The sequence below is a fragment of the Arvicanthis niloticus genome, unplaced genomic scaffold (assembly GCF_011762505.2).
Source record: "Arvicanthis niloticus isolate mArvNil1 unplaced genomic scaffold, mArvNil1.pat.X pat_scaffold_378_arrow_ctg1, whole genome shotgun sequence".
Classification (NCBI taxonomy): Eukaryota; Metazoa; Chordata; class Mammalia; order Rodentia; family Muridae; genus Arvicanthis; species Arvicanthis niloticus.
In genome coordinates, this window is record NW_023046026.1 from 1 (window position 1) to 68,724 (window position 68,724).

At 50.9% G+C, this 68,724-nt stretch overlaps 3 protein-coding genes across 13 annotated transcripts in view; 1 reads left to right on the forward strand and 2 right to left on the reverse strand.

Annotated features, from left to right (window-relative positions):
- Positions 1–202: 202 nt before the first annotated feature.
- LOC117701987 (carnitine O-acetyltransferase) lies at positions 203–13,817 on the reverse strand. Of its 9 annotated transcripts, none has more exons than XM_076706355.1 (15): positions 13,615–13,817; positions 12,047–12,183; positions 11,138–11,401; positions 8,178–8,296; positions 6,963–7,016; positions 6,303–6,468; positions 5,953–6,127; positions 5,219–5,397; positions 4,634–4,734; positions 3,457–3,576; positions 3,241–3,363; positions 3,009–3,144; positions 2,585–2,647; positions 1,708–1,845; positions 203–892 (listed from the first exon to the last, which is right to left on the reverse strand). In XM_076706355.1, exons 2-15 carry the CDS (start codon positions 12,071–12,073, stop codon positions 677–679), a joined length of 1,881 nt encoding a protein of 626 aa, XP_076562470.1. In that variant the 5' UTR covers positions 12,074–12,183; positions 13,615–13,817; the 3' UTR covers positions 203–676. The 9 variants fall into 9 exon arrangements, with proteins under 9 accessions (XP_076562470.1, XP_076562469.1, XP_076562472.1 ...); XM_076706354.1 differs by having other exon boundaries at positions 13,505–13,624; XM_076706357.1 differs by having other exon boundaries at positions 11,138–11,341; positions 13,487–13,623.
- A 504-nt stretch (positions 13,818–14,321) lies between these two features.
- LOC117701986 (serine/threonine-protein phosphatase 2A activator) lies at positions 14,322–45,509 on the forward strand. Of its 3 annotated transcripts, none has more exons than XM_034493381.2 (10): positions 14,325–14,615; positions 21,728–21,825; positions 23,662–23,748; positions 29,323–29,448; positions 33,093–33,210; positions 34,880–34,979; positions 35,544–35,668; positions 36,980–37,080; positions 41,038–41,145; positions 44,129–45,509. In XM_034493381.2, exons 1-10 carry the CDS (start codon positions 14,585–14,587, stop codon positions 44,204–44,206), a joined length of 972 nt encoding a protein of 323 aa, XP_034349272.1. In that variant the 5' UTR covers positions 14,325–14,584; the 3' UTR covers positions 44,207–45,509. The 3 variants fall into 3 exon arrangements, with proteins under 3 accessions (XP_034349273.1, XP_034349272.1, XP_076562476.1); XM_076706361.1 differs by lacking the exon at positions 14,325–14,615 and adding an exon at positions 14,843–14,861; XM_034493382.2 differs by lacking the exons at positions 36,980–37,080; positions 44,129–45,509 and having other exon boundaries at positions 14,322–14,615.
- A 22,062-nt stretch (positions 45,510–67,571) lies between these two features.
- Positions 67,572–68,724, reverse strand: part of LOC117701985 (immediate early response gene 5-like protein) — a 2,687-nt gene continuing 1,534 nt past the window's right edge. The window contains exon 1 of the mRNA XM_034493380.2: positions 67,572–68,724. This exon is cut by the window's right edge and continues 1,534 nt beyond it. The gene's annotated coding sequence lies outside the window, so the exon portion shown is untranslated.

Sequence of the window (68,724 nt, forward strand, 5' to 3'; positions counted from 1 at the left end):
CCCAGAGACAGGTGGAAGATGGCAGAGCCTGCGTCTGCCCTGCTTGCCCCTCAGCTGAATCAACTTCCCCAGCAAACTTCTTCCTTTATTGTCACTTGGCATATCACATTATGCAACCAGGACTGCAGCAAGAATCACGCTGATGGAAGCAAGAAGTCTGGGGCTCGAGAGTCACCAGAGCATGGCAGCCAGGAGATGGCACCTTGAGGTGGTGTGGAGGCTAGGCCTTAGGTGTCCCTCAGCTATGGGGAGGCTGAGAGTCCCTCATCGATAGATAATCCTCTGACTCCTGGTCCTTGGGCATTTACCGATGAAGACAGATTTTGGCCTGGCTGTGGATGAAAGAGATTGGCCAGGGCTAAGGAAAGGGACTCTTCCCAGCCCCTGCTGTGAGAAGGGATGGGCTGGATCGCTTCCCCATGGTTTACATGGTGGATGATACGTTGGTGACCTGGGCCTTGGTCTTGTTCAGCCTCTGGACTCAGCCTTGCACACAGACTATGGCAGGTGCTGAGGACAGGGCCTGGCAGGCACTTGGCTTGGACCTTGGGCCTTGCTAGAGAATGCTTTTCTGGCTCAGTCAAACTGGAGGGCCTGGGAGCCAAGGCAGTGAGCCACGGTAGGTGTCCATTCCAAAGTGGGTTTGGCTGTGGAACTGGCAGGCCTGGGCCTGGGCTCAGAGCTTGGCCCTGGGGTGGTTCTGGAGTAGGGTACGCATGTCCAGCAGAGCTTTTTCCAAGTAGTGAGCCATGCGGGCGGCGTTGGTCTCGGCACAGCTGTTGTAGGCTGACACGGAAAAGTTGATATGGGCCTCCATGGGATTGTAGCAGATGCCATAACCATCTGGTACCACAGGTCCAAAGAACATGACACAGTCTGTCTTGGCAGGGACCTGGGGACAGCAGGATCTAAGCTTTCATACCTAGGCCTGCGGTGGCCCTCCTGCCCCTTGGGTGTACCAGTTTGCCCCTCTGTATCTACTCCTCTTCTGTGCACGTTACTTTTCTCCATAGGGTGAGCCTTCCTTCACATTCCTAGAGGGAGCACTAGTGCTCCCTCTGCCCTCCTCAGGGCTCCTGTGGTGTTCCCTCTGCCCTCCTCAGGGTTCCTGTGGTGTTCCCTCTGACCTCAGGGCTCCTGTGGTGCTCCCTCCGCCCTCCTCAGGGTTCCCAGCCTGCCCCGGGCCCCGAGGCCACGTCTGCCTCCTTGCTTGTGCTCCACAAATACTGTGAGCTTCCTGGGACTGTGCTTATGTCCAGCTGTGTCCCAGCACCCAGCCGGTACTCACCAGGTAGTCAGTTACAGTGGCCAGTGAGTGAATGGCACATTCTCTCTCTTAAGAGGCCTAAGCCTTCCCACCCTTGTTACAGCAGTGTCCCTACCCCAAGCTGCTGCTTGGGAACCCAGTTGTTCTGGCAGTGAGCCTCTGGTGATGTGTTGTGTGGGCCACATCACCAGTAAAGTCCAGCTGCCAGTGAATTGTAAAGATTATTTATATTTTATGTGTGTGTGTGTGCCCACAGAGGCTAGCAGAGGACATCGGATCCCAGGAATTAAGGTTACAGGTGCTTGTAAACGACCTGATGTGGGTGCTGGGAACTGAACCTGGGTCCTTTGGAAGAACAGCAAGTGCTCTTAGCCATCTCTCCAGCCCTGCCAATGGGTTCTATTCTCCTGTGTCCTAGGGCTCCTGGGCCAGCGGCCTACCTGGCTGGTAGACAGGTTGAAGTGCATGGCAATGGCGTAGGAGGTGTCCATGAAGATGTCAGGCATGCTCACCAGGTCCTCGATGGCCTGCAGCTTCAGACCCAGCAGGTGCCGGTCAAAGGCCTCCCCTCGGATGGCCTGTGGGTGGAAGAACTGTGTCAGAGGCAGGGGCTACAGGGTCGATCACAAGGCATCCCTGCCCTCCTCAGGAACCTGTGACCGTGTTGACCCTTCCAGACACTGGTCTCTTAGAACCATGAGACCAAGGTGCCCAGGCAGAATTGTCCTCACCTCCCAGATGGGGAAACCCAGGGTTACAGAGGGTAGACTTCTGCCCAGGGAGGCAGGGCATACAGGATTAAAACATAGGGGAGAGCTAGAGAGTGCATGGAACATGATCAGCGCCTGGGTATGCCATGTAACAAGGGCAGGGCTTATACATGCTGTATAATAGGTGGCGTCTGTACATGTGTTCAACAGGGCAATGTCTGCACATGTTGTGTGACATGGGGCAGTGTGCGTTCCATATGACAGGCAGTGTCTGTGTATGTCTTGTAGCATGGGCACGCACTGATGGCCACACCACCACCTTCCTCAACTGCTGGAGAACAGGAGAGATGCCACGTATTGGGCCTCTAGAGAGAGAGTGAGAAACACAAGATCAGAGGGCCTGTGCTCACTGGGATCATAGAACTGGGACCAGGGCGGTTACTACGATGATCCTAGTTATACCAGCTATCAAATGGTGTTATTAATTTAAAATAGACTTCCATGTGCTCCAAAACTCTGGGAAGAGGCAGTTCTTAGCAGGAATGGATGGAAGGTGGACAAAGAGGCAGGGTAAGGACAGTGAGGAAGGGGAGCAGCGCTTACTTACTCGGTCAGTGTAGGCTCGGTGGGCCTGCACAGCCTTCCGAAGCAGCTCCACCTTCTGATGCTCCTGGGGGTGGGTGGGAACAGAGGTAGCTGAAGCCCTGTCCTTCCTCTCCCTCTCCCACCTTAGCAGCTTGATCTGTACCGAGCACCACACAAGTGCTGAATTGCCATCTCCTCATTCTCTAGAGCCCAGCACTCATGCACATGTGAGTGGACAGAGGATGGCATCTCTTACAGATACCTGGTTTTGTTTCAGCGGCCAGAAAGCTTAGAACGAAATTCATGGCTCCATCTTCTGTTAACACCCCTTTGCCCATTGTGGGCTGAAATACCATAGAGGAGTAATCCATGTGCAGAAGAGTGTGAACAGAAAGGAAGGAGATGGCAGAAGCTCAGCCTACACACCCTTGCTCCAGACCTCTCACCGGTACTTTGGAGTCATCCATGCCTTTGACAAAGGCCAGCGAGTCTGTGGAGGCCGAGCGGATGGTGTCAGTGCGGCCCAGGTGAAACATGCGCAGAGAGGCACTTTCATATGTGGCACACGCCTGCCCATAGATCCTGGATGGAAGGTGGGTCTCAGCACACCCGTTTCCCCAGGGCTGCCTCTACCTTCCCTCCCCTACTCTGTGGGGCAGGTGATCAGGCAGGGCACACCTGTAGTATGCCAGCTGCAGAGCTATCTGGATGAAGGCATCAGGGCTTAGCTTCTGTGACTTGGGGAAGTCCTTTCCAAAGTGATGGAATACCAGCATCATGATGTCCAGGTCCTGGATCATGCTGGGGTGGAGACGCAGGAGGCATGTGTGAGAAGCAGGCACCTGGAAGCCTCATGGCTGGTCCTCCCCTAAAAGGGCCCAGCCCTGCACTCACATGCTGATGTTCTGTTTGGCCTTCTCTATGTCGTTCTTGATCTCCGGTGTGATGTTGAACCGCAGCTTCTTGGGCATGGGCAGGGGCACCATAGGAGACCGTACAAGCTCAGGCTTTTTTCTACATAGGACAGGGAGGCTTACGGCTCATGCTGGTGTCACTGAAGCCCACGAGTGTCCCTGAGACAGAGGTGGGGGGGAGAGTCCCTGAAGCTAGGGGTAGGAGGTTCAGAGATTATGGGCTAGCTCCTGTGGAAACTGACTTCACTCTAGCGTTTAAGAGCTCAGATGGGGGTTGGGGATTTAGCTCAGTGGTAGAGCGCTTGCCTAGCAAGCACAAGGCCCTGGGCAAGGCCCTGGGTTCAGTCCTCAGCTCTTAAAAAAAAAAAAAAAAAAAAAAGACAAAATAACAAAAAGACCAAAAAATTAAGAGCTCAGATGGAAGCCAGACATAATGGGTACATCCTTAGTCCTACACCGCTTAGAGGAGGCAGAGGCAGGTGGATTTCTGAGTTTGAGGCTAGCCTGGATGAGTTAGAGAATTCTAGGCCAACCAGGCTATAGTGAGACTGTTTAAAAACAAACAAACAAACACAAAGGGGCCAGTGGGAGAGTGTCTGGGGACAACAGCCCTGCCCACGGCCACGAGCTGGGAAGTTCAGGGCTAGAGGCAGACTTTAAAACACTACAGCCTCTGCGGCTTCCTTCAGCTCAGCAGTCAAGAGTGCTGGCTGCTCTGCTCTCCCAGAAGTCCTGAGTTCAAACCACATGGTGGCTCAGAAACATCTATAACGGGATCTAATGCCCTCTTCTGGTGTGCAGGCATATATGCAGACAAAGCCACCATATACATAAAACATGTAAACAAACCTTTAAAAATTTTTTTTCTAAGCCAGACAGTAGTGGCACACGCCTTTAATCCCAGAACTCAGGAGGCAGAGGCAGGATCTCTGCCTAGATCTCTGAGTCTAAGGCCAGCCTGGTCTACAGAGTGAGTTCCAGGACAGCCAGGGCTATATAGAGAAGCCCTATCTTAAAAAAAAAAAAAAAAAAAAGAAAAAAAATCTAAAAGGGAGTCTGTTCTTCAAATGAGAGTAACATTTCTCTACAAGCTAAGTCTGTCCTCTGCATGCCACCTGCCACCAGGAACTGGGGAATGAGGCTGGAATCATACTCACGTATACTCCATGACGTGGTCCACAAGAGCGACGATGGGGGGCCCTTCTGCAGCTGCGTGCTCATAAACCATCCCACAGGAGCCATCTTCTGCCACGATGAACTGTGGTGAGAAAGGAGACATGCTGTCAGCCCCAGATTGCTGGAGGGGGGCTCCTTGGCCCACTTGCTCTCTGGGTGGGTCTCATAGGAAGGGTCCCTGAAGCCATCTCCAGTCCATTTGCAGATCTACCCAAGTGCTCTCTGCTCACATATCTGAGAGCAGATCCTCAGAGGCACACCCCCAGCAGTTCTGCTCCTGTGTGTGAGCACAGAGGAAAAGTCACCCCCAGACTGCACACTGACTGACCCCAGACGGTGTCTGACATGCTGAAGGGCTCTGCTGGGGGTGTCAGTGGCATGCAGGCCTGGTAATGACAGGCCGGTTGCCTGGTAATTACAGCAGCATCCACAGCATCCAACCTCCTCGCTTCCTGCCTGCTTTACAAGCAGGAGGCTGGGGACGCTGGGCCTAAGGAGGGGGCAGGAAGTTCAAAGCCTCGGTGAGCCAAACTTTGGGGCCCTGGCCCTGCCAGGTCCTCACTTGCCTGCAGAGTTTTGTCGAACCAGCGGTTGCCACTGTTGAGCTTGCTGCCGCCGCCGTGTAGCATCTGGCCTGCCACATGGTTGCGGTAGACGTCATCTGAGACTCTGGGTACTGGCTTGTCCAGGCACACAGTGAAGATGCTCTTCTGTATGGAGATCACCGACTCCCGGTTGACTTTGTCTGTAGGAGTTGGGGTAGGTGTAGGGAGCCTCAGAGCCCACTGTCTACTGCCCTGGGCTCTTCTTGCTTCATGCCCTCTGGAGATGGGGACTTCCCCACCTTGGGTGCCTTCAGGGCATGTGGGGAACTGTGAATGCACAGTGAGCTTTGCCTACAACGAATTCCTACAGGTATGCCCCATGTGACAAAGGCCGGGCCTAACACTTGGCACATTATAGACATAGAGAAGCAGAAGTCCAACAGTCACATGGAAAGCTGGCGTGGCAGTCCAGGATCCAAAACCAGCAATCAGCCCATGGCCAGTATGGGGTTTGAAGGGAGTGGTTCTGGGAGCAAAGAGTATATAGAGAAGGATACCTCAGCCAGAACACTTGTCTAAATCCAACTTGCTACTTCATAGGGAGAAACTGGCTTTGTCAACCTGAACCTTGGTTTTCTCATCTATAAAATGGGCCAGTACCTGCTCCAAATTGAGAGGGTCCGATGAAATGGTGGTTGCCCCAGCTCAGGACTGGACCTATCTAGCATGTAAGGAAGCCCCTGCCCTGGAAGTACCTTTGGTGAGGTTGCTATAGGCCTTGGCCCAGGTGTTTCGGTGGTTGGAAGTCAGGATGCCAACAGGCTCTTTGTTGGATTGCAGTGAGGAGTTCCAGATCTTTTCTAGCTGCACAAAGATCTGATCAGAGGTGAGTGGCGTCCCATCGCTGTGGTACACGTCTAGCTCGAAAAACTGTTAGGCCCGACGGAGAGAAGGGGCTGAGTGATCATTAGGTAGAGAACGACCACCAGCCTCCCCTGGCCTTGGCAATGGAGGCCACAACCAGCAGCCTGGGCCAGGAGAGCTGGGCTGGGAGGGGCAGGCAGAGGGCTGGGGCTGGGCACCTCGGACAGGGCAGTGTACCCACCTGGTAGTTATGCACCACGGTTATATGCGTGGGTGGTTTCTTTGACTTTAAGAAGTTCACCACTGAGTCCTGCTTGGGGCCGGGCACGCGGCAAGAAGATAGGATTTGATAATACTGGTTCATGCACAGTGGCTGTCCTCCCAGGAATTCAACCGGCAGCGTCTCGCTGTAGGAGAGTCACTGGGCAGGTGAATGGGGAAGAGGCCAGGGTAGACAGACACCTGCTCTACTACTTGGATCTGGGTGAGGGACCTATTCCTTGTATCTAGTTGCCACCAGCGTGAACAGGGTGAGTAGGGTGTAAAGGTGAAAGTACAGGCCTTGAGGGATTGGAGTCTGCTATGAGTCACCCACAAACTGCCTCCTTCTCCCTTATCTGGGCTTCAGTTTGTCACAGGCAACTGTAATCCATTTTGGCTAGGATGACAAGGTCACTAGGAGAAGTCCTGGGAGCTGAAGCAGAAGACTTACATGTCCCCACTCTACCCAATCACTGTCCTAAACCCCTTCCAAAGCTAGGTCAACAGGAAGTGAAAATGATGTGGGCCTGCTCGGTGCCCGTGCTGACACACTGGTTATTCAGGGCTGGAGCCAGGGGTGGCTATGGTATTAGGCAGGGGTGGGCAAGGGTGGTATTCAGGTCGGGGCGGGGCTGCTCACTTGTCAATCATGGACTTGAAATCCAATACTCCCTCGATGAGTTTGGCAGCAAACCTGGAGAATGAAGCAGAGCTCTGAAGCCATGTGGACATCTACTGGGGACCCTGGATAAGGATGTTGGCCAAGTGTGGGAAGGACCTGTTAAATCACCACTCCCCCTCAGGTGACACAGGCCTAAGGAATTCAAAGTAGACCCGCAGTAGTGAGACCCTTCTGAACTTCTCTTCATCTTTAGTGGGGAAATGCTGGCGTCGAGAGGACCTGAAAGGCCCTGAGTGTTGCCCAGCAGTGGTGCACTATGGCAGGCTAAGAGGCTAGTGGTGACTGACTCCCACCGAGGGCCAGGCCGGCCTGAAGTATTCCTTATGTGGAGACTCATTACCTTGGTGAAATAGTTAAGGGGTCCAAGTATCCCTGCTGCTATGTCCCTTTCTCTTTATGAGTCTTTGTGTCCCCATGACACTGGTGTCAACCTCTTCCTCTTTGGGCTATTCAGGATTTCCTGGCTCACACCAATTACCTCCCAATGTCTGAGGCTATCCCCTACCCCATTATAGATGGATAAAGTAAGAAATGTAAAATAAAGATACTTTATCCAGTATGTGAGAGAACCCAGGCTGAGTCCCATCTGTAACCAGGAGGCCCTGGTCCCTTTATTATCTGTGTGTGTGAAGCCCAGAATCTAGCGCATGCTGGACAGTCACGGACCACTGAGCCACACTTCTTTCTTCCTTTCCCCTTTTGGCTTCTCTGTTCTTGCCCTGGTCTCTTTAAGAGAAGCTGGTGCCAGGAGTGAGTGGCAGGCTCCTGGGCAGGAGATCCTGCTGTTAGTATTTTTATCTCTGGTAGGACTGGAACAGGGGCCAGGGCAGGTGACATGGCTGAATATGGAAAAGGGGACTGTGTATAAAGGTCACTGTGTGGCCAGCTGACGAGAGTGGGAGGGACTCGGGGCACGGTTGGAGGGTGAATGATTATAAAGCCCTGGCACTAGAAGCCTGTTCTCTTAACTTGAGTTGTGACCATGGGAGATGGTCCCCTCATTGTTCTGAACCTCAGTTTCCCCATCTGTGAGATGAGGCTGTTGGTGGGGTAAAAGCATAAGGCCAAGCAAGGCCTTTCTAGTTTCCTAGGGTGCAGACTTGAGGGTTCTGGAAACACACAGAACCCTGTCCATGGGCACTGCCCAGCCTTGTGCCAGTCTCAGACACTCACCGGAGCTGACCCTGTAGATCCATGAAGTCCTGCTTGGGCAGCATCACTCCTGGGCTGGAGTAGATGACCACAGGCTGGCGGAACTGGAGATAGGCTGTCTTGAGCCACCACTCGGACAGCTGGGCAAGGACCAGATAGAACTGATCAGGGGGTGCCCCTGGGGTCCTCTGGCCTCTCTGCAGGACAGTCTCCCAGGAAACGCTGAGGTTCACAGTACCCCTCCATAACTCCTTCAACATCATCTTCCCCTGAGCTTATGCAATTGGCACTGCCAAGAGAATAGCCTGAGAGAAACAACTAAAAGCAAACTTGGCAAAGGGATATAGCAGTGAGCAGCTTTCCTCTTGTTTCTGTGTGTATGTGTGAGGCTTGAACCCAGAACTACACACACACACACCACACACACACACAACACACACACACACGTGCGCGCACACACACACTAATCAGCACAGTCTGTGGCTAAGCCCTTACTTTTTCTTACAAATTCCCTGTCAATGATTATAATATAGTCCCCTTGTAATAAATGAAATACATCCCTAGATGTGTAGAATAAAGTACAAGGATAGCACGTAAGAAGGAAGCCCAGTGAGTGGGTTTCCAACCATCTCCAGCTGGGAATTGTCCAAGGAGCCAGCAACCTGCATCAGGACTCTCCACAGGGACTGGTGCTCCTCAGTGGCCTTAGACTAGGAGATGGACACTGGCTTTCATCTCAAAATCAGGGCAATTCTAAGGGGGAGCCTTACTGAGAGGGCAAGTTATTGTAATAGTGAGAACATGAGGGTGGGTCCTTTTTCTGCCCCATGGATGGGGTTTCTTAGGATCAGCCATAGGCATGGGGTGAACGGCCTTTGTGCTCATTACAACTCATAGTAAGTAGGTATTTGTCCCTAACTTCCACCTATCCCCCTTTGCTTTTTATTTTATTTTTATTTATTGATCTCACTATGTGCCATTGGCTAGCCTAGAGCTTTGCAGAGTAGACTCGCTCGAAGAGATCTGCCTATGTGTCTCCCTGTGCTAGGCATGGACCACCACGCCTATACCCTGTCTCCCTGTGCTAGGCATGGACCACCACGCCTATACCCTGTCTCTTAGAAGTTCCTAGACCTCAAGACCTGGGCCTCCCAGTGTGCTCCATGCCCATCCCAACCAGCAGCAGGATAGGTCTACGTAACATACAGTGGCTAGCCTGTGGCATCAGGCCACTCATCCAGGGCCCTTGGTAAGAGAGAAGGGAAGGTGACTTGCCACAGGCTGGATAAACATGTGACTGCCATCTGCTGACTCATAGCCAAGGACTGGACCCCCTGAGGCATGCAGGCCTTCCTGTACATCTCAGGGTCTTCCTGAGAGCTACTGTGAGGATGTGGACTTTGGTCCACCTCTCTAGGTCTCAGCTTCCTCAGTGGTAGGAAGTGGACAGACAAGGGCTCCGTCTCATGCAGGGCCCTTCACACCTGCAAGGACTGCAGGCTACAGTTTAGACACAGGGGAGAAGGTGCTTCCTGGCAGAGTCAGCAATGCTTCAAGGGCCCTGAGATGGTCCCAACTCTAGTCAGAGCCTTTGGCTTCAAAGATTCCTTGGCCAATGAAGTCAGAAAGCCACTAGACCCCAGAATCTCTAAGGTCTTTTTAAGGCCAGCATTCTGACTTCAGTAGTCAAAGGCTCTGACCTGCTAAGGCTTGGCAAATGCTTGTCCCTAACGACTCCCACCTGTGGCTACAGACGCCACTGAGGCCGATCGACCTGTCTCCTATTGCGGTCGGCCCAGATCCACAGGTCTACCCCAGAGTCTGTATCTACAGATCCACCAGTTCAGATGGAGAATATTTGAAAAATAAAAACTTGCATTCATATTGAACGCATAGGCCTTTATTTTCACTTCTTGATAATGATCTCTTCTAAATATAAACTATGTAAATAAACTGTATAAATAAATAAACTATATAAATTAAATATATAAATACGCATACTTATTTACCCAGCGATTATACTGTGTTAGGTCTCCCACCATCTGGAGATGACTTAGGGTCCATGGGAACAGGTATTTAGGTGAGACCGAAATGCTGAACTCCCTAAGGGACTTGAACCTCTGTAGTTCTTGGTATCTGTGGGGCCATGTACACAGAGGGTGACTGTTTTTCACCCAGCTGTCCCCCACGGCCAGCTTCCTCCTCAAGCTTCATATTGGTAACCTCCTACTTCCCAGCTGCTTTAAAAAGGGGGCATCTCACTCCTCAGTCCCCTGCATTAGCAAGTACCATTGGCTGTCTTCCAAACAGCCTTGGACCTCATGACTTCCTGTCTCCTTGTGTCAGGCTCAGGCGCAAACACTTCCCTTTAGGTGAAGGTCTCGGCCTCTTCATTGCCCCTGGCTCCTGCCCTTGCTTCCTTCCCAGCAGCTTGGGCTCTTTTTTTCCCCCTTAATCTTTATGTATAATGTGAATACAGAAATGTGTACCATGCACCAGTGTGGATGTATTTTATAAATTGAACTAACTTAACTGATCAGACACAGAGGAACATGTAAAACAACCTCAGACTGACACAAATTCCCTGCCTCAGCTGTCCCACCAAGCTCAAGTGTACATGCCTTTCCTGACTGCCCATCCTGCTCTGAACACACTGCAGCCCAGGCTCTATCCCAAAGCAGGCCATATTGCTGCTCCCTTTTCCTCCTGCCCTCCCTCTGACAGACACTGCCATCCATGTCTCTGCCTCCTTCCCCTCAGTCTCATACACGCTAGGGAAATGTGCCCCCACAGAGCCACAGTCCCAGCCAATAGGACCTTTCTAAAACTCTCCATGTAATCTGCTGAACATGGCTTCACCTGCTGCTGTACAATCCCGGTTATCAGCCTTCTCTCCCATGCCCCTGAGTGTCAGCTCTAGGGGTGCTCTGGAGGACCTACGGCCCCCTGGGCGACTGTCAGGATGCTGCCACCTCACTTACCCAGTTCTCCATTTTCTTGGCCCTGCGCTCCAGTCCCTTCTGCAGGCGTTCCCCTACACCCCCTGAGGTCTGAAACGCGTCCACCAGTTGCTTGGTGTGAGCCCATTCTTCCTCACTCACAATGGGCTGTAGGGCCTTGAGGTAATGGTCCAGGGACTGCTGAAGTGGGGGCACTGGCAGCCGTGGCAGTGCATCCTGGTGGGCCTTGAAGCGACCGGAAACCTTCATCAAGGAGGAGGGCTTGAGGAGGCCCAGGGGTTTTCCCTGCGGGATGCAGAACAGTCTACTCATTCTCTCAGACTCAAGCACAGCTTGTGGCAAACTACAGTCCTAGGGCTTATATGCCATCCCCAGAGGCAAAGACGGCTTCATGGGTGGTGCCTGCCCTGGATGCCCAGCCCTCAAGGTATAGGAGTCCCACCTCTCAGGGGCCTAGAGGTGCAGCACAGAAGGCTAGGAAAGGGTGGAGGTGAGGATGAATGACATTATTGGGGTGGCAGGGGTAAGGGGGCCTCCCACCTGTCAGAATGCACAAGACCCATCATCTTTGCCCTGGGCAGATAAATCAGCCAGCAGAGAGGTGGCAGCTAGCTTTCTAAGCCGAAGCCCCCACCTTCTCAACTCCCGCTTCCAGCCTGAGGAATAGGAGGGAACTGGAAATGGGTGAGCCAGTGATAGCACCTCTGGGGGAGGCTTCAGCCTCTGTGCTCTCTCTTCACTGTGGGGCGATGGTAAGGGGCGTGGGCAGTGCTGCAGCAAGAGAGCCGAGTGGCCTGGCATGGAGGATGAGAGGTAGCAGAGAGACAGGGGAGGGAGTCCCGGAGACTCTGAAGGTGGCAGAAAGCAAGACAGGAAGGGCCCAGGCTGCTGGCACAGTGGCAGGCAAGCGGCAGAAGCGCCATTCCATACCTTCTGTCTCTGCTGCTCGTCCTCCATGGCAGGACTGAGGATGTGAGCCCTGTCTGTCTGCCTGGGCTGGATCTCTAAGCCTAACTGTGCTACCAATTGGACGAGCAGAAACTAGCAAGAGCAGCCACCTGCCTGGACTGGAAAGAGAAGACAAGATTCACAATTCAGGAGTGAAGGAGTCGTGAGGCAGTAGCCACTGGCGTGGTAGCATCTGAAGCTGAAGCAGTGGTAGCCATTGGGCTGCAGATGCTGTTCTAGGTAGCTCCCTAGCCTCCAGTAGAGGAGGAGTAAGGCAGGTAAGAGGGCTGGAGGCAGGCACTGAGGTAAGAGGAAACCTGAAACTTTCTCCTTTCTTCTTTGGATGGGCCCAGCGCCAGGGAGGCAAGCCAAGAGGCATTAAAAAAATCCACCTGTCAAAATCTTCATAGATCTTTTTGATGTGGGAAAACTTGGCTGGAGGGTGGGAACAGTCTGGCCGCTAACCTGTGGCCCTGAAATCAGTCCTGCTCGGGAATGGTGCAAGACAGTAGATGCCAGGAAAGGGCCACTAGTGGACAATGATTGCCACAACCTGCCCATCTGTTTCTCTTCTAGACCTAGGAGCTTTTGGTGGCCACCCCTCTCCAAAATCTGTTTTTTTTTTTTTATTTTAATTTTTATTTTTTTATGAGTTCTGGATCATTCAGGTTGGGATCAAAAGTGGGGGAGATATAGGGGGCAGCAGTACTTCAGTACTTTTGGTATGAATAATAACCCAAAGACCTCGTCTGTGGATTGGGCTAAATTTGATTAGCAGAGCCATGGGCTATGATTGTCTCCTTCCCTCAGTCTCTCTAGCATTGAAGTGGTTATGCCAGCACGGTGGTCCCAGAGGCTGTTGGATGGGATACGGCTTTTGAGGAGAGCAAGGAGGGTCTCAGGTGCTGCCGGGACTCCTAGGAGAATCTCAGTCTTAGCTGCCAACCCAGTGTCTGACAGGGCAGTACAGTTCTCAGCTGTACAAATAACTTGAATCAGAGAGGACAGCAGCTCACCATTAGGCTAGCTGCATTAGATAAGGATGGCAAGGGGCAGCCTGCCACCTCCTGCCACCTCCTGCCTCCTCCTGCCTGTTTTGGGGATTTTCACTACTAGTCTTCACCTGAGGTTCTCTTAGCCATATGCAATAGGGGAGGGTGAGCATCTAATGAACTCAAGGAGACTGAGCAACTGATCAGGTTTGGAGAAGTGGCTCTAGTCTGGGCAGAAGCAACAGCCTAGGGCTGAGCCCTCTAGGCTCTCTAGCCAGTAGTCCCGACAGGTGCCTGAGTCCGAATAACTGAGAGCCTGAAGGAGAAGTGGAGTGTAAAGGTACAAAAGACTTGAACCTAGGTTTCTCAGTCTTCTTCAGGGTCATTGACACTGAGTGCCACGGGTCTTGGGTTGGATCCCACCCCTTACCTGGTCTCCTCTGCCCACCTTGCAAATCGCACACTACCAGCCGGTGTGGGGTTCTCTTGACCACTGCTACCCTACAGCCCGAGGCCCGCCCGTCTTGTCCCGTCCAGGGCCCTTTTGGGCGCACTCACCACGGCTCTGACAGCAAAAGCTAACATCATCCCAGTCTGTTTGCGGACACTCGGTCCGCTCCGCCCCTCGCACTGAGTAAAGTCTGCGCCACCGCTGGGGTGCTGGGGTCAGTGGGTTCGCGGCTCGGTCTCTAGGTTCAAGGTCGCCGAGTCACTGCCGCTAGCCAGTAGAGGCGGCCCCGCGGCCACCGGGCCCGGCGGGCTGCCGGTGGGGCAGGACTCACGGGGCGGAGCTTGGGTGGATCACAGTCCCCGCCGCTAGCCTGAACCCAGGGGCGGGCCCAAGCCTGGGCGTGGCCACAGAGGGCGGGGCTTGTAGAGACGGACCTCTAGCTCAGCCGTTAGCAGCCAGGCACTGAGCTTCCGTCACGGGGTCACAACGGTAGTCACCGTCCAGCTCGCGCTCTCCGCCTCCGAAAGCTACCTAAGCTGTCGCGGCGGTCGCGTGCGTCCAAGTCTGACTGGTGTCCTTGGACGTCAGTCACTCTTGGAGTGGCAGGAGAACACAAGTGGGAACTGTCTCAGATTTCTTGGGTTGAGCCGTGCACAAAGATGACAGGTGGGCCTTGCTCCGAGAAAGTACTGCTGCCATACCTATTCCCTCTATCACCCCCACCAAACAAACAACAAACAAACAAACAAAAAGGGACCCGACGCCCCGCACAAATATGGCTGCCAGCTCTGCAGTTGGCTTGCAGACGTTAGTGCGCATGCTCTCTGGCGCCCCGCACTAAGATGGCCGCTGCCTCCGTCGGCGCGGCCGTCGCGAGACGGCAGTTGGTGGGCATGCTCCGTGAGTGCCTCGCACCGGCATGGCTGCCGCCTTCACACGAGTGACTGTAATTCTCGGCTTCCGGTCGTAGCCGGCCAGCGCTCATTTCCCTGCTAGAAGCGTGGTGGAGCCGGGGAGAGGTGCGGGGTGAACGGTGAGAGGGAACCGCGACCATCCGCTCCGGCTCCTGACCGAGAGATGGACGAGGGTGAGCGGCACTCGCCGCCAGGTAGGGCGGTCGGAGGGCCCGGCGTGCGGGTAGGAAAGGGGTGTGGCTCAGGGGTCCCCGGAGTCTGAGGAGATGGAGGGACGGAGGAGGCGAAGCTGACGGCCTGGCGGGTGTTGCAGGGCCAGAGCCCTGGGCTGCAGGCGGGTGGCGGGTGGCGGGGTGGCGGGGAGAGCGTCCCACCTCGGGGAGCCCAGGGTTATCCGGGCCGGGCGGGCAGAGCGGTGGAGAAGGGCAGAGCGCGTACAGGTAAAAGGCTCTTGATCTGGTGGCAGAGTTGCCTGAGGTCGGGGCGAGAGGGATCCAGGAGGATCTTTAGGAAACTGCTCGAGTGGACCTGGGCCTCGCTGGGACGCCAGCCTCCCCCGTTCCCTGCCCACCCTGCATCTCCTCTCTCTCTCTCTCTCTCTGTCTCCCCGCCCTCCTGCAGGCTTGGCTCTGGGGGTTTCAGTATCTGCAGAGTTAATTGAGAGAAACTACCCGCGGTGTCTAAACCACTAATTTAAAAAGGCTGTTTGGCAAGATGAGAGAGGGTTGGTGGCATCATCGTCCGTAACTTTTATTTACACTGTGGCCTTGTTGTGGTCCATCTCAAGTAACTAGGGCAGAGGTAGAGGCCAGATGCTTCGGGAGAGGCCGCCCCACCCCCCCACCCCCTTTTCCTGGAGGAGAAGAAAGCTGTTTGCCGACTCCGTGTAGTTCAGAAGGACTGGAAAATTCTTACAGAGAATGGATAGGTTGGCTAAACTCAGCTCATACTTTGAAAGTGTTTGATGTTTGATGATCCTTCCAATACAACTTCCTATTTTGTGGTCCCAAATAAAGTCTCAGGAGGGAGAAAATTTGAAAAAAGAGGCACCATTTCTGTGCCCCCCAAAATAGATGAGCACAGTGGAACTCAAAAACCACACATTTATTTTAAATTATACAAAACCTCTATGAATGTGTCCTGATCGAGTTTAATGTTGTCATCAAGAGATAATAGCTATCAGGTGATCAGACTCCTTTTGAAATGAGTGTCTCTGAAGATGAATAGAAAAGGGAAGTTGGGGACCAGAACTTGTGTACTGGAGGGGAAAAGAAACCAACCAACCTCAGGGAGGTTGTGGACATTTTTTGAGTTACACAGACTATATGGCAAGTCACCATGTGTGTCTTTTAGTAGACTGAAGTTGAGGAGACTGTGGCTCAGTAAGGGTGCCTGCTGCCAAGTCTGGCACCCTGAGTTCGATTCCTGGAACCCACAAGACAGAAGGATGGAAGTGACTTGCATGTTGTCCTCTGACCTCCACACACATGCTGTGGCTCATACATACACACACAGAGATTTAATTTTAAAATAATTTAAAATGAGGTTATCAAACTTTCCTCCTGGAGTTGTCGGTTGTGGTGGTCAGAGGTGAGCAGAGCGTTTTGGGTGTGGCGAATCCTCACCAGATGCAGACTTGTCACATATGGGAGGTGATAATCCAGCACCCTCTTGGGGTTTTGTGTGTGGGTTGTTTTGTTTTTGTTTTTGTTTTTGTTCTGTTTTTGGGACAGGTATCGCTGTGTATCTCCAAATCCCCTGACAGACTCTGTTCTCTGCACTTGCCACATATCCAGAGCTTGTTTAGGACTAGAACTCACTGGTCCACTCAGACTGGCCCGGAAATCCACCTGCCTTTGCCTTTTGAGTGCTGGGATTAAAGGCCTGCACTGCTGTATCCAGTTTGTGCTTTGGATACAAGGTCACTGGCTAAAAATCACCTTAATAGCCAAGAATGACTTTGTGTACCCAATCCTCTTGTCTCTCCTTCCAAGAGCTGGGGTTACAAATGTGGGTCACCATGCTTAACTGTTTTGTTTTGAGGCAGGGTTTCACTATGAGCCTAAGGCTGACTAGAATGGGGGTCCTGTCTCCACCCACTGAGTGCTGGGATTGTAGTGACGTGCGCCTCTGCTCGTCACTAGCTGCTGGGTTACTTTTGGGTGTTATGATCTTAATCAGTACAGGTGGTCCAGAGTCTCTGGGTTCCTTGTCAGAGGCATCCTGAGACTGGAGAGGCTGTGAGTGTGGTCTCTCTTAGAGTCTTCTCTCTGAAGACTTGTTAGCTGTGTTTGCTTGTTTATTTTTGATTTGGGTTTGTGTATTCTGCAGACTGTTCAGTGACCAGGCCTGGAGGCCGTCTTCTCTGTGAAGTAGTGTCTTGCAGGGAATAGGCTGTGCAGGAGGACTGGATTCCAAAGATGCAGTAGGCTGCTTTGTGTGTAGCTTGGTGACTTGGGATGGGGAAGACATTGCTCATAAACTATGTCCCCATAAACTGTGGTTGGCTCACCAGGCTAGCTTCAAAGCTTCTTATTTAGCGTCTTACTTCAAGTAGCAATTTACTTTTTCAAAGGGCCTCAGATGGGGCTGTGGGAAAAGGTGTGTGTGGGATAGGAGGAGGAGTGGGGGTGGCTTCCGGACTCCCCCTGCATGTCCTTTTCCCTTTTCTCCCCTATGCTTTACTTTTGGGTTCTACCAAGGCTAGAAAACTTGTCTTGCTCTTACCTCGTTTTCTAGTCTTCCCTCCAGTCTCCAAATGCCCTGGGTTTCTCCAAGCAGGCTGCCCCATATGCAGAGCCGCTACAGGCCCCTGTGGCTTTTTCTGCTTGTAGCTATGGCTGGGCTTTACAGGAGCGCAGCGAGGGTAGGTGTGTTATATGGAGTCTCATCATCTTTCACCCATCCTGAGAGTTGCATTTTTAAAGGGGATGCTTACTGAACCACCACATCTCCAATTGCAGACTCAGGCTGAGGCGCTCTCTGAAACCTTGGCAGGTGCATTTAGGATTCATTTTCTCTGTGTTAAAGGAGGTGCACTCTTAACCAAGCAAAATCATTTCAGTGTGTAAATGCCTTTACTAAGCATCAGATCCACAAAGCCTGTGAGTGTCCATATACTAGTCTATAAACTTACTTAAAAATAACAGGGTTTTCAGACTTTTAGGGATTTTGGAAAACATAATTTTAAAAGTAGAAGGCACTTTTAAGTTATGCTAGAGGTGACTGGCAGGGCTTTGCTGTTTAGTCCTTTAGTAGAGAGTAAGCTGTTTTTACAAGAATGGGGTTATACCAAGAACTGTGGAGTTTCTTCACTTGTTAGTATGTAGAAGTTCTTTCTACGCCCGTGATACAGGACAGATATTTATTTCTTTTAAAGACTGTGTGTGTGTGTGTATGGGGGGGGGGGGGGTTGTGTGCAGAGAGATGGCTCAATGGTTAAGAGCACTGACTGCTCTTGCAGAGGTCCTGAGTTCAATTCCCAGCAACCACATGGTGGCTCACAACCATCTGTAATGAGATCCAATGTCCTCTTCTTGTGTGTCTGAAGATGGCTACAGTGTATTCATATAAATAAAATTAAATAAACTCCCCAGAGTGGTGGCGCAAGCCTTTAATCCTGGCACTTGGGAGACAGAGGCAGGTGGATCTCTGAGTTGAAGGCCGGCCTGGTCTACAGAGTGAGTTTCAGGACAGCCAGGGCTACATAGTGGAACCCTATCTTGGGGGAAAACTATGAAGCTGCTGGATTTGATAATCCTGGCACTCATAAGGCTGAAACGAGCTTTGCCATGAGTTCTAGGCCAGTCTGGGGAACATAGTGGCTTCAGGTCAGCCTGTTTGAAACCCTGTCTTAAAAACACAAAAAAAATGGACTGGAGAGATGGCCCAGAAGTTCAGAGACTGGCTACTCTTTCAGAGGGCCTGGGTTCTGTTTTTATTTGGTTCCTTCTTCTCACCTAGTTAGCTCTGTGTTCTTGGGGACTCTGCAAACATGGATTCTATCAAGTGTGGACCAAAATGCAGATTCTTTTCTTACCATGACTTCAATGGTGTGGTATGAAAACTACTTGCGTGGCATTATACTGTGTGTTAAGCATTACATAATCTTTAAAGAGGAGAATATGTGGAGGCCATGCTCAAATAGGACACATTTGATCCACGGGACCTGCCCATCTGAGGATTTTGATATCCACACTAAAGGAGCTGAAGCAGATCTCCCACATCACCAAGTGGTGACTGTCCTTGCATTTGAAGTCTTGAAGCTCTGGTCACCATTTTGATATACCACATTGTCATCTTTGATCTAGTTCAAAACGTTATTTGTCTTGTGATTTCTTTCTTGGTCCAGAGGTGACTTAATGGTGAGATGTATGATTTCAACACATGTAGAGTTTTCACATATCTTTTTTTTTATTTTAATTATTGATCATTGGGGAATCTCACATCATACACTCCCAATCCCCCCATGTCTGCCCCACCCCATCTCCCCTGACCTCCCCTCCCCCAAAAGAAAGAAAATCCAACTCACTTTGTGTTGTTCATATACTCACTGGTGCATGATCAGCTTCTAGTGGCCAGCCCCCCCAAGGGAAAGTGGGTCTTCACGTGCACCCCGGCCAGAAGCTATCAACACTGATGATTTGAAGCCTTTAAACATTTGGGGGAGGGCTTCTGGTTTCAGGTAAAATGAAGTGGCACGGTTCACCTTTAACAGCAGTAAACAGTGTAGTGGGAATATGTGCATACATTCTTTGAAGACTTGGAGAAATAAACTGCAATAAAGTCTTTGAAGGAAAAAACACCAGAGTGTTGTATGTGGTGGTGCACACCTCTTTATTCTCAGCACTGGGGAGGCAGAGGCAGGTGGATCTCTGTGAGTTCAGTACTAGCTTTGTTTGCATAGACAGCTTCAGGCCAACCAGGGCTACATAGTGAAAGCTTGTGTAAAAAGATTGACAAAACAAAACCCACCAGAGTTTGTCAATGAGTTGATGTGTGAGGCTGCTGTCCCTTCATGTCTCTGTCACCAGGTCCTCGCAGCTGCTCACAACTGTCTAACTAGTTTTATGTTTCTGTCGCCAGGTCCTCACAGCTGCTCACAACTGTCTAACTAGTTTCGCCTGAGTGTATTTGGGCAAAAAACCTCATGCACGTAAATTTAAAATAGGTCTTTAATAATAACAAAGCGAAACACAAAAAGAAGCTAGGCATGGTTAGGCACAGCTTAATCCCAGCACTAAGAAGGCAGAAGCAAATCAGTCTCTGAGTTCAAGACTAGCCTGGTCTACAGAGCAGAGTTTAAGGACAGCCAGGGCTACAAAGAGAAACTCTGTGTGTGTGTGTGTGTGTGTGTGTGTGTGTGTGTGTGTGTGTGTGTGTTGTATATATCTGTATACCAGGAAGTGGGGGTTGGGGAGACAGGGCTTACAACAACAGACAAATAAGAATTATGCTGGAGAGATGGCTTGGCAGGTTAGGAGATTTTGCAGGTGACCTGAGTCTGACTCCTTGGGCACAGGTTGGGTGGTTCACAACTGTTTGTAACTCTAGCTCCAGAGGGTCCAATGCCTTTGACCTCTTGAACACACCTGAACTCACATACATATAAATAATATCAATTAATATGACTAATATACTAAATTATTGTTTTGAATTTTGGTTTTTCTTTTCTTTCTTTTTTTTTTCCGGTCAAACACAATGATTTTTTTTTTTTTTTTTTAATTTTGGTTTTTCAAGACAAAGTTTCTGCAGCCCTGGCTGGAACTCACAAAGGCTGTAGACCAGGCTGTCCTTGAACTCACAAAGATCCACCTGCCTCTGCCTCTTCAGTGCTGGGACTAAAGGTGTGCACCACCACTGCCTGGGAATAAAATATCTTTTAAAAATTAAAATAATAACAAAATTGAAAAAGCAGAAAAACAGTCACAAGGCTTTCCCATTAAATTCTTACTGGTGATATTTGGGGTGCTTCTGATTGTTCCTATGCAGCAAGGACCTTTGGGTGTAATTTTGTTTCTCTGATCACACCTGTAGGGCAAACTGCTTCATGGTGCCGTGAGCCCCATGGTCACTGTTGCAGGTTTTACCTGAAGAGAGTAGTGCTGCTCCACAGCCGCCCCAGCAGGCAGCGCCCCCTAAATGTCCCAGTAGAGAGCCCTGTTCCCTTCTCACATTAGTGCCACGTGGTTTGGATCTTCCAACCTTATTTGGAAAAAGACCTTGCATAATTTATAATTTATCTCTTTTTGCTTATTCAGTTATGTTGATGTTTTTTTTTTAGCTGTTTCAGTTTATATTTTTAAATTTTTCTATGGAGGAATAAAGGCCAACTTTTTCTTCTTTCTTTCTTTCTCTCTTTTTTTCTTTCTAAGACAGACTCAGGCTACCTTAGAACTCACTCTGTAGCCCAGACTAGCTTCCAAGTTGGTGATTATCCTCCTGCCTCAGCCTCCCAAATCTTGAGACTACAGATAAGTGCATGGATTATAGATGTCTGCCCCTGTGCCTGCTTGGTTTTGGTTTTTTAAGTGTGTTGTCCAGCTAGGGAGTGGCTACTAGAAAAATTGCCAGTCACTTTGTGTGTATGTGCTTACATCTGTGTGTGCCAGCACGTAAGCAGAAGCCAGAGGACGTTTCTGGGCGTTGCCCTCATGTTCTTTTGAGACAGGGTCTCTTACTGAACCAGGAACTTATGGCTTCAGGGGGCTTGCTGACCAGTGAGCTCCATGGCTGCACCTGCATCCCTCCCCAGCCCTGGAAGTGCACGCATGAGCCTGTGCCCGGCTAGCTCTTGCTGTGTATGTTGGGGATCTGAGTGCGGGTTCTCATTCTGTGTGGCAAGCACTTTACCAACTGAGTCACCTCCCTGGTCAGCATTTTCACTTCTGAAATGAAAGACTGGAAGCTGGTGGGTTTGGCTAAGTTTTTCTTGAACCTAAAGGCTGTAGTCTTGCTTTAAAAATGAGAGAGCCAGGCATATGGGTGCACACCTTTAATCCCAGGATGTGGAAGGCGGATCTCTGACTTCAAAGTCTACAGCCGGGTCTACAGAGTGAGTTCTAGGACAGCTAGTGGCTACACAGAAAAACTTTGTCTGGGGGCAAAGGGGTTTGAGAGAGAGAGAGAGAGAACTGGGTATGGTGTTCCACTCCTTGTTCCCAGCACTTGAGAAGTAGCGACAGGCAGAGCTCTCTGAGTTAGAGGCCAACCAGGGCTGCATAGAGAGACCCTGCCTCCAAAAACCCAGGAAGGACCTGGAGGGAGAAATTATTCACCTGCTTGTTTTTTTGTTTTCTTCATCAAGATTCTTCAGAAGAGACCCCTCCAGCTACTCTGAACTTTATCATTCCAAAAAAGGAGATCCACACAGTTCCAGATATGGGCAAATGGAAGCGCTCTCAGGTACGAGTGGTGCCTGTACCTGAGGGTTGGAGCAAGCGTGAGAACCTGAGGCTTTTCAGTCAGCGGCTTTTCAGGCAGGCCAGGCTTATATGGCCCTGGCCTTTCCTGCTCTTGACACCTGAACTGTCAGTTCTACGGAGGGGATGAGGGCAGCTGGCTGACCTACTCCCTTCCGGGCAGTGCACATGGTTGCCATGTCAGGAAGGTTTGACCAGAGCATCCAGCTCTGCTGAAATCATTCATTGCTCCTTTGGTGGTATACTGGATACACGTGAGTCTCCTACAAATGTAAGAGCCGGTGCAACATAGGGAGAAGAGACGAGCTTGTGTCACCTGGGCCAGGAGCATGACCACACTAATAATAGCTAGAAACTGAGAGCCAGTGTCCCAGGAGTGGGCTGGCTTTCCCTGCTGCTCAGCCCAGATGGTAGGCAGAAGAAAACAACTTAGGCTTACAGTCCATAACTGAGGAAAAGAAAGACCACTTTGAATTCTTAGGAAGGGACTTGAGCCCGGCCGGCTCCAGCCAGGCTCTAATGCTAGGTCTGCAGCTGTCACAGAGAATGTCATTTGTATAGACAGCAGGCACAAGGGCTTGTGTGACAGATTGTCCATGCCACAGCCATGTGCCTTACTCCATGGAGTAGGAACAGTCACAGGAGCCTGTCCCTCTTTCACAAGCCTGCCCTCTGACATTTGCAGATGGCTATCACGTCCTTTTCTGACTAGTCACCAGGTTAAGCACTTCAGTCTCTTTAGCTGCGCAAAGGCCTTAAGGTATGGATAGAGCCCCTTTGTCATCTCTGTTGCTCTGCCTCTGAGTTTCTCAGTCTCAGCACCATTGATGTTTGGGGATAGTTGAGTCTTGTAGGGGACAGTCCTTGAATGGTAAGCTCTACCCACTAAATGTCATCACACACACACACTATCTATACCTTCCTAGCTGAGAACTGTTCCTTATCTGGATCTAGTTATTTTGTCTGTGACACACCTTTTACATTCCATGGCATACACTAGCTCTGCCCTGGACAAGGGCCTGGTCCTGGCCTGTGGGAAAACGTCTGTGCTTGATCCTCTTGGCCTGCTGGAGGCCGTCCCGTATGCTGGTAAGAGGGCCCAGTGTAGACTCATCCCCTTTAAATGCCAAAATGCCTGTGTTTCCCTGGCTCGTTATGGGTGTTCCAGCACCCGCAGGCTGGATAAAGAGGAAGAAATGAAGACACAAGATGGAATGAAGGCATTTGCTCTCAGAAATGGCTTCCCTGGGGTTCCTCCCCGTGCTAGGGTAACCTGCAGTCCAACAGGAAGAAAGTGCATTTGGGAGTGGGACTGGCAGGCCAGGAGACCTGTCCCTAGGCAGGAAATAGCTCCTGCTGGAAGCAGAGACTGCACTATAGCTACCCTCCTGACCTGGGACCTGGCCGGAAGATGATCTGAGAAAGGGGGTGCTGGGGTGTTCCTTCAGCTCCTGCTGGCACTGTCGGGCACTAGTCAGGCATTTGCTACTCGGCTGCAGAGGCAGCGTCTCATGAAACCCTGCTCGTGGAAAACCATGGCAGATTACCTCCTCCCTTGAAGTCCTAGTCTCTGCATTGGTAAAATGGTGACAGTAGGGTCCCATGGGACTGTCTTAATAGCACTCAGAGCCTAGGCTTCAGGTTGGGGTGCTTGTGTTCACTGCATTGCTGGCTTCATTGATGGGGAAGGATGTGTGCATCTGGTACTCTGTGTCTCCTTCTAGTACTAGGTTGGGAGTGGGAGCTGGGGGAGCTTGGCTAAAGCTGGAATGGATGAGACCTGACCCCCTCTTTCTTCTGTTCTCCCTGCTTTTGCTAGGCATATGCTGACTACATCGGCTTTATCCTTACCCTCAATGAAGGCGTGAAAGGGAAGAAGCTGACCTTCGACTACAAAGTCTCTGAGGTAGGTGCAGGCAGGAAGCCTGCTGCAGAGCCAAGCAAGCTGATCACAGCAGGCAGGTACAGACAATAGGTTGTCCCAGGACAGTGCAGTGAGCATTCACGGCCCATAGTCCTAATGTTTTAAATCTATAAATAAAATAATATTTATAACTGAAATCAAAGCAAATATACAGTTTTGTAATCTGTATTTTTTTCTAATTGGTATTTTTATTAAGCTTGAAATTAAAGACGACATAAGGGGCTGGAGATGTGGCTCAGTGGCCAGGTGCTTGACTAGAATATGCACGGCCCTGGTTTCCATGCCCAGTGCTGGAAAAAAGGCGAAGGAGGTAGATGAGTTTGTGGAGAGATGACTAGCAGTAGCGTGTATGGCATCGATGTGGTAGATCAGCAGACTTTGGCATGCGTTGGGCCCTGAGTTCAAACCTCAGCACCACAACTGCCCAGGGCAACCCCAGTAACAGTGCATGCACACTTCCTCTCTGTTGGCATAATTGGCATACCCTATTGAGAGAGTCCCTCATTTGTTTAAAGGGTCCTGACTTTCCAGCTTCGTCTCTGGGCACCCAACAGCGAGATCTGTAGACCCTGTTTCCTCAGGCTTCGTTCCTAGTGGAAACGCTGAGCAGATAGCACAGGCAGGCTCTTGCTCTTGCTTCCTCCAGTGTAATAGGTGCTCAGCTTGTTGTAGAGATGACTTGATAATGCAGGTAAGACGAGCTGAAGGCCAGGGCTTACCTCTATCATTGGAAGGTGGAGTCTTCCATTCTGTATGCTGTTCCAGTGTCAGCTCCCAGAACTAGGTCCCAGGCCTCCAGTTGCCTCTTGGGTTCATGTCCCAGTTGGCCCAGAGCCACCCTGAGCCTCTTATCTCTTGGCACTTTGGCTCTTTGCCCTCTGGGTACAGCTGGGCTGTTGGGTAAGGCCCTGGCCTAGTTTCTTCATCTGTCCCAGCTGATCTTGCCCTTTTTACCCTCATACTAGGTCCCCAGTAAGTCACTTCTTGGCCTGTTGGCTTCTGGGTGACATAGTCTGGTTCTTTATTCGAGATGGTAATTAGGGCTGTACTCGGAAGAGACAGATGTCCCTTGAGAGCAAGCCCACAAGTGACTTCCTGGGTTGGCTCTTCTTGGGCTGTGTCTTGTACATAGGCTGGCTGGCCGAGCTCACCAGTGCCCAGTGTGCCGGAGACATCAAGGGGGAGCTAATTAAGGAGAGTGCCGGAATTATCCCGCAAGTACTGAGCTACCAATCCCTTTGGGGTCTCAGTTGCTCCCAAGGCTCCTTGTATCCTCACTGACCAGGGGTGGCTTTGGCTGCAGGGCTGTTCTTTTGGCAGGGTCATACCATGTTTTACACTGAGAAGGTTTGCTAGTTAGCACGGCACCTCCCAGCTGAGTGGCTTTGTCCTCTTTTTTTTTGATGTTGGGGATAGAATCCAGCCCTTTGCACATGCTAAGGCAAGAGCTCTACCACCCAGCCACATCCCCATCTCCAGTTCTAGTCCTTGAGACTATGTCCTCCCCCTTCTCTCTCTCTTTTTTGAGCTTAGGGTCTTGCTATAGCCCTGGCTGGGCTGGAGTTCACTCTGTAGACTAAGCTGGCCTCCAACTTGATATCTTCCTGCCTCTCTGCCTTCCAAGTGCCAGGATTTCAGCCTTTTATCACCACACCCAGCTTTTTCTTGTTCTGTAGAGTGGCTGGCTCGTCACGGTGCATGCTGTGAGGTGGCGAGGCACTGGGATCCCAGATACAGGGCTTTGCCACATGCTAAATGGCTCTGCTGTTGTCGGCACTCTATGTCAGGGGCTTCACTCAGCTCTAACTTTCCATCAAATGTTGTTCCTTTAGCTGAGCCCCTCCCGAGCTAGGTCCATCTCTATGCCCACTGCACTGGGTGTATAGCCATAGCCAGTTTGGTCTCCAGAAGTGTCCTTTATTGGCTGGGGCAGCAGAAGGTACCAGTCATAGCAGCACAGATGGCTCAAGAGAGAGTGGAGAGATGTAGACTAGTGACTTCCATACATCTTGAAACAGGATGAACCATAGCCAGGTAGAGAGTTTGTCTAGACCCATGAGGACAAGTTGTTCTTTAGATTTTACCCATGCTAGTACTAGGGAGGTAAAGTTCAGTTCCCAGCAACCACATGGTGGCTCACAGCCATCTGTAATGGGATCTGATGCCCTCTTCTGGTGTGTCTGAAGACAGCTACAGTGTACTCATATACATAAAATAAATAAAGAGAGAGAGAGAGAGAGAGAGAGAGAGAGAGAGAGAGAGAGAGAGAGAGAAATAGTGATAGATAGGTGTTTTGTTTGTTTATTGAGATAGGATCTTTATAGTCTTTGTGTGACCTGGACCTTACTTTATGGACCAGGCTGGCCTTGAACTCGCACAGGAGACCTGTCTCCTGAGTGCTGGGATGAAAGGCATTTGTTAGTACATGTTGTTTTTTTTTTTTTTTTTTTTTTTTTTTTTTTTTTTTTCTCAAATCTTTGTTTTTAACATCCTGAGGGGCAGAATGATAAGTTAGTAAGTGTAATTTTAGAGATTTTAGTGGTCCATGAAGTTTAAGGGGCTCCTTTATAGGGATGGGAGGGGTACACATTATTCTTCATGCCTTGGGGTGGAATAGGGTGGCTCCAGGTTCCAGTTTAAAAGTCCTACCAGAAGGAGGAACTGTGAGTCTTAATTACTCATTGGCCCAGCTGAGCCAGCTGTGGGGTCCAGGCTCCTACTGGACTCAGGAGCCAGTTCTTTATCTCCTTTAGTGCCTTGTCTGGGCCACAAGCAGAGATCTTCCTGGGACTAAGATGTTCCAACCTCCTGTATGCCAGAGTTGCTCTGTGAAATGAGCTTCAGTTCTTAGCACAGTTCCTAGTGACCTGGTTTCTCACAAAGCCTGGCTTTGACAGTACTTGCTCAAGACGTCTTTATGTCATGCAGCCAGCCACTGCCTCAGCCTGCAGGCAACTTTATCCTTTCCAGCCCCAAGCATAGGTGAAGGTTGTGGAGGGCAGCACTCAGGGCCATTGTTATGCTGTGCAGCAGGCTCTTCTGTGACTGTGGCTTCTGAGTCCCTGCAGCTGCAGACCCTGGCCAGCAGTTCCCTGGAGATACAAAGAACTTACCATCCCAATGTTGCAGGGTTTTCAGGGTCCTGCTTGTGTGGTTTAATAATAAAGACACAGAGACATCTATATAGTTTAAAGCCTGTTTGCTATGTCAGTCTCTCAGCTAGACTCTGACTTAACCAACCTCTCTGCCATTGCGTCTCTCCACGTGGCTCTCACTGCCTTGCCTCCCTGTCTTCTTCCTGTTCTTCCTTCTGTCCTGCTGTCTGCCTGGGTTTTTCTGTCTATCAATCTTGCTGTCGCAGCTCTTAATTATGCAGAAAGCTACACTCCCTACTGAAGTTGGCTTTGGGGGCTACTGTGGCCTTCTTCAAGGCAGCCTGCCTTTCTTTGTTAAGCAGGTGAGGAAGTGGTGAACATTTACATATCCTGTTAGCCTGGTACTGATTCAATTAACTGTTGACAACAAAGGAACATACTTTTTTTTTTATAGCCAGTAAATATAATATTTGTGGGTTATCCCAACACCAAATGTGAGGGCAAGGATCTATATATACCTCTTAAGGCACAAGAGCCTGCCACAGGGCAATGAGACATACTTATGCAGACCCTGAAACTGGACCTCTTTCCACACCAGCGTGGACACAGAATGTGTGACTACCTAATAGTCCTCCAGGCAGGGCCTCAGCATGTCTGCCTAACCACAGCCTTTCCTGGGTTCATGCCTGGTTCTCACCTAGTTCCAGGATCTGCAGGAGATATCTCTTTACACTGTGCATTCCCATTGGCACTACAGGATCTGTTTCCTGGCAAGAATCCTTTTCCCAAGGCATCCTGGCCTTGAGTTGTTTCTTCGTCACATCATCTTCCAGCCCTTAATCCTCGCCTGTTTCTCCGAGACAGGCCTGCACTTGGAGGGAGCATCCTAGTTACCTCATTGATTTGCCTTGTATCTCTGGATAGAAGCTTGACCTGTAACTAAGAACGGATAGCTGATGCCTCCCACACCTGTGACACTAGCTTGGCTTCCTGGCGCTGTTTGCGGGGATGGTATAGAGAGATGGGGTCTCAGGCTCTCATCCCTCAAAGTTTCATACAGATGGCCCCAGATTTACACCAAGATGGCATCACAGAATTGTGACCCAGTATTTTCTGCAGTGGTGAAATATGAAAATAGCCCAGACATTGAATAGTGAGGACCGTTTGTCCTCACTGGTGTGGAAAGACGTTCGGGGGGAAAGGAACAGGCTAAGGCAGCTGTCCATGGTCCAGTTTCAGGGTCTGCAGGCATAAGTATATCTATCCGTCGCACTATGGCAGGCTCCTGTGCCTTAGGAGGTATATATAGATCCTTGCCCTCACGTTTGGGATGAAGAAACAGAAGCCCACATCTCCAAGCAGCTCAGTGCTGTTCTAATGGAAGAGTGGAGCCAGGCCTATCTTCCTGTAGAGTTCTTACGGTATTGAGCAGTGGGGAACAGTAGAGAAAACAAGCCAGGCTGCTAAGATGCAGGTGGTAGTTGTTTTTGGAGGTCAGGATTACTGGCTGTATTAAGTATTTGTCTTGTTGCTGTGATCAGGACCTGACAGGAAGCAGGGGGTTAATCTGACAGTTGATCATGGAGGAGAAGGCAGGACAAGCTGAAGGGTTGTGAGGCTCCACGATGTGGAAGCAGAGAATGAAGGCTGACGCACAGCTCGCTCTCTCTCTTTATCCTTTCCATTCAGTCTGGGGGCACACCTACAGGATCTACCCACACTCAGTCAAACCATCTGGAAAATGTCCTCAGGCATACACAGCCCTGGGTTGTTTCTACAGTGTTCACGACAACAATGAAGATTGTTTTACTTAGTGTTTCTAATAAAGCATCATAACCAAAAACAACTTTGGAGAGGAAAAGTTTTATTTCAACTTACAACTCAGGTCACAGTTTATCACTGAGGGAAGTCAGGACAGGAACTTAAGCAGAGGCCATGGAAAGTGCTGCTCGCTGGCTTGCTCACTCTGTTTCTTGTAGAACCCAGAACCACCATCGTCCACAGTAAGTTGGGCCCTCCCATATCAATCAAGAAAATGTACCACAGGCTTGCCCATAGGCCAGTCTACTGGGGTATTTTCTCAGTTAAGGTTCCCTCTTCTCACATGACTCTAGCTACATTAAGTTGACATACAATTAGCCAGCAAAGAGCTAACGCATCACACTGCGTTTTCATCTCTTCCGTTCTTGTGTCAGTGTTACTCAGTGAAGGTCAATCGTATCTGCTTTAACAAAGGTTGGGGCTGGTGTTTATTTTGGAACTACCCATGACACTCTCCTTTTAGCCAAGTGTGATTCCTTCTCTGAAGGGAAGGTTGCTCCCTGACCCACCTTCATATTCTGGACAGTTGGGAACGAGGGTGGACAACTAGGAGAGCTGCCAGCCTAGGGAACTTCCCTCTGTGGCTCCAGCAGGGCCATTAGTCATTGTGCTGTGTGGTTCCTCTGTCGCACCTTCACAGGCCATTGAGAAGCTGGTGGCACTTCTTGATACGCTGGATAGGTGGATTGATGAAACCCCGCCAGTGGACCAGCCTTCCCGATTTGGGAACAAAGCCTACAGGACCTGGTATGCCAAACTTGATCAGGTGAGCCTGACTGTCAGAGCCTGGGCTGGGCTGGGCCAGTGGGAGGACTACTATGGTCCCAGAAGGGGCAAGTGTGTGTTCATAGCAGGCCTGTTGAGTTTCCAAGCATAAAAGCAGGAAATTTGTCAGAATGACGGTTTTATTTACCCGAATTACAAAATCATCCTCTCCCGGCCAATCTTCTGGGAACGGCAGGTGTGGTTACATAATGTCCTGTATGAGGCTGCTTAAGTCGTTGTATTAGCAGTAGATTGGAAATGATTCAGGTACCCGTCATGAGAGGGCAAGTTAACTAACTGTCCTAGACCACCCCTCTGTGAGTACTATACAACTATTTGAAAAAGAGTAAGGAAGCCAGGTGGTAGTGGTGGGGACTGCACACACCTTTAGTCCCAGCACAGGGGAATCAGAGGCAGGTGATTCCTGTGAGTTTAAGGCCAACCTGATCTACAGATTGAGTTCAGGACAGCCTGGGCTACACAGAGAAACTGTCTCAGAGAAAACAAACAAAAATGAAAAAGAATAAGGAAACCTAGGCATGGTGGCACACACTCTTTTTTTTTTTTTTTTTTTTAAGATTTTTTATTTATTTATTTTATGTAGGTGAGTACACTGGCACTCTCTTCAGACACACCAGAAGAGGGCATTGGATCCCATTACAGATGGTTGTGAGCCACCATGTGGTTGCTGGGAATTGAACTCAGGACCTCTGGAAAAGCAGTCAGTGCTCTTAACCACTGAGCCATCTCTCCAGCCCCAGGTGGCACACACTCTTAATCTCAATATTTGGGTAGCAAAAGCAGGTGGATTCCTGTGAGTTCTAGGCCAGTCTGATCTGTAACAAGTTCTGTGTCAGCCAGGACTATATATTAACAAACCAAACTAACCAACCAACAACAACAACAACAACAGCGTAACTTGAAAAAGCCCCAATCTTTAAATAACTCCTAACACTTAAAAGATCCCAGTTCTCCTTAAAATCTGAATCTTAGCCGGGCTCCTATAAAACAAGAGACAAGTTATATACTTTCTTATTTCAAAACCAGGGAGCTTCAAGGTAGAGTTATGATCAGATCAAAGCAGAGCCAAATTCAACAGTGCACAAACTCAGGTTGTAACATCTGGAATTCACGCATGATCTTCTGGGCTCCACAGGGCTTGTGCAGCCCTGCTTCTGGCTCTGCCATCTGCAGCACACACAGCTTGTCCTGTAGGCTCAGGTTAGCCCTACACTACACCTGCTATCCTGTGGTTTCTACCACAACAGAGGCTGCCCTGTCACTAATAGCCCCCATAGCTCAGCCTTTCTTCAGGGACTAGGACCTTACCACTTGGTGTTCATTCTCAGCTTCTCTCCTCCATGACTCCTTCATGCCTTACCATGTGGAGACTCGTACACATTACCATGTTCAGCTCCAACTTGAAACGCAGCCTTGCCCCCAGGACCACAGCTTCTGTCTGCTGACCCTCGTGAATGAAAGAGTTCTCAGAAGAGTTCTGTATAATGATGCTGATCTGATCTCTTATTAATCCCAGTGGATTTCTCAGCACCAGCTGGCCGGAAACCATCCCATGAGCAGCCTTTATAGAATCTGCTTCTCTGTAAACTTCACACACCAGGCCCCACTGTCTGCATCTCTTTCAACATTTGTCCAAGCTTCCACAGAACAGCCCACTAAGCTCTAAGGACTTGATGTCTTTTCCAGCTAAAGTTCCAAACACTTCCTCAATTTTCCAACAAAATGTGGTCTGGTCTAGCACCCCACTCCTGGAACCTGTTTCTGTTCTTGTGGTCATGGTGTTCATTGCAGCAACAGAGACACAAACTGGAATCATTAGAAATTCTGTTTTACTCCCAGAATCCATTCTTCATTTTGGTTTTGTTTTTATTTTTTAAAACTCAGGTTGGCGACTCATCGAAGTTTTTAAAATCAAATATTCTCTGTGGCTGGAGAGATAGCTCAACAGTTAAAGAGTACCTGCTAGTAGTTTTTGAGACAGTCTTTCTAGTTCATCCTGGCTGTCCTGGAACTTGCTCTGTAGGTTGGCCTCAAACTAACAGAGATCCTCCTTTCTCTGTCTCCTGAGTATTGGAGTTAAAGGCCTATGTCACTATGTCTAGCCATGCATGGGCTACCCTTACAGCAAGCCTGACTTCAGGTCCCAGAACCCAATGCTAACAACTCTGTGTAACTGCAGCTCCAATGGATTCATCCTTTTGGACTCCAAGGGCACTTGAATGCACGTGATAACACATAGATGGTACAAAGCATACACATGTTTTTAAGAAACCAGAAAAACAAGTCAAACATCTCAATACAATCTAGAGATACGTTAACTTGATTGATGGCACAATCAATTAAGCAGGGACATTAGAAGTCCTTGTTTTCTGCAATTAAGCCATTCTGTTTCTGTTAGAGAACACCTTGTGCAGAGAAAGTCCTGCAGGTCATAACTGACTAGAGTCCCAACATTTGAGTCTGTGTGCGTCAGTCAGGGTTCATTGGCATACATGACAGCATGCATGGTACAGAGGTGAATGTGGGGTGCTCAGAACCAAGGCTGTACTGACACGATGCAGCAGAGGAAAACGCTGCCAAAACCACTGTGGACTCACAAATGCGCTTAGTTTTTAATGGGTTTCTGACAAACGCCATAAAGTTTGTCCTGTGCCAACCCCCCAGCCCGTGCTTGAGAGCCATGGAGAGTGGGCACTGTGAGACACTTCCCCCAAGGTCTTAGTCTTGGGAGCATCTGGGAAATACAGCTTTGGGTCTCTATAGAGAGCAGCAGTACTCACAGGCCGAGCAAGGCCTGTGGTGGCAATGCTTCCAGCCCCAGTTAGAGAGATGCTCCTTACTAATCTGTCACTCCATGAGCACACCACTGTCCAGGAGGGAGCAGCCTCAGGGTGCCACTGGATCCTGTTGGTACGTGGTCTTGGTGTCTCGGAAGATAAATGTGAAGTTAGAACTTGGAAGAAAGCTAGCCATAGCTAAGAAGCTGCAGCAGCTTGCCAGCCTTCATGTTCTTGACGTGCACCTACCACCCAAGCAAGCTGCGGAACATTCCAGCTCTCTGGCAGGGCCCTTCCAACTTGGGAAAGCTGATGTCCCCCAGCCTCTCTTGATTTTATTTGTGTGCTCTGATATCCATGCTCGTGTGGCCTCCTTTACCTGACGTTTTATCAGCCAGGTTCATCATACTGTCACTTGGGACATAGCTTTTTCTTTGTTGTGTAGTATTCTGTTGTAGAAATAAGTCCATTGTATTTATTCTGCTGTTTTGGGACATTCCAGTTGAGTTTCTATGTTTTGCTTGTATAAATATTGCTGTTTGGAACATTTTTGTGTATGTCATGACAGACTCTAGCCTACCCGCTTACTGCCCTGGGAGTGGATCCAGCAACTATGGGGATAATAGGCCGGACATCCCATGATCTCTGTATACCTTTGGGAGAGTTGATTTCTTATCTTGCTCCCAGAGTCACCCCAGGAGTCCCTCCCCTGTTCTCTGGCTAGTCAGAACTGGGAAGGAAGCAAGTCTCAATGTCTGGCTCCCAGGCAGATGCTTCCCAATGGGTGCCTGCTCACCCAGATGCTGCCTAATCTCCTGCTACCACTATGTGTCTCTTATGTTATCAGGAAGCAGAAAACTTGGTGGCCACAGTGGTCCCCACTCACCTTGCTGCTGCTGTGCCTGAAGTGGCAGTTTACCTGAAGGAGGCTGTGGGGAACTCCACACGAATTGACTATGGCACAGGTATCTGCTGCTGAGGGGCTCTGGGTGATTGGGGCCTTGCTGCTTTCTCCGTCTTCTACACAGTCTTGGGGGCCTCTGAGTAAGCAAGTAAGCAACAGTTTGTCAGGCCCCTCTCTGTGTGTGTGTGTGTGTGTGTGTGTGTGTGTGTGTGTGTGTGTGTGTGTGTGTGTGTGCATGTGCAGAAGGATCTGTGTGGGTGTGGGTTTCAGCAGTGTGTTGCAGGGGGATAGTAATTGCTGGCTCTATCTTATTCCACCAGGTGGCGCTACTGCCACAGGCATGGCACCTGCTGAGCGTTGATTTCAGTTCTTGGTGAAGCTGGCTTCTGCTTAGGCACCTCATCACTCTACAGATAGTTTATTGAGCACTTACTAAAGGCAGCTACCTAGAGAAGAAAGACCTTTGATAGCCCACTCCCTCGTATTTCTTGTCTCTCAGCCATTTTCTTTGTGTTGATGATCTTTGGCTTTCTCATCCATTTTGGCCAAGCTGTTGAGGGCACTTTAAAGAGAAGTGTTCTTTAGATTGGGATAGCCTGTATAGCCCAGGAGACCCTTGTGATAAGGGCTTCCTTTCCTCTTTTCCCTAAACCAAGTATTTGAGAGATGTGCTGTCTCCCACTGGTTGGGGAAGGAGAGCGAGAGAGAGCCTAGTGTCAAAAGCAGGCCCTGAGTTAGGCTTCCCTGGAGTCAGAGCTTTGGAGAACCTTGTCTTCTGTTCCTCTTGCTGCTGGCAACAGTTCTGAGACCCTGGGATATGGGGAGCTTTGATCAATCCCCAACTAGGGAACGATTTCTAGGGCAGTGTGGTACCCTGGCTGTCATTTGGAAATTTACAAGTGAACATAACTGAGCGTGTGTGCATCCATATCTGGTAACTGTCTATTCTGCAGAAATAGCTTGAAACATCTGGCTACACCTCCCTGCAGATGTCTTACCACATAAGGAACAGGGTCCAGGGTCTAGCCAGTGCTCTGTGCAGAGCCGACTGTTACTGGTGGGTGTGACTGGGAGAGAGGCAGGTCCTTCTTACCTTGTGATCTGTCCTCAGTGCTCATGCAAGCTCGAAGCATGGCTGTTAGACCCATGTGGTCAGGGCTTCCTTCTGTGTCCTCTGCCGAGGACACACTGTTCACTTACCTTGGGCCTTTGTATGCTGTTGCTTCTGGCTAAAATGGTTTTCTACTGCCCTTTTTGCTGGCTATCTCCCATTCCCCTTTCATTTCAAACATTAGTTCCTTAAGGGAAAACCTTGAACTCTGAAATTAGGGTTCCCCTAGGATGTGCCTCAGTTACCCAACTGTCTCCCAAATAGATAAACTCAAAGTAGTAACTGTATGTTTAATATTTAATGTCTGTGGTCTCTGACAAATCATGAGCTCTTTGAGGCAAGGACTCATTTGTTACTGGGCTCCAGCATGGACAGTGTCTGTCCACATCGTAGGTGCTCAGTAAGCTGGGGTTTCTAATTTGTCAAACCCATAAAGTAAGATGCAGGTGCCTGTGCAGGAAGTAGCCATCGGGCTGGTCAGGAAGAGTGCCAGTGCTTGTGGTTGTTGAAAAGCTCAGGGCTTCTGGGCTGGGAAGAGGTCTCTACCACAGTATGGGCCTTCTGGCTGAGTGCTGAGGGACTTCTAGAAGATATCAGCCTGGGACATTTTCTTCCCCAGGGCATGAGGCTGCCTTTGCTGCTTTCCTCTGCTGTCTCTGCAAGATTGGTGTGCTCCGGGTGGACGACCAGGTGGCTATTGTCTTCAAGGTGTTTGATAGGTAAGTCACCTTGGAGGGGAAGATGTCATGCCTGGTGTTCACCACGTGGAGGCGCTGTTCTCAGGTCAATTTCACAACTTTATGCAGTAGCCGCTGCCTGCCTCTCATAGAAGAGGAAAGAGACAGGTATCTGCTGACACTGCTGACATCACAGTCCACTAAAGACAGGAGGCACTCTTTTGGGCAGCACATGTGTGCAGGGACCTGCTCTGAGCTGTACAGCCCCTGGGGCACACTGCCATCCTGGTGTTGGCACACCGCCAACTCTGCAGGTGACCCATGTGCACAGCTTCTGATTTCTGACACCGGGGACCTCACCCACTTTCCAGTGGTACCTGAGATTAGAGAAAGATTAGATTAGCGACTCCTGCCCAGGGTATTACAGGTTGCCAGGGTTGATGACACTAAGCCTGGTTTGTCCCTTTCCCTGACAGAAGACATCTGAGGGCAAAGGAAAAAAAGCCCCTTGGCTCTTTCAGCCTCACCATTCTCCATACCCTTCGTGTGCTGAAGAATGCCATTTCTCACCGTTGTCTCTCCTTTCTTCCTGCCCTTTCTACACAGGTATCTTGAGGTTATGCGGAAGTTGCAGAAGACATACAGGATGGAGCCTGCAGGCAGCCAGGGCGTGTGGGGTCTGGATGACTTCCAGTTCCTGCCCTTCATCTGGGGCAGCTCACAGCTCATAGGTACTATTGAGTGGTCACATCTCCACCTATACCCCATGGGTGCAGCTGTGTTCCCCAAGTCCCTCCTGTTCCCTTCCTCCTGCCCAGGACACACAATGACACATTGTAGAGCAGAACATTAAACCAGTTTAGACCAGCTATTGATGGAGGTTGTTTGCTGTTGACTTAATGTTTTGAGCCAGTGTGGCCAGCTAGAGGAGGTCATGGTCATGGATGCCACCAAGATAATGGAAAGTAACGTGGAGGGGGGCCAGGACCGTGTGTGCCTGCCACAGGATAGACCAGGTGAATGATCCAGCTCCTGGCAGCAGCTGTGGGGTTCACAGTGAAAATTAGGGGCTCTTTTGATCATGAGTGTCACCTACTAACTGTTGGAACTGATGGAACTCTGTGCAGGGGCACAGGCGAGTTGCCGCCAAGTGCTTTTGGCTGTGTCTTCCCAGGTGTGCTCTGTCACGCTCCGGACTTTGAAAAGGATTATTCAGGCGTGGTTAGCATCTTGGGATCTGCCATTGGACGGGGTTCCTGGTTCCTTTAGTTCCATAGAGAATGAACTGCTACTAATTAGTACTCAGATGCCCAGTGGCTGAGAACCTGCCATTCTAGGCACCTTCCCCACAGTCTTTCCAGAGACTCCAGGATACCATGGCACTGTGGCATGTGCTTCCCCTACCATGATGTCTTTCTGACACAGCCAGAGTGTAGTTAGCTCCACTAGGGGCACTTTATTTCTTTCCTGGCTGGCCTGGAACTCACCTATCTCTGTATGCTGGGAGTGAAGGTACATATTACCACACCCAGCTGAGGTAACTTATTTCATGTGTGTGAGCACACTGGAGCTGTCTTCAGACACACCAGAAGAAGACATCAGACCCCACTGCAGATGGTTGTAAGCCCCCCTGTGGTTGCTGGGAACTGAACTCAGGACCTCTGGAGAGCAGTGTAACTGTAAAGGCAGGTGTGTGCTCTAATGATGTTTAAACAGCAGAGGCTGGTGCTGACAAGCCAGGACAAGACTGTATGGTTAAGTGGATGCTCAGGTCTGACTGTCATCTCTGCTGATTGGTATCAGGTCTGTGTTTTACCAGTGTCACCATTGATACATGCATGGTAGCTGACTGTGTACAGTAAGCACCTCGCTAGGTGACAAGGAATTCTCAGACCCATTATGATCTTGGTGCACTAAATAGGCACTCTACCATAACTCTATGCTAGCATGCCATCACACTGGTTGTAAAATGTCTAAGGTGGGCAACTTATGCTCAGGCTGGGTCAGGGCTGTTCTGAAGCCCAGGTCTCTGCTTTTCCCAGACCACCCCCACTTGGAACCTAGACATTTCGTGGATGAGAAAGCAGTGAGTGAGAACCACAAGGACTACATGTTCCTCCAGTGCATCCTGTTCATCACTGAGGTGAGAGCTACACCGGCCTTTGTTAGGCAGCCTTGGCTGCTGGGGCCCTCTTGCCCAGCCGCCAGCCTCCTCCCAGATCCAGGGAGAACTCTTTGATTGTTAGGTTTGAGTTGGATCTTCACTCTGCTGCCCAAGCTGGCCTTAAATTGATGATAGTCTACCTGCTTCAGCCTCCTGACTGCTTGGGATTCGAAAATAAGCCACCACACTCAGCTCCCATGGGGCTCTTGGGCTGGTGGGTTAATGTAGGTGTTAGCTAGACTTGGTGACCCTGCAGCAGGCCTAAAAGGGTACCATGCATTGTGAGAGGGGTACAGTGAGGGTAGAGGTTATGGACTCAGGCCGAAATCCCTAGAGGAGCTGAAGTGCTGAGAGCAGTTCTGTCTCTGTCCCTCAGCAGTGCTCGAGAGGTGAAAACAAGCAGCCTGTGGTGGCTGTCACTGGGCCCACACCACCGGGCACATTCTAGGACTGGAAGCTCTTGTCTCACTGAGGCAGGATTCCCTATAGTATGGTGCTGGAACATTCCCCAAGATGGCCCAGAGAGTCTGAAAATTCATGGCTTTGGGCCTATGCCTGCTTTCTCTCTCAGTCTCCTGGGCAGGAGCCAGGAGCTCATCAAGGGACCCACAGTATCAGGAGGCGTTAGAACTGCTCATTCTCTCTACATACACCTATCAAGTGTCACCCCAAGTTTGCACAGTCCTCCTGGCTTCTCTTTCCATGCCCCCCTGCATGTTTGCCCTATGGTCTTCTGCTGGATGCTACTCTCTCGGCTCCCTGTTCTCGTTTTCCCTGTTAATAGGGGAAAGCCTAGTTAGCAGCCTTGACTCTAGGTTCCTTCTGGTCAGCATTTGCCTCAGGGTTGTGCCAAGCTCCAGGGGCCAGAGGGGAATGACACATTTTTTCCAAGTCAGCAAATGGAGCCAGGACTGACGGCTGGGCGGCCACTACTTGGTTCTTGGAGATATGCTGCCTTCAGCAGTGTGGCAGACTCAAGGTCAGAATGACTGGGGGCAGCCTGGCTCACTGCCTTGAAAGACAGCTTTGCAGGACTTCAGCATGCGTGAGGGGCTGGGGAGGCTTTAGGGTGAGAGGGAAGGACTGGGTGGGAAGGAGCCACAGATTCTGCAGAGCTTGCTGCTTGAGGCAAAAGCCTAAGCTGTTACTGCTTCCTCTGGCGGCTGGCCAAGCCCCTTGCGTCCCTGTCAATAATTCTAACAAGGAGGCTAGCCAGGCTGGGCTTCAGGGACTAGGGATCGATCTCATGCTAAGATTTAGTGTGTGTGTGTGTGTGTTTGTTTCTGCTGGTATAAAACCCCAAAACCTTTCCCAAAGTTTGGAATGGAGGACCCCATAGAAGGTAGTCCAAATAACCACAAGGAGGCGCTAAAGTGCGCTGAACTCAGGTGGCTTCAGTAATAGAGGTAGGAAGTGGGAGGGATAGCTTTTGGCTGTTGTACACCTTCTCTGCAAAGCTTGTTTTCTCTTGGCTTCAGGCTCTTGGGTCAGTCAAGCTCTGGTTGGTTGCTAGGCACTGTGGTAGCAAGGGCATGCTGCCTGCCTGGGTAGGGCAGTTACAGGGCTCTGCTGCTGCCACTGTTGTTGACAGAGAGACCAATAGATAGATATGGCTACAGATATATAGATATCCCCCACCCCTGCACTTCATGAAGTTGGCAGCTTCTATTTATAACACCCACCCATAAGTGAGTGGTCTCATCCAGACCCCAGGGCACAGAAGCCTACAGGATGTTCAGGGCTTTTGGTCAGGGAGACCTGCAGTTTTTACTGGTCAAACCAAACCCAAGGAAGTTGGGAAGGAAAGCACTTCTTTTTGCTGGGTCTCCTGTCAGGATTGCTTTGATAGCCCTGGGCATGACGACAGAGGAAGCCCACCTTGCCGGGCTCCTACTGCTTCAGGAAATGTAGCCTTGGCGCCTTTAAGAGCCCAGGGCAGGCAGGAAAAGAATTTCAGTTTCAATCTGGCTTCTAAATTTGGAGTTTTGGGAAGGGAGGGATCAGATTTCAGCTGGAAGGGAAGGAGCTGACAGGAAGGCGCTGTGCTGAGCCTCCCCCACCCCGCCCATCCCCCTCAGTTACTGACAGAGGAACCATTTACAAAAGGCCGATTCTCTGGGGAGTGGAGAGGCAGGAACGCAGCGTCTGTGAGTAATTTCCTGCTCAATATGGCTGCTCTGACTCACACGATTCCCCTGGGGTCACTGCGGGACTGCAGTTGCTTGCTTGTTCTCGCTCTTTCTCTTCTCCCTTTGTGGCTAGAATGAGCTGATTTTTAAAAAATTTTTATTCTTTATTTTTTTTTCTTTTGGTCTTCTCATTCCCAATTTCTTTTTTTCCCTCTTTTTTTTTTGTTTTTTTGTTTTTTGGGGGGTTTGTTTGTTTGTTTGTTTTGTCCTTTCTCTGAGTTGAAGACCCTCCTTCTGAAGGACTTGGGACACCTGAGGCCCTGAAGGCCTTGAGGATGCCACGGCCTCTCTAGGAGTATGACTGGCCTACACAACTTGGGCCTGCCTCCAACTCTGCAGCCAGCCAGCCCTTTCTGAATGTCCCTTGCCCTCAGGCAGGGTCTCAACATCTTTTTCTCTGTCCTAGTGTCCTTGCAGAGCTGGCCCTGGAGCCCCTGCTGTGTGGTAAAGCAGCTGGTGATTTACTCAGGGGCTTTGTAGGGGACCCTGTTCCGTAGTTCCAGCCCCCAAGTGTGCAGAGTCAGAGTGGGGAAGGAGAGAGACTGAGGGTGGAGTCTTTGCTGGAGTGTTGGGATAAATCTCAGGAACCTGAGGGCACTGTAAACTTTGGTGCCTGTGGTCAAGGAAAGACTCCACAAATGCCTGGTAGGGAACAGGGCAGGCTTTGGAAACCTCCTGTCCTCAACACTGGGGCGAAACCACTGAAACAGGTTCTCTCATTGGTGATTTTTGCCAGGGGAGAGAGGTAATATGGAAAGATGGCAGCATTTCTAATTTAAATCTAGACATCACCCTTACTGAACTAGAGGCCGGTGGGAGGACGGACGGACAGACCACCAGGTGAAGCCACAGCAGTAAAGTGGCCTGTGATGTCCTTCTGTGAAGAAAGTTTAGGCTGATCCTTTTTCCTGGAACTATCCCCTACCTCAGCCCCACTTTCATGTGTGACTTCTTCTGGAACCTTACACTCACTATGGTCCAAGTCTCTGCTTCCTTGTCAGACTCACTGAGCTTCTCCGTCTTTGTCTGTAGTGTGGGGCTGGACGCTGAGCCCTGCTCCCCAACATAGATGCTGCCTGGAACCTGAAGGGGGCGAGGAGGGTGTGCTGAACTGCATGCCTGATAAGTACAACTGTGCCGGCCTGGCGCTCTAACTGGCAGATGTAGTCAGGGCACAGGCTTCCCTGCCCTGTTCCGGGCTGAGACTCTGATGCCCCAGGAACTGCACTGCACTGCGAGAGTGCAGGAACTGCAGTGTTGGGCTCGCTCTCCTGTGCCCGCTCATCTTGCTGCTGTGGCTTTTCCCCCCGCCCTACTCTTGACTTTGCTAAACAAACTTCTCCTGTACTGATCTGGAGCCTCCCTATCTACCGTGCAGAGGGCCAGATGCATCAGAGCCCACCATGGTCCCTTTCCTGTCCTCCTGGCAGGTACAGGCCAAGCACCTTACAGAGTGGGGAAGGGAGCCTGGCTGCTATCTGGATAGCAGCACATTCTGCTCTCCCAGGGTGGAGATTGTCTCTTCCTAGGGTTGCTAAATTTGATAGGTATTAGGAATGGAGCTTCTGTTTTGTCTGTGTGAAAGAGGTAGTAAGCAGAGGATGGGGGTGGGTGAAAGAGGTTTATATTTTTTGCAGCAGCCCTTGTAGGCCAAGCCCGTGTGTGTGTGTGTGTGTGTGTGTGTGTGTGTGTGTGTGTGTGTGTGTCTGTCTCCTCTGCCTCTCTAGTTCCTGGACTTCTTTTCCAGATGAAGACCGGCCCCTTTGCAGAGCACTCCAACCAGCTGTGGAACATCAGTGCTGTCCCCTCCTGGTCTAAAGTGAACCAGGGCCTCATTCGCATGTATAAGGCAGAGGTGAGTGGGGTCTGGCCAGCCTGCCTGCCCCTGATGACACTTGGTCCTGGGGCCGAACTCAGGACTTCTGATTCTTCATCACATTGTTTTGCTCTGGCTCTTGGCCAGCTGTCTGAAACCTGGGGCCCTCAGAACCTGATGGATAGGCAGAGAGCCCAGCTCATTTCTTCATAGCCTGTGCTGCTGGAGAAGTTAGGGGCTCTCTCTCCCTGTCAGGAGGCAAAGCTCTGATAACCTTAGTGCCTCTCACAGTGACTAGGACATCAAACATGGGACAGGGTAGGTGGTCTTTTCTGCTTCCAGCTCATAACTGCTGCTGGGAAGGATGTTGGGCTGGGAAGCTCCCTGCTGAAAGGTGCCTACCTTCCTAGGGACTCCATACTCTCCACAGAAGGGAGAGTATGCCCTTCCTACCTGTTTGCCTGGCCCCTCCAGTATCTAGAGCTACTTGACTTTGGCCTTTTTGGGCTGTGAGATCCAAACGTGTCTCTCCCACTCCCGCCCCACCCCAGCATGTGCTGACAGCCTCAGTGTTGCCCTGGAGCAGCCTCTCTCTGATTCTGAGAGGAGTCTCATTCACAGATCTCAGAGCTCACCCCATCCACCCTCAGAGGTGGGACCATGAGGAAGGGACAGCTGGATTTGGTAGTGCAGATATTTCCCACTGGCCTGGCACACTTGGATTTGGCCCTGACAGGGTTAATAAAGCATGATCTACCAGGTTTGGGCTTGGGCCTGGCTAGCTTTTTCTGTTCTCTCCTGGATCCTCTTCCTCTAGATTCACATCCTGTGTTTAGGCTTCAGCCCACACACCTCTGTCATCTGGGAGGCCATTCCTGGAGCTGCCCAGACCTCTTCCTGCTCTACAGGCCGGCCCCAGCACCCTGGCACCACCTACCCTTGGTCCTTGTCTCCACAGCCTTACTTCTGCTGACCCCCAGAGGGTCAGCTAGGAGGGTGTACAGCACTCCCACATCAAAGGCAGGACTCCAGTACCTCCTTGCTTAGAGTCCAAAACTCTGTCCCCCTTTCAGCAGCAGCAGACCTGCAGGCTGCGGGAGGGAAGAGCATACAAGGTACAGGCCTTGGAAGCCATGACCTAAGCCTTAGGGCCTAGAGGCGATGCTGCGTGTCCCTGCAGTTGTCGACTGAGGATGTGTGACTAAAGACTGGACATCTCACCTGGTGCACGCCACAAGTGGGAGCTGGCTCATGCCAGGCTGGGTTTACAGGCTAATTGTGCCACCCGCAGATAGCCATGAGCGTCTTAAGGCTGTGTAGCACCCAGTCTTTTGTTTTTGTTTTGTTTTTTGAGACAGTTTCTCTGTGTAGCCCTGGCTGTCCTGGTACTCACTCTGTAGACCAAGCTGGCCTCAAACTCAGAAATCCACCTGCCTCCGCCTCCCAGGTGTCGGGATTAAAGGTGTGCGCCACCACCTCCAGGCAGTATACCCAGTTGTCACTGGTGCTCTTCATCTCTAATCCCTGAGTATAGGGCACCATAAGCCCTGCTCAGAGGGCCCAGGAAAGAACCTACTTTTTCAGCCTAGTTCTCCATCCACAGGGAAGACCCCTGAGCTGCCAGCGGGAGTCTGACCAGGCATGGCAGTAGGCAGCCTCAGGATATGCAGTTAAGCTGTTGAAGGTCCCTGACCTGGTGTTTTGAAGAGAAGTACCAGGGGCTTGCTTTCTGGGCCTTGTGTGACGGGGATCTCTCTATAAGGGAGGCTATCACCATAACTGGACTTCTTGAATACCCAGCCTGGACTCTGTGCTAGGTCAGGAGGTGCCAGGTTTCTAAAGCCCAGGACCAATTGCTGGACTGGAGAAAAACCCTCCTGGATGCTTCTGTTGCCCTGGAGCCTTGGACTTTCTCCACCCCAGCCGCTTCCTACCAATGTAGCTCATGCTTGTCCTGTAACAGGGCCCTTCCCCCCACTTGCCTTTCTGGCTTTTCTTCTGTGAGAGCCTGAGGCAGGTTGACCTTTGACCTTTTCTGGAATTCCAGGCCCTGGGGGTGGGGGTGCCTTCCAAACTCCCACCACTTCCTGATGACCTAAGCACCGGCAGCTGCCTTGCCTCGGGCCTGGACATGCTGCTCCTCCCCCAGGACAGACTGCACCTCCTTCTCCCCACTTTGCTCAGGCCTGGCCCTATACTAGAGTCGAGTCTCTCTCTGTCCTACTTGCTCCTACATGTGTCCCTACTTCTTCTGAAGCCGCCTTCTGGGGTGAGGGAAGGTGAGCCCATCAGGTTAGTCCTTTGACACAGGTAGCCAGGCCCTCATCTCTGAGGCCCTAAGTCTCCTCCTACAGGTCCTGAGCACACCGAGGGTTTTTTAGGAGGCCAGCCTCACACCCTGGCTAAGGCTACTGGCTGGGAGACAGAACAAGCCAGTAACAGGCAAAGATACATAGTCTGTGGGCTTAGGCTGCCAGGGGTCTGAATGGGCTCAAGGAGTCCCCACTCCTTTGCCTGCCATCAGTGTTATTGCCACGAGCTCCAGAGCTCCACGGGGCTGTGCCAGGGTAGGGCAGGGGTGTCAGCCCACTCCTATTGTCTCACTCTGAAGTGTCCTTGAGATGTCCTTTGAGGCCAAAGACTACAGAAAGTAGTCCCTAACCTCTTCACAGTTGTCGTCAGATGTCCCGATCCAACTAGGGTCAGGCTTGGGCTGGGGGTTGTGCTTGGGCTTTTTGCCGTTTCTTAGGGCTCACTTCCCTTCTGGGTCAAGTGGTGTCTCCCAGCTCCCTGTCTTGGCTTCTACTGTGTATGAGTGCCTTTGAATGGGAGGTGGGGATGAGGTGAAGGTAAAAAAGACCACCTTCCTCCTAGGCCAGGGGCTGCTCTGACTGGGTGCTCTTGAGCACTGGTGGATTCCCACAGAGGTGGCTGCAGTCAGAAACCTCATGTGTGTCTGGGTCCCTGGGGATGTAAGAGGCACGACAGGCCTCACCTCCCTGGTTTTCCCCTCCTTTCTCAGTGCCTGGAGAAGTTCCCTGTGATCCAGCACTTCAAGTTCGGGAGCCTGCTGCCCATCCATCCAGTCACATCAGGCTAGGAGAGGCTGAGCTACCAGAGCCACCCTGGCCAGGTTCCTGTGCCCACTCTGACCCAGCACCCCTCCCGCCCACCTTCTGTTCTTTCTGTTTGATGAGAGGCTGTTTACTGAGATGGGTGCTAAGCAGGGCCCAAGTTGGGGGAATTGACTAAAGTATGGCCAGTTTTTGACTGTCTGTCTGGTGGACAAGCAAGAAGAGAGGGACTTGGATGTGGTCCCGGGCCCTGCCCATCCCCGTGCTCCTGCTTCCTTTCCCTCCTGCCCTGGCCCATGTGGAGGAGACAAGGACATCCTGTCCTCCCAGTGCTTTCCCTTTCCTCCCCATGAATGTGATGTCTCCAGGGGCGGGCGAGTGGGCGGTTTCCTGCCAGCCATGTTCCACTGGGTATCTGCTATGGGGCTGGAGGGTCAGGCTGCCATCAGCTGTGGGGAGGGTTGGGGTTGGGGGGATGGCTGTGTAGGGGCCGTGGATGATGAGGCTGGTCTTCTCAAAGTACCATCCTAGGCCCTGGGGGACCTGTGTCCATCCTCGTGCTGGCTTTTGTTCCCTGGCCCTTGGCTTTGCTAGGTCTCCTGACTGTTAACATAACATTCCCCTTCCTGGGGATAGCCTAGCTATGGAAGCTGTCCTGGGCTCCTGGGAAAGCCCATTGCTTGGGTGAGATTTGACTTTCCAGAACTGTCAAGCAGGGAGAGGTAGAGACCCAGGGAGGCAATAGGACTGTTGTGTCTGTGGAGAACCTAGTTTCCTCCAGTCAGTCTCAGGCCTACTGATTCTGCTGCCTCCTACGTGCTTTGAGTGGTCTTGAGCTTCACCTGAGGCCCTTGGCTTGCTGCTCTGCTCCCTTGGGTCAGTTCGTGGCTTGTGTAGGAGAGCAAAGAAAGCAGCAGCCCTCTTCTCCCGCTTCCCTTTGTGAGATGAGGTAAGTGTTGCCTGGGCCTGGGCATACACTCAGAATGGGTAGGGCTGCTAAGGGGACCTAGCCACAGTCCCCTGCTTTCTCCCAGCTTGTGGCTGAGCTGGTACCTGCAGGCTTCCCTGGCCTACTTGGGCGTGCCCACTTAGCTTTTGTGGAGTGGACACTGAGAAGCACAACCCAGGGGCTTGGCCAGGGGTTAGCTATGATCTGGGTAGAGCTGGGACTGAAGTCATCAGAGTCTCGGGCAATTTCCCAGGAAAGGCCCAGTGCCAGCCTTCCTTCCAGGGTCAGGCCACGGCCTTTCTGGCTCCCTTCCCTGTCCCTGGGTCCCCAGCCCCGCGCCTTCCTTGCTGTTTGGATTAAAGCCTCTGTTTTACACCTGTCCCCTGTGTGACACATCTTTTCCTGACACGTCTGAGTGGCTGTCCCCTAGCAGGTCTCCTTACCAGTTGACTTTCTGGGGATGGCATATGTGACAACGACTAATGCAGACCACAGGGTTCAAATCCTGACCATCCCCTGCTCACTCCTAACAGCAAAGTTGTGGGTAAGTTTCTGAGCTACTCTGAACCCCAGCACCCTCATCTAGAAAATGGGTACAATCACAAGTGGCACTGGTGACCCTGAGTCTAGGCCTGGTTCAGAGCACATGCTGTGTTGTCACTGATGTGTGTGTACCTCCTGAGCCTGCTAGGCATGGGTCCTAGACCTGGCATGTGCTAAGCAGGAACCAAATGTCAGCCCAAAGATGAGGCTGACATTGAAAGTTGCATCCGCAGTTGTTAGATGGAGGCCTCTCTGTCCTTAGCCCACCTTCTGGTCTGTTATGCTAGGGCTGAGTTGAACCACGTCTTCCTAGACAGCAGGCAGTCCCAAGAGGAGGCAAGGAGGAGCCTTTCTGCTGTTCTGGAGGCTTTGCACAAAGGCAGGAGGAGGAGCCGCAGCTCAGTCACTGTGCTCTTCCTCTGGACATCCTTGGTTACCCAAAGCCATGTCTCCAGTGTCCAGCACACTTGAATTCAGACTCAAGGCCAACTGCTTACAATAGAGGGGGTCTGTGATGGCTGACTTGACTTGCTCTGAGCTCCAGTTTCTTGATCTGAAACCCAGGCATCATGATGCACTGCGGTCTAGCACGGTGGGTCGCAGCTTCCTACTGTGTGCTCCTTTCCAGTCACAAGGCCATTCTCGTTGCTGCTTCATCACTGTAATTTTGCTGTTAGGAATTGTAATGTAAATATCTGTGTTTTCCAGTGGTCTTAGGTGGCCCTGTGAAAGTATCCTTTAGCCTCCAAAGGGTTGTGACCCCAGATTGAGAACCACTGGTCTGGAGGATTAATCGTTTCACAGGCAGTAGCTGTGTATTTGTGGCCACAGTGAACTAGAAAAGAACAGTAGTTAGTGAATTGTAATTAAGAAATTAAGTTTTGATACTATGTCTTAGTTGGGGTTTTAGTCTGTGGAAAGACACCATGACCACAGCAACTTTTATAAAGGAAAATGTTTAATTGAGCTTGGCTTAGTTTCAGAGGTTTAGTCATTGGTGCTGGCTTCTAAGTTCAGAGGTTTCATGCTTTATCTTCATGGCAGGAAGCATGGCAGCAGGCAGGCAGACATGGTGCTGGAGAAGGAGCTGAGAGTTCTACATCTGCATCAGCAGGCAGCAAGAAGAGGGTCACTGGGCCTGGCTTGAGGTTCTGAAACCTCACAGCCCACCCCCACTGATACATTTCCTCCAACAAGTCCACAGCTCCTAATATTGCTACTCCCTGTGTGCCTGTGGGGGCCATTTTCATGCAGACTGCCACACTATGACTCAGGGTTTTCTATAAAGCTAATTCCTGAGAGCAGTGCAGTCGTGTTTCGTGGTCTAGAACCGTCTTCTAGTGTTATCTACCCATGGGCAACTGCACTTAGGTGCACACATTCACACCCAGATGTGTATGATTAAAAATAAGGGCTGGGGGGATGAAGAGGTGGATCAGTGGTACAGAGAACTGGCTGCTCTTCCAGAGGACCCAGGGTCAGTTTCCAGTACACACATGGCAGCTCACAACTGTCTGACTCCAGTTCCAGGGAATCCAACACCATCACACATGCATACAGGCAATAAGTAAGCATGTAAACAATTGAATACATGAGGCTGGGCCTGGAGAGGGCTCAGCCTAAGGTCCAGAAGCTTCAGCATCAGGTTTGGCTCCCAGCACCTACAAGGGCTCACATTTGGAACTCCAGTTCCAGGGCATCTGATACCCTCTTTGGCCTCCACATGCAGTGCATGCGTGTAACACACAAACATACGTGCACGTGAAGCACTCATACACATAATAACTTTTCAAATAAAAGTAAGAGGCCAGAGAGATGGCTCAGTGTTTAAAGTCACTTGCTAATTTCACAGAGGACCTGTATTCAGTTCCTAGCATCTACACAGTGGCTCATAAATTTCTTGAGTTTCAGGGTGATCCAGTGCCCTCTTCTGGCCTCCAAGGGTACTACGCAGGTGTGCTTACATGCAGACAAAGCACAAACTTGTTTTTTGAGACAGGCTCTTTCCATAGCACTGGCTGGCCTCAAACTCACAGACTTGCTTGCTTCTTGTCTGTTGAGTGCTGGGATTAAAGTGTACCATCATGCTCAGCCTTCAAAATAAACAGACCTTCAAAATAAAATCTTTTTGTGTATGTGTATGGGGTAGTTTCAGACAGGGTTTCTCTGTGTAGCCCTGGCTGTCCTGGAACTCACTCTGTAGACCAGGCTGGCCTCAAACTCAGAGATCCGCCTGCTTCTGCTTCCTGAGTGCTAGAATCTAAGGCGTGTGCCACCACCGCCCGGCAGAACTTTAAATCTCATTTTTAAAAATTTATTGAGACTGTCTCACGTATCTCAGGCTGCTTCAGATTTGATAAGTTGCTGAAGAAAACCTTGACGAACTCTTGATCATCCCATGTCTGGCCACTCAGTGTTGGAATTAGAAGCATGCACCGCCATACGCAGTTGTGGAGGTGCAGGAGACAACGGGGTTTTGTGCATGTTAGGCAAATGGTCTGCCCACTGAGCCACCACACCTCCAGTTGAAAGTCTCGTGATACTTTTATGTTTACAGTTGAGTGTGCATGAGTAGATAGATACCTTGAAGGAAATGGAGGTAAGTCCTCAGGGGAGGTAACCATGGTGTTGCTGTAGGCTCCAGGAGTTTGGGGTTTGGTTTTAGTTTGAAGTGTAAGAATCCTGATTGGGAGTCAGAAGCTGTGTTTGGCCCAAGGATAGGGTTGGCTGTGCAGTAATCCAGTCGAGTGAGGGAAGGAAGTTGTTGGCTTGCATAGCTCGACTGTTCCCGGTGGGAGGAGAAGGGAGTACCCAAGGTAATGTATACCTTCTAAAAGTGTGGGGAGGAGGTGCCGAGTCCCTGCTCCAACACTGGGTGAGGCAATCAGAGCAGTTGGCATCGAGATCAGATATAGTCAGCAGACCCTTGCCAAGTGTGAGTAGTGCCCGAGGAGAGGCGGGGGAGAAGGCTTTGGTGGCAGAGCAATGGCCTTCACCCTTGCTGAGGACTGCTTCCCTGTAGCAAAGGCAAGGACTGGGGGTGGGGACCTGAGGACTGGGAGCAGGAAGGTGAGATTGCCGGGCCCTGGGCAGTAAGCCCACAACTCACAGTGATTACTAGCCAGTCTAAGAGCTTCCTGAATCAGGTTGGTCAGCGCTTTCAGAGGAAGGAGGGATGTGCAGCACGGCCGTGTGTACTCATGCTACCCTGAACACCACAGCCTGTCTGCCTGTAGGATAGAAGAACCTGTGGGTGGTTGAGACTGGAGGCCATGAGATTCATCATAGGTGATGCTGGAGAGCAGAGGAGAGATGGAGTCAACCCTTGAGGCCATGGGCAGTCTTACCCAGGTAGCTAGCGGGTCCTTGTCTACAAGAGGGTGCTGTCTGCTGGGTTGTACCAGGCTTACCTGAGCAAGGAATGTGAGGCACGGTTATCAGCTGCCTCAGGGCATAAGGGTATTAGAGCCCTGTGGACGTGAGTGGGTGGGAGGTACAGGTACAGTCATACCTTGGAGATGGATGAGAGGTTTCATACTGCCCATCCATACTGGACCCATGAAGGATGCCTGCCATGCTGCCATGCCATGCTCTCAGTGGATGGCCATGTCTCTGCTCACCATCCTAAGCTAAATGGACCTTGACAACAAGCTGGATTATGCATTTTGTGTTTGAGAGTCTATGTGTCAGCCTGGTTGCTCCAGGGAGGTGATGGGAAGGAGCCCGTTCTTAGGAGAGAATCCTGCAGGAAAAACAAACCTGGGGGCATGGTTGTTCCCAACATAGGTTTTGTTTCAGTTTTACATGACAAGACAGAGTTTCTCTGTGTAGCCCTGCTTGTCCTCACTCTAGACCAGGCTGGCCTTGAACTCACAGAGATCCTCCTGCCTCTGCCTCTGCCTCTGGAGTGCTGGGATTAAAGGGGTGCGCTACCGCTGCTCCTTGATGCTTTCCCTGAGTCTGCCCAATATCAAGCACTTCATAGGATGAGTGTTTCCTGCCTCGGGAAACTGACAGGTGGGGAACAAGATGGAGCAGCTGTGGAAGGAGGTGGCTAGTTATCAAGGAAGCTGGCCTCCAAGGCTCTCAGATGTTGGAGAGCAGCCTGTGAGCTGAGTTCTAACAAGGGCCACAGACCATGGGCATCATCTCAGCCTGTGACAGCAAAGCATATAGGTAGGAGAGCTGTGAAGGTGAGTTCAAGTGCTGGCCTCCTGGAGCTTGGAGTCATGCTTGTGGACACCCACAGCACATTGTACTTCACCTCGACTCTCCACAGAACTGCACTTAGATTAGTTCTCTGCACAATGCTTACTGTTTCTGGTAGGCAAGCTTCAGGAGAGTAGGGCGTTGACCCGAGAGCCTGTCACGCAGCATAGACTAGCTAGGAGGCTAAGAGCTGTATGTAGTGGTCCCTCTGGGTTTGTATGAATGTTTGAGGGACCTATATAGAGGGTGGGGAAGCTCCTGGCATCTGGGTAGGTGCTGTCCTGGAAGCTGGTGTCACCTAATGATTCAGGCCAAGGAGGTCTGGGCTGCTCGAGAGGTGGAGAGATTAGGTGGTGAAGAAGAAGGAAGGGTTCATTGAACCTGGGTCCCATCACCTTTGGTAGGGAAAAAGAGTAGGCTCTAAGGAAAGACACTGCTCAGCGAGGGCCACTGGGTTAGAGATGCTGCCGGGTAGCATGTTGGACATGGCTGGTAAGGCCTGGCAAGGCTGCCATCTCCCTCCTGGTGGGTAGAGGGAGAGCCAGGCCACTGGGTCTTGGGTTCCTTGCCTTCCTTCCTATTTTCCACGTTCTAGCTACATTGACTGCTCTGTTCCTCTCACTCTCTTGCCTACTGAGATTAGATTAGACCTTTTACCCCTATTAGGGAACCCCCTGTTTCTTTGGGGCTCAGCTCAGGTCTCAGTTGATTGAAAGGCCTCATGTGGCCTTCTAAACCAAGCTGCCCCTCCCACTCCACACACTAGGCACACAGCTGTGGAAGCTGGGCTGCCTGTCTCAGCTGAAACTGCAGCAGCTTTTTTTTTCCCCCTTCCCCGAGACAGGGTTTCTCTGTATAGCCCTGGCTGTCCTGGAACTCACTCTCTAGACCAGGCTGGCCTCCAACTCAGAAATCCACCTGCCTCTGCCTCCCGAGTGCTGGGATCAAAGGCGTGCGCCACCACCGCCCGGCCTGCAATAGCTTTCTGAACAGGGAGAGGCAGTGATGTGCTTGACCCAGGGTGCTTGGTGCTGCAGATGCAGCTTTCCTTGTGGGATTGATGAACACCCTATTCTCTCTCAGAGCCACTATCAGTGCTCCTGCAGGGCAGGGATCTCATGTGTTGTTCCCTGCTGTCCCTAGGAGTGTGGGAGTGTGCCTTACACTGCAGATGTTTGGGTTATACTTGGGAATGGCCAGGTTAAAGTCAGGATGGTTGATTCTTCCTGTGCAGAGATGATGAAGATACAGGAAGGGGAGGCTGAGCCGGTAGCTAGAACTGGAGATGGGGAACCTCAGACAACACAGTTCCGAGGGTCCTGAAGTGGAAGTGCTGTGGGCTGGAGGGAAAAGAGGACCCAGTGTGTCTTCACACCAGCGACTCCCAGGATGCATGAAGCCAGAGATGTAGCCAGGCCTGAGCTCTTCCATTGGCGTAGTGTGGCCAGAGCCCTCTGCTTCCAGCTCTGCAGAAACTGGGAAGCTGCAGTGAAGCATCCAGACAAAGTCAGCCCTTTACTCTCCTACGCAAACGCTGGGAATGCCCATGTGTTGAACAGTTGGGGCAGTCACAGTGGTTGTCAGATGACAGGCATCTATGCTCCTCTTGGTGACAGGCCTGGTAAGTAGGGCAAGAAGCTAAGGAGACCGAGAAAGGCCATTCCCTTTTGGTAGAGGAGCAAGTCCCTATCCTTGGCCTCTGTCGCTATCCACCTGCGTGGATGTAGGTGGTAGCGTGCTTACTCTGCCTGAGGAACTGAGGGGTTTGGGAAATCTGAGTTCTTTCCTGCCATCAAGTATGGTTATAAAAATGCTGACCACCACTGACCCAGCAAAGAAAGGCCTTCCAGTTGGCTTTCCCTTTTGTTTATTTGAGACCAAATCTCACTGTATTTTCTAGCTTTCCCAGAACTTCCTATGTAGACCAGGCTGGCCTTAAACTCACAGGGCTCCATCTGCCTCTGCCTTCTGAATGCTGACATTCTGTCATGATTCCATACTGAGCTGCTTTTCTCTGAAGTCTGTCTACAATGCCTGCATCTTACTGTGGTTCTAGGACAGATGGAGACTGCTGTGAGAGCTCAACTGAAGAGTCCTGAGGAATGGCATGCTTCTGTCAGGGACAGACATGTCTCCCTAGTGTGTGTGTCTGAAGCCTCCCTGGCCTGGCATGCCCCCGTGGGGCCCAGCCTGGCTTTCCTGAATCTTCTGATGGATTAGATGCAGCTGTAGCTTCAAGGTGAGGGAGGGTTCTTGCCTGCAGATGGCCTAGAGTGGGAAGTGTGGATAGAAGCCAAGACAAGATGGCTACTTTATCCAACACTGATTCTGTGGTGGTCCAGCCTCATCCACACTTTTCTCTGCCCCAGAGTTGATCAGGACAAGCCCCAACAGCTCTTTGGTAAGGAGGATCTGACACAGCTGTCTGTGGCTCTCGGCAGCCCACACAGAGGCTGCAGGTGTAGCTGGTAAGCCAGAAGTCATGTTCCATGTGGCTTGAGTGCTGTCTCTTCAATCAGCGGCAACCTTTGCTGATCCCAGAAAGCTCTCTTGGTCTGGGTGTAGACAAATCCTGTTACTCTCATTATTTGCTTGAGATTAAGTTGAGGTTTTTTAAAAGGGGACACTGGAATCCCAGCACTGGGAGAAGAAGAGGCAGGCAGATATCTGCCAGCCTGGTCTACATAGAGAGTTCAGGTTAGCCAGGACTATGTTGTGAGGCCCTGTCCAAAAAAAAAAAAAAAAAAGTGTGTGTGTGGAGGGGACTGAACTGAAATAGAATCACCCAAGCCAAGGGCAGGGTGTGTGTGGCTTGTTCTCAGGTGACTACCAGAGGCCCAGGTGGCTCTCCTGATTAGCTACTCTGACTGGGCTGGCAGGATGTGCCAACCCTTCTAAATATCAGCTCTTAATGTGAACAAGTGAGTTCTGGACCCTGAAGTTAGCTCATGGACTGGCTGGTGTGTGACCTAGAGCCATCATTAATCACTCAGAGCCTTGGTTTCCTCATGTATAAGTAAGCATGGCCTTATGGGGGTGAGTGTGAAGGCAGGGGGCTTGGCGGGTACAGTCTCCTTTTATCTCTAGGCCTGAAGTGAGCATATGGGGAGCCATGCAGAGGGTAAGAACAGTGCTTATTCTGTGCTTGTTCTTGTGAAGCTCTGAGGGAGGACTTAGAGCAAGGGAGGGGGCAGATTGCAAGTGTGTTTCCTCCTAGGAGGCCTTCTGGGGACATGGGAAGGTGTTTGAGAGCTGTGGGCACTACAGGACTAAGTGGAAGAAGGCCTCTCTGTGGATAGGGTCTTAGTGAAGATCCCATGGGGACACTCTCGCAGACTGTAGATTACAGGCCTGCCATCCCATCTGGGCTAGGCTGACTGGTGGCTCCTCCCTGATGAACAAGTCCTGTCTGGAGCAGCTCCTGCTCTGTGCATATGCTGTGGCTCTGGAAGCTGGTCTAATTTTGCTCTCTGGGGGTTTCTTGTTTTGTTTGTTTTGGGTTTTAGAGACAGGTTCTCTGTAGCCCAACCCTACCTAGAACTCAGGGAAATTTTTCTATCTAAGTCTTGAGGGACTATAGTCACCAGCCACCAAACCTACTACCCCTGGGCACTTGGCAGGAACTGGTGGTTCCTAAATGGAGTCTGCATATCAGATGTGGAGCTAAGTGTTCAAAAGTGTCCTTATGTCTCAGAGAAGAGCACCAAAGCAGCTGGCTCAGGGTGCTGACTGATCTAGAGCTGCCAAGTACTGGCCTGCCCTGCTGGTCAGTAGCCCCTCTTTGCTTCAGAAGCCATCTTTGCAGATTGGTCCTGGCTCAGAGGCACCAGAGGAGGCAAGGTGCTGGGTGCAGACACGGCAGAACATCAAGATCGTAGCTATGGCTGTGATGGCTCTTGCTGACAGTGAGATGGCGGCATCTGTGCCCTCATAGGATTCCACAACCAGCAGAGAAAGTGCCACCATATCTGTTTTAGGGGCACCAGTGGTTGTCCAGGGCATCCAGCTGCTCTTGCTATGTTGATGTGAGGCCTGACTGACCTGTTACTCTTGGGCCTGCATGTGCAGTGCACTCTAGATGTCTCTGCAGTAGGCGATCTGTTAGCAGGCCTAAGTCCAGGTACCACCCCAGGAATGCAGCCCCTGAGCAGGCCCTATTTCCTTTCCCTCCAAATTATAAACTAGACCCGTCTGCCTCTCTCACCTGTACCATGGTCAGTTTAGTCCCCATTGTTGGCTATTCACTGTCTGCTAGCCCGACCCAGTCTGGCTTCTACACCCTGAGCTGCAGGAGGGATGGTCTCTCAGGCCCCTTAGTCTTTTCAACATAGACAATCTTTCTTTTTAGTTTATAGCTGAGCGTGAGGTGAGTCAAGGATAGATTATGTGGTTTGTTGCTCTGAAGACCCTTCTGTTTTTTTTGTTTGGTTGGTTTTCCGAGACAGAGTTCCTCTGTGTAGCCTTGGCTGTCCTGGAACTCACTCTGTAGACCAGGCTGGCCTCGAACTCAGAAATCTACCTGCCTCTGCCTCCCAAGTGCTGGGATTAAAGGCGTGTGCCACCACCACCCGGCCTGCAGACCCTCTGGGCATGGAAGCCTTTTCCCGAGAGAATCCATTAAAAGGGGCAAAGATGAGGCTCACCGGCCTCCTAGACTTAGGGCTGGCCTTCTGCCCAGACCTGCCTGCTGGTCAGCAGGACCTTGTCTTCCCACCCACTGTGGCTGCTGGAGGCATGAAAATGTGGCCCAGTGGTGAGATGGCTCAGAGGTTAAGAGCACTGACTGCTCTTCCAGAGGTCCTGAGTTCAATTCCCAGCAACCACATGGTGGCTCACAACCATCCATAATGAGATCTGATGCCATCTTCTGGTGTGTCTGAAGACAGCTACAGTGTACTCATATATATAAAAATAAATAAATCTTAAAAAAAAAAAAAAAAAAGAAAGAAAAAAGAAAATGTGGCCCAGGCTGTACCATTGAGTGTCATTGGGCACCCCCTCTGCCTGGGATCCTGAGCTGGGGACTTGCTGGGGATATCAGGGTCAGGGCCAGGGGTAGGATGTGTGGAGCTTAGTGCAAAGGGAAATGAAAGGCCTGTTGCTCAAAAGGCCAGGGACTGACACTCCCATGATCTCTGTCAAAACTTAGGGTGCTTTTTTTTTCTAATTAAGTCATTTACTGGGGGTGAGGAAATACATGTAACAGATCCAGAGAAAAGGACCCTCTGCAAAGCAGAGGGGGGACTCAGAAAGCTCAAAAATCCTTATGGTGTTCGTTTTTTTAAAGGTTTGTTTATTTTTTTAATGTATGTGAGTACTCTGTAGCTGTCTTCAGACACACCAGAAGAGGGCATTAGATCCCATTACAGGTGGTTGTGAGCCACCATGTGGTTGCTGGGAATTGAACTCAGGACCTCTGGAAGAGCAGTCAGTCAGTGCTCTTAACTGCTGAGCTGTCTCTCCGGGCCCCTTATGGTGTTTTAAATGGTTTATTCGATATCATTTTAAATAAGGAAAAAATGAAGGCGTATTATCTATGCAGCTTACCGTCTATTGTGTGCCACCAGCTTCATAGACACACATGAAGCACCCAGTTCACTCCAATGCTGACTTGGAATCACAGAAATATGCAATTTGTATTTTGAGGCTTGCTCTAAGGCTGACCAAAACAAACACCAGCCAGGGTACAGAAAGAGGAGAGCACCCTCAGGTCAATGTCCTAAGCCCCAGAACCACCTCATCCTGCACGCACTGACCAGCTTACCACACTTAAGTGCTCTGAGGTTCTCAGTTCCTAGGCCAGAGGGGAGTGGGAGGCTCATGCCACGTTTAGGCACAGCCTGGCTGGCTACCAGACGGCTCTGTGTGGCTGCTTCAGGGCAGTGACCGGTGCTAAGTAAATAGATTTGAGTAGGGTCTTATGTAGCTCAGGCTGACCTCAAACTTACAGTGTAGCCAAGGATGACCTTGAACTCCAAGCCTTCCTGCTTTCACCTCCTGAGGTCTGGGATCACAGGTATGCCCACCAAACCTGTTTTTATGAGGTGCTGGAGACTAGACCCAGGGCTGCCATGGACTCTCTGCAAGCAGTATACTTCTCCAGCTGTCCTAGAATTCATTAGCAAAACCCAAGTTCAAACTGTGGCTCAGTGGTTTGTAGACGGTAACCACAGAGCGCTGGCTGTGAAGTGGCGGTGCAACTACATTGCCTCTGGCAAAAAACCAACAAGGCTGAAGACACTGAAGCACGAAGAGGCAGCCATGAGCCCATGACATCATGTGTCCAGCTGCACTTAGTTGAAACATTGGTGGACCTCCTTATTCCCTGCTGAGAAGCTGGTTTTCCAAACCGCCTGGCCAGTGCACCCACTTCTTCCTTCCATCCTTCCTACCTACCTACCTACCTACCTACCTACCTACCTACCTACCTTCCTCCCTCCCTCCCTCCCTCCCTCCCTCCCTTCCTTCCTACCTTCCTTCCTTCCTTTCTTCCTCCCTCTGTCCCTCCCTCCCTTCCTTCCTACCTTCCTCCCTCCCTCCCTTCCTTCCTCCCTCCCTCCCTCCCTCCCTTCCTTCCTCCCTCCCTCCCTCCCTCCCTCCCTTCCTCCCTCCCTCCCTCCCTCCCTCCCTTCCTTCCTACCTACCTACCTTCCTTTTTTTTTTTTTAGACTTGTTTGCATATGCAACCTAAGCTAGCCAGAAACTCATGATCCTCCTGCCTCAGCCTCCTGTGTGCTGGGCTTTACATGTCTGGCTCTGGGGTCTTTTCCTGACTTGAGCCCACTTTTCACAGCTCTGCTTGTCCTCTGCATCAGCTCTCTTAGGCCAGGTTTCTTTCTAGAACAAAGGAAAGCACCTTTCCCTCTCATTCAGCTTCTCTCCAGGCTGGCTGCTGGCGGCAGTGGAGGGACATGTCTGTGTGACTCCGGAAGGTACTTGGGACTTACAGACAGGAGCAGGGCAGTGAGTACTTGGGAACATTAGTCATCCCTGCAGCACAGGACTGTAGCCCCTGTTCCCGCAGAGGCAGGGGAGTGCTGTGAACTCAAGCTCAGCCTGGGATATGTGACAAAACCTTATCTCAGAAATAACTAAGAGCTGGGGAAGATCGCTCAGATGTTTGAGCATGCTGGCCACTCCTCCAGAGGACTGAGTTCAGTTCCCAGCACTAGCATGGCGTCTCAAATGCTAACTCCAGTTCCAGAGGATCTGACGCCCTCTGGCTGAAGCCCGTGCTGCATTCACACATTGCACAGACAAACACAAAACGCACACACGCACACAAAACCAGAGCTAAGGAGAAACCCAGAGGAAAGGCGCTTGCCCATCATGCTGAGGCTGTTTTCACCAGCCTTCTGCCCAGGGAATACACTAGGAAATGTAGGGTCAGGTGGGAAGCGAGACGGGTAGCTATGGGAGTGGGAGGGCCTGGATAGGGAAGAAAGGGGAGCAGCCCTATCTCATTTTATCTTTTATTTTGAGACATAGAGCTCTGTCTGTCCTAGAACTCACTCTGTAGACCAGGCTGGCCTCAAACTCACAGAGATCTGCCTGCCTCTGTCTCCTGAGTGCCGGGATTGAAGGAATGTTCCACCATACCTGCATGGGGAACATTTCTTAATGAATGTTGATTTTTTTTTTAATAGGAAAAACATTTATTTCTTACATTATATTCTGGTCACACTTTTTCCCTCCCTCTACTCCTACTCCTCCCAGTTCCGCCCAACTCCAGCCAGCCCACACACATCCCCAGCCAAAAAAAAAAAAAAAAAAAAAAAAAAAGCCAGACTAGCCCAGGACAGCCAGGGCTGCACAGGAAAGCCCTGTCTCAAAAATCTAAAACAAACTGCTGTGTCTTTAATCAAAGCACTAAGAAGCAGTGATTTTTCTAGGCCAGCCTGATCTACAGAGCTAGTTCTCAGAATGCTAAGACTACACACAAACAAACAAACAAACAAACAAAAAAACCTGTCTCAACGAAACCAAAACCAACAACAAAAAAACCCAAAACAAACAAAAACAGAAACCATGAAACTAACACACAAACAAAACCACACACATACAAAAATATACAAGCAAAAGACCAGTAGACAAAAATTTAAAATGTCCAAACAAACAAACAAAAAAGTCTACAAAAATACTGTTGAGTTTGTTGATGTTGGCCAACTACTCCTGGTCAAGGGGCCTGTCCTGAAGTGGCAGTGTAGACAATGAGACGACGCCGTTGGAGAAAACTTTTCCTTGCAAGCTGGTCTGTTGCCACTAGTTTTTTGGGTAGGGATGGGAGCTCATACCCATTTCTCATTCTCAGGACTGGCGCCCCATCTGACTTGAACCTGTGCAGGCCTGTCCATGCTGCCATACCATGAATTCATAGGACATCAGTCCTGTTGTGTTTGGAGCACAGTGTCATGGAGTCATCTCCTCTGGCTCCTCTAGTCAGTCAGTCCTGTCTCATCTTCCATACACCTCTCTAAGCCCAGCAGGGAGGGTTTGATGAAGACATCCCATTTGGGACTGAGACCTCTGCGTATTAGGCAGTTGTGGGTCTCTGTGAGTGAGTTCCTGTCTACTGCAAGAAGCCTCTGAGGACTGAATGTGGCACCGATCTATGGATACTGCAGCATTAACTAGAAGAAGGGTATTTGGCTTTTCTCTAGACCCTTGCCCTATCCAGTCTCAGGTTCTCGGTCATCCAGCCAACGGCTTCCTCTTTAAGACACCCTGAAATGGATAGTCTGTTCAGTCAGGCTGCAATCACACATCTTGACAGAAATTTCTTTCAAGAATTTATGTGTGTGTGTGTGTGTGTGTGTGTGTGTGTGTGTGTGTGTGTGTGTGTGTGTAAGGCAAAAGCATGGAATCCCCCAGCATCTGAAGTTACAGGCCCTTATGCTGGCCAGGGCTGGGAACTGAACTGGGGTCCTCTGCTACAACTTTGTATGCTTTTGACCTCCAAGCTGTCTTTCTAGATTCTTTTAAAGTTTTTTAGACATTAGAAAATTTTTATTTGGTGTGTATTTGTGAGCACATACCCTCCAGGCACTGTCTGTGTAGGTCAGAAAACTGGCAGGAATCAGGTCTCTCTCCCTGGTCTCTGGGTCCTGAGGATAGAACTCAGAGGTACCTTTGAGCCATCTCAGCCCTGAAATCCAACCTACCTCTCCCTTGCTGTCCTGGAATTTACTATGTAGATTAGGCTGGTCTCAGACTCACAGATTCTCACATCTGCCTCTCAGTGCTGGAAATGAAAGGTGTGCACCACCATACATGTTGAAATCTCCTCCTTCTCTTCCTTCTTTTGTTTGTTTTGTTCGAGTTTTTTTTTGTTTTGTTTTGTTCACTTTGAAACAGGGTTTCTCTATGTAGCCCTGGCTGTCCTGGAATTTAATTTATAGACCAAGCTGGCTTCAGACTCAGAGATCTGCGTGCCTCTGCCTCCTGAGTACTGGGATTAAAGGTGTGAGCCACCACCAGGCTTGAAATTTCTTTTGTAAAGACAGAATTAAAAACTGGAGAGATGGGAGCTGGAGAGATGGCTCAGCGGTTAAGAGCACTGACTGTTCTTCCAGCGGTCCTGAGTTCGATTCCCAGCAACCACGTGGTGGTTCACCTGTAAGGGGATCTGATGCCCTCTTCTGGTGTGTCTGAAGACAGCTACAGTGTACTCGTCTACATAAAATAAATAAATAAACCTTTGTTTTGAAACATGGGTACCAGGCCAGGTGTGGTGGTGCATACCTGCAATCCTAGGACTTGGGAGGTAGATGCCAGCCTGGATTACATAGTGAGGCACTCCCCGCCCCCCTCCCCCAAATCAAACAACAAATAAAAACAAAACCATCAGGCAAACTGTGACAGTAAAAACACCAATCTGCAGGAAAGATAAGCCAGCCCACTGTGTCTGTGGCCAGGCAAGAGGTCAGGGCTGGGGTCCTCCAGGAAAGACTTCTGTTTCTTAAGCCTTGGTTTAAACAGGGCAGCCACAGGAGAAAGACTTGGCCTCTCAGGAGGAGAGTGACATCCCAGGAGAAGATGGCCTCCCAAACACTATCTCTCTGGCTGGGCACCTTTGTGCGTAAGATGCTGCTGTGCAGGACTCACTGCACATTGGCATCTCAGTTGTGTGGACAAAGGTAAATTACTTATCACCTCCTACATAAACAGAGCTGGCAGGTCCCCAGTGTGGCTCAAGCCTGACCAGGAACCACCTGCCTGGATTTGGGGCCAGCACTCCAGAGGGGGTGGCCAGTCTGTCACCAGCCATTGAACATACTTGAATGTGGCTTTCACCAGCAGGAATCCAGCACACAGCTAGGGCCACCCCCTTTCTACTCTAAGGGTCACTGAGATAGGGGTGTTAGGCTCAGTCCAACAGGAAATGCAACAGACAAAATTTCTGTGGAGCCCCAGCCTGCCAAGCACAACCAGGAAAACTGGTTGGGGCAGCTGCCAAGACCACTGGCCCCTCACTCATCCTCAGCCCCTCCCACTGGCCCAGGGAAAGAAAAGAGTCTCCTGTAACACCAAGAATTGTTGCTGTACCTGACTGCTAGCTGGATGCCAGACACTGCTGGGTCCCTACAGTTAGTTGGTTCTGTAAGGAAACTAAGCTCAGAAATGCCAGACCAGTGGTCCCCCCACCCATCAGAGGCGGGCAGAGCCAAGGCTTGAGGCTAGCTGCAATGGATGCCCCCACCCCATAAGAGTTTTCATGCCCTGAATTGGGTTTCCACAGTTAATGGCTGACACCTCCAGCCAGACCCACCCCTGACAATCCAGGCTCCACCTGTCACTCTGGTCCTCCCTACATGGCAGGGCCATCTTTTCCCTCTCTGTCAGCCCAGCTTTGCATGCCCTTCCACCATCTGCTGGTGTGATAGAGATTCCTAGTGCTGACCACAAACTCTGCATCTCTATCTCTCTCTGGGATAGGTGGAGACACAAGACTAATTCTGACCAATGACTAGGAGTTGTAGGTGAGGTGAGTCACTGTCAGACTGAGGTGTACAGAGCCTGCACAGGACTCTACTTTCATTTTCTGCCACTGTGGCTGTGGCAGTGTGGAGATAGAAGCAGTTGAAACACAGAGTCTCTGTGAGAGATGTCTGACTTAGCTGGACTTTGCATAGTCAACAAATAAACCTTGAGTATATCTGGATAACTCGTCTGGTAAAGTCTTGACAACCTGAGTTTGGTCTCCAGGATGCACACGGTGGAGGGAGAGAACCTGCTTCAAGTTGTCCAGTGATTTCTGCATACGTTTCTCAACACGTGCACCCATGTGCATACATACACACAAGTACATAAATAAAAATAATTAAGAATAACCTTGTCCTTGTCAGATCTCTCGGGTTGGGGGTTAATTGCTGATGGCAGGCAGGCAGCCTGTCCAGTTCTGGCTGATCTGATCTGCTTAGGTTTCAGACATTTTCTCAGATCACCAAATGTCGTGATCCACCTCCTCCAACCAGCCCAAAGCTCGGATTTTACTGTAACGCTTGCTTAACAGTTTCTTCGTTTACTTCTTGTCTTCAGTCTCCTCCACTAGATGCCAGATCTCCTCTGAGGCAGAACCCTCAACTGTCTGCCTCATGGCTGGTTCCTAGTCCAGGACCTGGCAGATGTAGGTGCCCAAGAAACACAATGTTCATTAATTGAGTGAATGTTACAGGCAGCCGGCCATGCTCCGGGAGAGGTGTCTTTGTGATGTGCTGTTGCTTGCTGTGTGTTTCTAACTCTCAGCGAGCACAAAGCCTTAAGTCATCAGAAAGTCAGGAGCCGTAGTTATTTTTCTGACTTCTGGAGCATCAGAGTCAAAACTGCCTGGAACCTTTCTCCTCTCTCCTTAGCTTTACAGACATGGATTGGTTAAGGAAGGGAAGTGGCCCCTCCTAGGTGCCAAGGTAGATAGATATTTGGCTTTGCCAGAACCTTCCCTGAGTCTTTAGACACCTGGTCAATAGCCCCTCCTACTGAGCTTAGTGGCTCCCTCATAGCCTCTGCCATGTTCTCCAACACCTGCCCAAGTGCACTCCTGGCAGCTAGCAGCTGGGATGGGCTCAGAGGTGACAATGAGGAGGGTCCCTCCTGTAGCTGGGGACATGGCTCCACTAGGAAAGTGTCTGCTGTGAACAGAACCTAATTCCAGATCCCAACACCCATGTAAGTTTTAGATACTCAGTCTGTCACCCCAGCACTGTGTGGTGGGCAGACAGTGGATTTCTGCAGCTCAGTAACAAGTCAGCCTTATCAGTGGATAAGGCCAGCTCCAGGGGGCGGGGAGGCTACCCTGTCTCCTGTCTCCAGAAATACGGTGAAGAATAGTTGATGATGACACTTAGTGCCAACCTCAGGCTGCCGCATGCGCATGTCCCACAAAGACACACAGGGCTTCTGCAGGGGCTCCATGATCTCACCACGAGATAAACTTGTAGGCTTCTTTTACTTATTCTTAAACAGTTTGGGGCTGGGGGAGGGAGGAAATGATGGAGGTGTACAGTGTCCTCTTCTGCCCTCCATGGGCACCAGGCACACGCGGTACAGGCAAAACACTCATATGCACAAAAATGTTTTGTGTGTGTGTGTCGCACACGCACATGCACTTGTGTGCACACCATGTATGTTCAGTAACAGTGAAGGTCCCCTGGAACCACAGTCACAGATGGTTGTGAGTCACCACCTGTGTGCTGGGAACCAAGGTCCTCTGCAAGAGCGATGGGTGCTCCTAACTGCCAAGCCATCTCTACAGCTCTAAGAAATCATTTTTTTTTTTACTTTTTTTTTTTTTTTTTGAGACAGGGTCTCACTGTGTAGCTCTGGTTGTCCTGAGGACTTTCTAGGTAGACCAAGGTGGACTCTTAACTCACAAAGATTCTACTGCCTCTGCCTCCCAAGTGTTGGAATTAAAGGCTTCTATGCCTGGCTAGACATATGTATACACACACACACACATAGTTACATATTTGTATATGTTTTCTTCTTTTTCTTTTTTTTCTTTCTTTCTTTTTTTTTATGACAGTGTTTCTCTGTGTAGTCCTGGCTATCCTGGAACTCAGAGATCTGCCTGCCTCTGCCTTCTGAGTGCTGAGATTAAAGGTTTGTGCCACCACTGCCTAGCCAGAAATGGGAGAGTGGTTTCCTCCCACTCTCTGAGATAGGGTTTTAGATAGGCTAGCTTTGCCCGGTTTAATTTGCTTATTTCTTTAATTGTGTGATTGTATGCAAGTGTGTCCACTATTTGCATGCCTGCCACACACAAAGGCTAGCAGTGTGCATCCGATCTCATAGAACAGGAGCCAGAGGTAGTTTGTGAGACATCATGGTGGGAACCAAACCCAGGTCCCGTGCAAGAGTAGCAAATTCTTTGACCTGAGGAGCCATCTCTCCAGCCGTTTGTTTATTTTTAGAGTGAATGATCAAACCCAGGGCCTTGTGCATGCCAGGCAACTGCTTCTCCACCGACTACGCCCCAGACACAAACTTGTATTCTTGGCTCAGATTTCATTCAACAGTAACAGAGGGCTGGGCAGGGGTGAGAAGAGGAAAACTTGACACTAGAGTCTTGCTGAGCACATGGGAGGCCCCAGCGGAGCAGACATGCCTGTGCCCTCCTCTCTGCTGGGTGGCTCATGTACATCATCGTCAGTGTGTGCTACCCCTGCTACCGTACGGTGTTCATTTTTTTTCTTCTAAATATGAAACATGCTTATTGTAGAAATTCAGGGACTCCAGAGATGTACACCTGAAGATGCCTAGAATCAGGGTCATCTATAGCCTCCCTGCCTAGTGTGGTCTCAATTCTTAAGGACCTATTCAGCCTTGTTTATCTGAACAGGTAACTAGATCTTACTGCCTGTGTTCCAGATGTCCATGGGCCCCTCCAGGAAGCCATGTTGGCCTTACAGTGTCTCTCTTCTTTTTGGCCTGTTGGCTGACATCCTTGGCTACCCGTCAAGGCCCCTTTTGAATCTATCTAAAGTCCTAGAAGACATACGTGAGTTCCCTCTATGGCTTCCTTGCAAACAGTGTCCTTGTCCCTAGTCCCCTGGGAGTGACCCCTATGGGCCTACCCTGGGACCTCTAGGAGAATCCACCCCCTGCCTTGGGCATGCAGTTTTCCTGCCCTTGGGCATGTCTGAGTGGCAAATCAGGAAGGTACCAGATGAACCCATGCCAAGAGCAGGTCATCTTCTTCAGAACTGTGTTGACCATTTCCTGTCACCCAGGTCCCCAAGTGGCCCTACACAGGCCCCAGGTCTTACCAAATCCATCAGAAAGTTCCCTCCTCAGCTCTGAGTGCAGCACCCCATCCCCCACTCCCCAGTCAGGAGGCAGCTTCTGCACTGCATTTAGCAGGTGCCCCCTTTTCTGAGAAAAGACTTTTCTGTTCCTGAGCTTCCAGTGACAGCCATCAACTACTGTGAGGCCTGGCCACGGCTTTCAGAATCCAACAGTCTTTCCCTGGAAGTTTTTGAGTTATCGGAAAAAAAGGTGGTCCCTCTCTGGTAGCAAATCTCTGAGCTGGGAGGCCAGAGCTGCCTTGTCCTCAGGAATGGAAGATTCCTGGGTAGGGCAAATCACAAACACTACTCTGTGTCTTCTCTGCCTTTGTCCTGTACTCTGCAAAAGGAAGCACTGAATGTGCTTCTAACCTGCCAGCTCGGACATGACTAGATCCTGTAGCCTAATAAACAGTCAATTGTGAATTCTCGATCTGGCCATCTAAGCCGCATCCGGCTCCAGTCATAAGGATCCAAATATCCTCCTCACCAGACTGGCAGCTCCAACAGGTAGAGGCTGGCTCCTAAATGCTGTGACCTTGGACGAATGTTTTCATTTCCAAAAGGCTGAATCCACCTCTAAGGGTGGCTGGGAAGTTGAAATTAGTAATCCACAGAGGCATTTGCTGCCCTGGGTATTTATTGCTTTGGTGGTGTTGAGAGAGCTTTCCCGGGGCTAAGCAGCCAGCGCACACTTTGTAGATGTGCACCCAGTGGACAGAGACAGTAAGACACAACACTTGGTGTGCATCCTGTTTCTCTACACAGTGGTCCTCCCGGGAGTTTAGAGCACCCCCAGCCACACTATGCTCTGGAGGGCAGCTCTGTGAGGCTCTATAGCTGTCACCTTGGCATCTAGCTCCAAGCACAGCTAGAGACTGGCTTAGCCCTTCCCCAGCATCAGAGGCAACCTGCCTTGGGTCATGTTTTATGTTGGGGAAGAGTCGATTAGCTGGGGATGACCAATGGCTGAGCCTCTGTTCTCTGGATAGCGCCTTCTGCCAACCATGCAGAGCCCTCAGTCTCTTCTAGTTCCCCTTCAACCTTGGTCTTGCTGGAGGTGACCTGATGACTCCACACCAGTGACCCCAAGCCTAGTAATCTCATAGCTAGACAGCCCCACCTCTTCTCCCAGTATGTCTGTGGAGCGTCAGTCTCTCCCGGGGAGTTCTGGACCGCCACGTTGTGTGCTGCACAGAAAGCTCCAGGGGCTGTGAGTGGGGTGAGGAGAGGAGGATGCTTGGAGATTCACGTGTTCGAGGCAGTTGGAAGGAGGATGGCCCTCAATACAGTGCCTGGCCTTAGCATCCATGCTCTGTGGCCAGCTGCTGTTTATTTCAGGGGGATATCTGTGTCCCCTGTGGAGCAAGTCCTCAACCCTTTGTATCGTTGCTCAGGGTACCTGGGGCCTGAAGACCCCAGGTACCCAGTGTGGCTGGGGGGGGGTGTCCTCTCTTGTGCAGCTCCTTGAGCTCCCCGCCCCCCAAGACCAATTTCACTAGATCCCAATGTAACCAATACCCTGGGCTAAAGCTCAGGACACCTGGCGGGTAGGGAGCAGAGGACCCTAGTCTGTCGTCTTGCTGATCTTAGAGCTTTTATTTCGCACCCAAACACCCCCCTACAGGTTTTCGCCACATGGGTCCCAAGGACAGATGCGAAGGTCCTAAGCCCCTCACTGGGAGTCTCGCTGTTCCCAGCTCTGCGCTCCCAACAAAGGAGTCCGACCATGTGCTTTCCTGCACGCGGACCTGGAGAGGGGAGGCTCCGGGCTCAAGGTTCCCGGTTCAGACCAGGGATGGGTGGGGACGCGATGCTAGGCCACGGGTGCTTGTGTTACCTCCCCCAGCAGCCCGGCCGCCCCCGGCTGCGATTCGCCCACTCCCATCCGCACACGCTGCAGCGCCTTCCAACTGACGCTAGGGGGAGCCGTGGCAACTGGCTTGGATTGACTCAAAACTGCATCCAACAGCTATTTCCTTACACTTGCAGGGGGAAATGGGGAGGGGGGAAGATGCACCCCCTCCTTAGCTCCAGTCTCTCCTCGTGGGAGGCCGAGAGCACAGTCTTTGGGTGTGTGGTGAGGTGAAGGTGTCTTCCCGGTAACTCACACCTCCAGAGCATCCCTCTTACCCAACCCGGATCGCGGACTTTCGCGACCTCTTCCCCCGCCCCCCTCCCCGCATTTTGGAGTGTCCCCAAGAACTTCGCCACGCGCAACAGAGAGATCCAGAGCCGAGCAGCCCCCTGAGAGTAAATAGCATCCGCCTCTCGTCTGTGCTTGGGGCGCTGGGCGACAGCGCCTCCTCTCGCCCACCGAGGCTTAGGGGTGGGGCGGCTTGAGTCGCCTGGCCAGTGGCTGGCAGCTTTTGCGCAGAGAAGGGGAGCACGGGGGCGAGCCAGTGAGAGCAAGAAATCTTTAGGGAGGCAGCCAGAAACGAGAGACATTGCGAGAGACGCTACCCCAAAACAGCAAAGGCTGCGGTTTTATCTTCCCCTACCGCCCTCCACGCCTCCCCGGTTGGTTCTTCTTTCCTATCCCCTTAGCAAAGCTGGAACCACCCTGTGCCCTGGGGCCGGAGCCGCGGCTCCAGATGTGAATTTGGTTCCAGTGGGAAGAACCCGAGCTTCCATCGGTGCCTTGGCACATTCTCCCACTCTGAGGTCATTCCGTAGGTGGTCAGAGGGGAGCGCGCGCCTGGAGCCTTCCTGCTCCATCCACAGAAGAGGGAGGAGAGGCGGGCGGGAGGGAGCAGAAAAAGAGAGGGGAGGGGCACGAGTAGGGAGGGAGACGCCGCCAGCACACCACCAAGTGGCACTGAGCAGTGATAACAAACTCAACTTTAAAAAAAGAAAGAGAGAAAGAAAGAAAGAAAGAGAGAAAGAAAGAAAGAAAGAAAGAAAGAAAGAAAGAAAGAAAGAGAGAGAGGAGAGAGGAAAGGGAAAAACTTCCCCAAGTTGCTTGCTTGAGACGTGTGGACGTGCGGTCCGAGGAGCGGGGCAGGGAGTGTGGGTGGCCCAGAAGTCTCCCTGCTGCAGGGACTAGGGGCCAACTAGGCCCTTGCAACCCTGGTGGCGTAGGGAAATAAGTTGGAGGCTGGCTCAGCTTCCTGCTGGAGACCCAGGGGCAGCGGGTTCCCAAGGGGGCAAGACCAGCTGGTGAGGAGGGCGCAGGGAGTAGAAGACCTGTAGCACCCGCTTCCATCCCCAGAACGCGCGCGCACGGACACACACACACACACACACACACACACACACACACACACGTCTCCCCGACTCCCAACCCTGGCCCTGCGGATGTGGGCAGATCCGGCCCACCACAGCCCTGGAAAGCTGGAGTTTGCTTGCGTTTGTGTATGTGTGTGTTTTCTCACCTCTAGGCCCATGTGAAAGCAAAGAACCACCATACACTCTACAATCGACTTTTTATTAAGATTATAAATTTAAACAAATAACCTGAACAGTTTTACCCGGTGAGATACAATTCAGTATGCACAAAAACAGAAGGAAGAAGGGCCGGGAAGGCAAGGTTGGCAACTTGTTTTGGAGTCCCTGGGGTGTTGATGGCATAGACCCAGAGGGGCACTAGGCGAACCTCACCTTCTCACAACAAAAGGCTTTGAAGTTAAACAAAATCTATCGAGCTGAGGACGCAGACAGGGTTCTCACAGGCTGGAACAATGCTGGTTTCATGAGATGGGACCGAAGGCTAAAGCACGACAAGGTAACTTAGAAGCGCGCACAAACACTACAGCTGACCAGGAGCTAAGCGAAAAGTCTCCAGCGCAGTCGGCGGTCCGGGCCCCTCCCTCCCCCGGGGATCCAGGTGAAGGAATTGACTTCCTTTTTTGTTTAGTGAGGACCGCAGTGCTGGGCATGATGGGAAATGTAGTTCGCCCTGCTCGCCCTCCACCCCTTTCCCAACTGTGCTGAGTGTCAGGGTGTCCCCCCACCCCCGCCCGAGTCCGCGAGGCGGGTGGAGGAGGGGGAGGAGGACGGAGCCAGAGGGGCGGGGAGAGGAGGGGTTCTAGACGCCCAACCCGGCAAGAAAAGAAAAAAAAGTTGAAATGTTTTCATTTCTGCCTTCTCATTTTGAGAACTTTGGAGGCCGCCCCCAGAGAGGAAATGTGACCGAAACGTCCCTTTTGGAGATAGAGTTTGCCTTTGTTTTTTTGCTCAGGGTTTCACAAGACCCGTTCCTCACCCCAGAGAGGCACTCAGGAGAGCGGAACGTCGGGCTTCCCGGCTCTGACAACTGATTAGAATCGGCGTCCTGGGCCCCGCGCCCTCCTACGTTGCGCCCCCGGAGCGCCCGGGCACCCAGCCTCGCCCCCGGAGGCCAGGCACCTCCTCCGGGCAGCAGCCCTGCCTCACGTGGCAGGCTCCTCGCTAAACACCACTGCAATCAGTACAATAAAAAGGGGGGAAAAGAGTAAGAGAAACACAAAGCATACTTAAATAGGAGCTTTTTCTCTGCAAAAATAAAGTCCAAGATTTTTAGATTTTTTTTTTATTTTACAATTTATAAAACATCAGCCTCTGCTCGCCCCCAGCTCAGCCC

Excerpts from the sequence above, each read along its gene's own strand:
- LOC117701986 (XM_034493381.2), top strand. The coding sequence starts at position 14,585 with ATGGACGAGGGTGAGCGGCACTCGCCGCCAG. Across the intron at positions 14,616-21,727 it reads TGAGCGGCACTCGCCGCCAG|ATTCTTCAGAAGAGACCCCT; the intron begins GTAGGGCGGTCG and ends TTCTTCATCAAG. Across the intron at positions 41,146-44,128 it reads TTCGCATGTATAAGGCAGAG|TGCCTGGAGAAGTTCCCTGT; the intron begins GTGAGTGGGGTC and ends CTCCTTTCTCAG.
- LOC117701987 (XM_034493383.2), bottom strand. The coding sequence starts at position 13,644 with ATGATGTTAGCTTTTGCTGTCAGAGCCGTG. Across the intron at positions 7,017-8,177 it reads GATCTACAGGGTCAGCTCCG|GTTTGCTGCCAAACTCATCG; the intron begins GTGAGTGTCTGA and ends TTCATTCTCCAG. Across the intron at positions 3,364-3,456 it reads GCCAAACAGAACATCAGCAT|CATGATCCAGGACCTGGACA; the intron begins GTGAGTGCAGGG and ends TCTCCACCCCAG.